At 46.3% G+C, this 70,063-nt stretch overlaps 4 protein-coding genes across 9 annotated transcripts in view; 2 read left to right on the top strand and 2 right to left on the bottom strand.

The window, feature by feature from the left end:
• Positions 1–11,083: 11,083 nt before the first annotated feature.
• wrap53 (WD repeat containing, antisense to TP53) lies at positions 11,084–29,299 on the bottom strand. 2 transcript variants are annotated; one of them, XM_056575403.1, is made up of 12 exons: positions 25,724–29,299; positions 22,562–24,813; positions 21,826–22,240; positions 21,431–21,614; positions 21,109–21,204; positions 19,050–19,158; positions 18,617–18,705; positions 15,345–15,568; positions 14,216–14,427; positions 13,211–13,314; positions 12,785–12,928; positions 11,084–12,362 (listed from the first exon to the last, which is right to left on the bottom strand). In XM_056575403.1, exons 3-12 carry the CDS (start codon positions 22,070–22,072, stop codon positions 12,098–12,100), a joined length of 1,674 nt encoding a protein of 557 aa, XP_056431378.1. In that variant the 5' UTR covers positions 22,073–22,240; positions 22,562–24,813; positions 25,724–29,299; the 3' UTR covers positions 11,084–12,097. The 2 variants fall into 2 exon arrangements, with proteins under 2 accessions (XP_056431378.1, XP_056431377.1); XM_056575402.1 differs by having other exon boundaries at positions 11,089–12,362; positions 22,641–24,813.
• Positions 29,300–29,347: 48 nt separating this feature from the next.
• Positions 29,348–52,349, bottom strand: gigyf1a (GRB10 interacting GYF protein 1a). 5 transcript variants are annotated; one of them, XM_056575321.1, is made up of 26 exons: positions 52,077–52,349; positions 49,303–49,938; positions 49,120–49,183; positions 45,316–45,445; positions 44,836–44,931; positions 43,325–43,442; positions 42,209–42,317; positions 41,429–41,584; positions 41,301–41,335; positions 40,694–40,956; positions 40,385–40,508; positions 39,470–39,643; positions 39,082–39,257; positions 37,769–37,994; positions 36,259–36,485; positions 35,915–36,006; positions 35,108–35,208; positions 34,937–35,010; positions 34,464–34,589; positions 34,075–34,281; positions 33,424–33,638; positions 32,954–33,111; positions 32,311–32,474; positions 30,691–30,735; positions 30,123–30,267; positions 29,348–29,512 (listed from the first exon to the last, which is right to left on the bottom strand). In XM_056575321.1, exons 3-26 carry the CDS (start codon positions 49,152–49,154, stop codon positions 29,448–29,450), a joined length of 3,261 nt encoding a protein of 1,086 aa, XP_056431296.1. In that variant the 5' UTR covers positions 49,155–49,183; positions 49,303–49,938; positions 52,077–52,349; the 3' UTR covers positions 29,348–29,447. The 5 variants fall into 5 exon arrangements, with proteins under 5 accessions (XP_056431296.1, XP_056431294.1, XP_056431295.1 ...); XM_056575319.1 differs by lacking the exons at positions 41,301–41,335; positions 41,429–41,584; positions 42,209–42,317; ... (4 more) ...; positions 49,303–49,938; positions 52,077–52,349 and having other exon boundaries at positions 34,464–34,586; positions 40,694–41,282; XM_056575320.1 differs by lacking the exons at positions 41,301–41,335; positions 41,429–41,584; positions 42,209–42,317; ... (4 more) ...; positions 49,303–49,938; positions 52,077–52,349 and having other exon boundaries at positions 35,108–35,202; positions 40,694–41,282.
• Positions 52,350–67,120: 14,771 nt separating this feature from the next.
• On the top strand, positions 67,121–69,954 carry LOC130370459 (uncharacterized). The gene is made up of 4 exons (XM_056576211.1): positions 67,121–67,252; positions 67,953–69,192; positions 69,245–69,361; positions 69,937–69,954. The coding sequence occupies exons 2-4, from the start codon at positions 67,975–67,977 to the stop codon at positions 69,952–69,954; spliced, it is 1,353 nt and encodes a 450-aa protein (XP_056432186.1). The 5' UTR covers positions 67,121–67,252; positions 67,953–67,974.
• An 85-nt stretch (positions 69,955–70,039) lies between these two features.
• Positions 70,040–70,063, top strand: part of LOC130370025 (transcriptional-regulating factor 1-like) — a 6,247-nt gene continuing 6,223 nt past the window's right edge. The window contains exon 1 of the mRNA XM_056575651.1: positions 70,040–70,063. This exon is cut by the window's right edge and continues 61 nt beyond it. The gene's annotated coding sequence lies outside the window, so the exon portion shown is untranslated.

The raw sequence follows: 70,063 nt of genomic DNA, 5'->3' as shown, positions 1-70,063 counted from the left end.
CGAAGACAAAAAATGAACGATGGATCGCACAACCAAAAAGAACAAACCCAGAACGCGCGATGGAGGGAAAGGGGACTAGAACGGAGAAGATGAGAGCTTCATTCTCCTCCAGACGTGTGGATGCTGCTCGGCATGTCCGGTCCGTGTGAGAGGGTCGACCATCCGTCCGAATGAGTCTTCTTGTCCTTCTGTTGAAAAGCAAACCATGAAAGAAATCCCCCCGAAAGAAAGAATCCTCACGCAACTGGTTCCTCCGACGGCTCTGGGTTGAAATATGACGTCTCCAGACCACAGCAACAAACCAACAAGGATCCAATGTTGGTTCAACTCCCAATGCACAGCCAAGCGGAGGAAGAAACAAACTAGAAAGAATGGGGTGGGAGAAAAAAAAAACCACCGTGCCACTCGACCTCAAGCCTTTCTTTATTCTAGTAGTGCGACGCGCAACAACCACAAACCCCAATAAACGCGGGGACACCTGTCTGTCTCTCCGTCCTCTGCTCTGGACCTGGAGGATGTGATCTGGCTCCTTAGAATAAACCGAGAGTTGGATCGCTGGGTGGACCCCCCCGGAGGAAAAACAAGGAAAGGTTTGCCTCTGTGCTGTGTCTCTGCGCTCCTCCGTGCTGCTGGCTCCGGGTCCCACTGGTTTGACTGGCTGCCTAATGCTCGCAGCACACTGACAGATCGACTGCTTGTTGGAGGGAAGGGGGAGGAGGGGGAGGGAGAAGGGGACGAGGAGGCTCCAATGAAAAAATCTCCATCTTCCGACTGGCAGGAGCGGAATTCTTTAAGGTTTTTTTTTTCTTTCTTTCTCTCTTTCTGGGGGGGGGGGGGGGGGGGTCCGTCTCTCTCTCTCTCTCTCTCTCTCTCTCTCTCTCTCTCTCTCTCTCTCTCTCTCTCTCTCTCTCTCTCTCTCTCTCTCTCTCTCTCTCTCTCTCTCTCTCTCTCTCCCTCTCTCTCTCTCTCTCTCTCTCTCTCTCCCCCCCCCTCCGTGGCAGCCTGTAGAGTTTTGCTGCTTTTTCTCCCCCCTCCTCCGATGCGAGACACGCAGGGAAACTCAACTCGGACCCGCGGACTCCCTGTCGCTCTATTCTGTCTCTTTCAGACGAAGAAGTTGCAGCCCCCCCCTACACACACACACACACACACACACACACACACACACACACACACACACACACACACACACACACACTCACCCCAGGCTCACCCGTCCCACCCCCACCCCCCAGTCTTTTAAGTCCCCATTCATAGGAAGAGCACGAGCGCCCCCAATGCTTTCGGCGGGGATCGAACAGGTTTTTTTTGCAGGACTCCAACGTCCTCCTGGCTACTGTTCCCGATAATGGGAAAAAACATATTTTTTTGTTTTGAGCCCCTTAGAGTGTGTGTGTGTGCGTGCGTGTGTGCGTGTGTGCGTGTGTGGAGTTGTTGGGGGGGAAGACATGGTGCTGTTTGCTTGATTGTACATCATTAAGACTTACGGAATACTTGCGGTACTTAGGAAGTGTAAATTCAGAGGCCGCTTAAGTCTCAACAAAGGAATGTATATCCACTATAATTCATTGTGGCCCATGCTCTCTCAAGTTTCTCCTGTTCCTGACACACTCAGGGTGCCGTGTGTGTGTGTGTGTGTGTGTGTGTGTGTGTGTGTGTGTGTGTGTGTGTGTGTGTGTGTGTGTGTGTGTGTGTGTGTGTGTGTGTGTGTGTTTAGGGAGGGTGTGGTTATTGGCTTCCAACACAAATACTTCAAAGTAGAGTTCTCAAATTGATGCAATCCAGGACTGCCTATTAGGCGACATTCTCACACACACACACACACACACACACACACGCACGCACGCACGCACCGTGCACGCACCACCATCACCAGGTTTGACAAATACCATCGCCACAGGGGGACAACGTCAAAACTTTGCCTGTACTGCCACCTGGCGGTGTACATGAAACATGAAACCGTGTGGATGTTTATGAGCCGTTTCCCATTGCAGTTTTTGTCAGCCGCTTTTGGTACATTTGTCGAATCATCCTCAACATTTGCAAAACAGTAAGTGCATTTCTCAAAACAATTCGTACTAATAGCAAAACACCATGGATTACCTGCAAAAGACTGTGACAAGTCCTTGTGTCATTGTCTACGGATAAGACAATCACATTTCTTAGTCATGTTGTCAATGTAACCATGTGCTTTGGAGGGATGTTCTGATGTAATCTATGGTTAAAGTTTTGAAGACAATTATTGTAAATTGTAAGTTACTCCTTGTTGTATGTGGGAGATTGATTGCAAGAGACTGGACAAGATTCACATTTACGCTTTTGCTGTTTGTACTGTAATTTGTTGACAGACCATGCCATTGCGATACAGAAAGGTAAAGACAGCACTGCATAGTACAAAGAAAAAAACTAGAAACGTGAACATAGGAAAATTTCCATAGGCTAAACTGTACATGCAGTGCTGTAGGAATTACAGTGCAGTCTTCCTACACCTCCTGACGTTCCTGTCGGTTGGGCGACAAATTCTCATCCACATTACACAAATATCTTCATGAGATGCACCTTTGAGCTAATTCAGTAAACTGGTTGATCATTGGTTGATCTAACGCTATATAGAAAGTCAAGATTCACCTGGGAGCAATTTACCAATTCGTGACAGATTTAGAAAAAATAGTCTAATGGAAATGTATAGAAATATGCTTGACATATTATGACAACTTCTTCAACCATTTTGCATGTAAAGATGTATGCAATGAACTAATGCCTAAATGTTGTGGGGGTGAGGCTATTCAATAGAGACCAATTACAATACATTTTGATCAACATGACATCAGCAATTGATAATGTAGGAAAGAGCAGAGAATTGTACATAATTATTTGCCTGGATGGACCAAAGCATTTGCAACTTGCTCAAAGAAATGAGAAACTGCGTTTTTGATGTGAACAAGTGACACAATGATGTGAAGATTGAACAGGTAGTTTAGAGAATTTCAATTCTTATCTGAGAAATGTACCAAAGCGACTGAGAATAAATGTAGCAGGAGTTTAACACAGGAGAGACAAACGGTTTTGTCTCTCCAGCCAGCCAGCCAGCCAGCCAGCCAGCCAGCCAGCCAGCCAGACAGACAGACAGAAAGCCAGCCAGCCAGAGAACGAGAGCCAAGCATACAGAGACCTTGCAGAAGCTGTGTCCTACCCAGGAACTTTAATTGCACGTTAGGAGAGGCCGAACGAGGACCAGACAGACTCCACTGACATGGCTTCCTGGTGGGAAGGAGACCAGAGGACGAGAAAACAAACGAGGGATGAGAACCAAAGAAAGATAGAAATAACGAGGGTGAAAAGCGGATGAGTAAAAGAGCTAACAAACTAAAACAAAGTCAACACCACCGAAGGAGGGAGGCATGGAGGAACATGGGTTCCTGTAAGGCGGTGCTCCCTTACGTCCTCTGGAAGAGGCTGAACAGGGAGGCCTTGGCAGGAGGAAGCTTGGAGCTTAAATGTACTGCAATAAACAAAGTGCTGAGGAGCGCTTGTGTGCGTATGCCTGGGTGTGAGTGTGTGTGTGTGTATACTATAATGTTTGAAGGATAACTTGCCTGTTTGTGTACAGTATAACCGCAGATACATTGAGGTTGTGTGTGTGTTTGTGTGTGTGTGTGTGTGTGTGTGCATGCGCATGTATGTGTGCTAATACATACTTAGTCTTCACTTAAGAGCATAGGATAGGGAGTCAGTCAGAGGGAGAGCGAGAGAGAGAGAGAGAGCGAGAGCGAGAGCGAGAGACTTGACAGGTCACAGATACAAGAAGAGAAAGAGATTCAGGGAGAGAGAGAGAGAGAGAGAGACAGAGAGTTAAATAGCATAAAAGAGATGGAGATAGTTTGGGGTCCCTCTCTCTCTGGTGTTTAGAGATATTCATTTATTCATGGTGACCTCATTAAGATAACTGACCTACACACACACACACACACACACACACACACACACACACACACACACACACACACACACACACACACACACACACACACACACACACACACACACACACACACACAAATGTTTCCCTCAAATATGTCCAGACACTTCCTCACAACACCTCATACTATTCTGTTCACATAAAAAACCAACGCAAGGGGAACTAACTTACAAACAGAAAAACAGTAAAAAAAAAAACATAAACTCTTAAATATCACCTCAACGCAAAACATTTGGAAGCAAGCTCGCAGGTAGGAGCTGCCACAGCACCTGAAGCTGGCGCTAGCAGCCAGCCTCGTCAAGCCACACTCGACTGAGATGCATTGAATCTTGAGTGGGATGGAAATGTTATATTTGATCTCAAAATGCACCATGTGATAATGAAAGACATGTTTTAAATAAAAGAGACATTGAACTTTAAAGTCTATTATGTCTATTATTAATTGAATCACTCATCTGCAATAATTTACTTGAATTATATTATTTTGAAATACTTTCTCGGGAAAATGTAAGTATGCGATTAATTTAGATTAATTAATCACAGAGCCTGTAATTAATTCGATTATTCTTTTAATCGCTTGACAGTCCTATTTGAAACATTCACCTTCATCATCTGCTGTCTCATCACTTTCTACACAACAAGAGTTACAGCTGCCTTTTCAAACCACTTCATCCAGCAGTGGTTTGAATCCTTGTCCCTGAGAGGTGATCTGTCCTCTCCATACCTGAGAGTGTCTAGCCTCCAGGGTCGATCCTCCAGTCCAGCAGATAGCAGCGCAGCTCCAGATTATCCTGGGTGATTGTAGCTCAGGTCCAGCTCTCTCAGATGGGAGGGGTTGGAGCTCAGAGCTGAGGCCAGAGAAGCACAGCCTTCCTGTGTGACCAGGCAGCCAGACAACCTGCACACACACACACACACACACACACACACACACACACACACACACACACACACACACACACACACACACACACACACACACACACACACACACACACACACACACACACACACACACACACACACCAATGGAGACACAGCTGGGTCCAAGGGAGTCTGCTCTCTCCTGCTGGACTCTAGAAAAACAAGAACCAGGATTTATGGACGTTTGATGGATGTTGTATCGTTATTATATCTGATAAATCCTCACATCTTCTCAATAGACTGATTTCCATCTTTAAAGTGATCAGGATGATCCATAGAGCGGTCACTCTTCACGGAGACACAGCTGGGTCCAGGGGAGTCTGCTCTCTGCTGCTGCTCTGGGCTTCAACACAACACATACACAGCCTTTACTCAGAATAATGATGGAGTCATAATATATAACAGATGAGCTTTGAGATGGACAACAGTCACAGACAATGAGAGATCCTCTTCCTACCTCTTTGCCTTGCTCTGGCGGCCATGTTCCCTAGACAGAGTGGTCTTAGAGGTAGGACCCCCCTCCTCTCTCTCCTCATCCACAGCAGACTGGAGACCTGGACACAAAAAAAACGACACATTGTTTTGTCTCTTTTATGTGTGCGGGTGATGTCAGGATGACAATGTAATAAAACTGGAACCCTGTACAGGGATGGACCGGAGAGATGAGTCACCGAGATGTCCGTGGGTGGCAGGGCAAAGAGCGTCGGTCTGCATGTAGGGTTAACCCAGGGCTGGCTGCTTCGCGTCTGTCCATTGCCAGGTCAACCGCAAGCTAGAGCTTCTTCTCACTGAGTTGACGGCTTCTCCGACGGTTTCACAGAGGCATTTACTTTAAATAGATACCCACAACTAATCAAGCATATCGTCTGACCTAGTTAGTATAACTCTTAACACAGCTTCGGTCGGGTGGAGTTTGTTCAGGTTTTTGCTCTGCAACACACTGTTGAACTTGAAATTGAATCTGTCAACTTATTAGATGACGGAGGAACGATAAACGACAAATGACTGCGGATCATTCAAACGACAACACGTCTACTACCCGATATGCCAACTTGGTGAAACATATTTTCTAAGGCCTTCGTAACGTTATCTTTGTTTCCTATCTGTGTCGTAGACTTTTTCTTCTTTCCTCCTACTCTTCCGTTGACTATTTTTGTTTACTCTCCCCGTTCTCACCCGCACCAACATTACCCCTGGTTACCATATGTTCTGTCCAAGATACCAGGAAGCGTGCCCCCGTTAAATATGGACATCCACATGTCGTATGACATCACAACCGGATCTGTGATGCGGGCCCACAGAGAAGACCCAGTACAAGATGACGTTTAAACACCTACACTAACCAAGATGGCCGTCTTCAAGACAAATTATAATTATAATCATAACATCACAAATATAACAACCTTTCATTATATCCCAAATAACCTTAAAGTTACCAAAGGACATTTGATTTCGGACAAATCCTAAACCAGAAAAAGGGTTAGAGTATTTTAACACACTTGAAACCAAGCTGAAAGGTTCTTGGTTGGATCCCCAATGTCCACAGTCTTACCTGTACTACCTGCTCTTTAATGGACTGTCTCTGTACTGTCTAACCCCTACCTGCTCTTTAATGGACCGTCTCTGTACTGTCTAACCTCTACCTGCTCCTTAATGACCAGTCTCTGTACCGTCTAACCCCTACCTGCTCCTTAATGACCAGTCTCTGTACTGTCTAACCCCTACCTGCTCCTTAATGACCAGTCTCTGTACTGTCTAACCCCTACCTGCTCCTTAATGACCAGTCTCTGTACTGTCTAACCCCTACCTGCTCCTTAATGACCTTTCTCTGTACTGTCTAACACCTACCTGCTCCTTAATGACCAGTCTCTGTACTGTCTAACCTCTACCTGCTCCTTAATGACCTGTCTCTGTACTGTCTAACCCCTACCTGCTCCTTAATGACCAGTCTCTGTACTGTCTAACACCTACCTGCTTCCTCATGACCTGTATCTGAATTCCGTGTCAGTCACTTTGAATAAAGATATACGTTTGGACAAATAGCAGTGGAACCCAAGATTTACTAATGTTTTAAACCTTAGGTTTGCCAGAAAACAAACCATAAACCTATTGATTGATGAATAAGTTAGACATATTTATGATGAATCACGATCAGAGTGGAATACAGTACCTTATTCTTCTCCCTGCTGTAATGAAGTGAGCCACACAAAACCGTCTGACTCGGTAACAAGGGAATGATGTTGTGAACCAACCACTTGGACCAGTTCCCCTCCAAGTTCAAACAACTCTCAGAATAATCTCCAATTGCTTACTAATGATTACTGACTGACTGCACAGAAATAGCAGCTTTTCATACATATGCTCAATTTGTGTGAGTTTTCTCACACACACAAACCTACACACATACATAAGCAATGTCAGAGAGCTTTAAAGCCTACAAATGTAAAACGACTCATGCAAAGGAGTATAAAACTAATCATTTTGTTTTTACCTCTTTATTGTAATTTGTGCAGAAAATGAATGAGCAGTCGTAGTAAACAGGACTACTGAGATGGGGTTTGAAAATACTACGCATGTAGGCCTACATCAGTGTTTTGTTTGTGATTTTTACTATTGTTTTCTGTATTCTTGGCAGTTTCTCAGCATGGTTTAATATGTTCTGATGGTTTCATAGCCTTAAAAGTTATAAAGACCAGCACTGTTTTTTCCTTCCTCATCTTGCTGCACCCTTTACAGGTATTCAGAAAGGCAATGTGGCACACACACACACATACACAGACACACACATACAGACACACACACACACATAGACCCACGCGCATAAACACACACACACACACACACACACACACACACACACACACACTCCGGTGTTTATACTAGAGCTGTCATCCAAAGGTCAGACATGAGGGAGACAAGACAGAGATATCGGCAGAAGCAGGGAAAGGAATCTGTGTGTATGTTTGTTTGTGTGTGTGTTTGTATGTGGTTTGGTGGATGTGTGTGTCCATCTACTGTCCCATACCCCTCTTCCTTGCTCTCAAATTAACCTGTGTGTGTGTGTGTGTGTGTGTGTGTGTGTGTGTTGGGGGTACTAGTGCTCCGTCAGTCTCCTGGGAGTGCAATTACACACCGCATTAACCCCCTCCACCCACCCACCTACCACAACCACTGTCGGACCACCCCCACCACCTCGGCCACCCACCCCATTGCTGAAGCACGCCCCAGGCAGGGCTGAAACCACCACCACCACCACCATCACAAGCACCAGCAGGCAGTGAGGGTCTAATGTACTTTGATGTACAACCCCCCCTCTCTCTCTCTCTCTCTCTCTCTCTCTCTCTGGACACACACACACACACACACACACACACACACAGTGTCTACTGTATGTAGACATTCTACATAGACAGTAAAGCACAACAACAACAACGATGGAACGGTTTGGTTTGTTTACATCAGAGCCTTCAGGTTGAGCTTGACAAATGTGGGGCGTGTGTGTGTTTGGCTGTGATGGGGGTTATAGAAACGAGGTGGAGCTGGAGGGCTGTGTCTAGGGAGGCAGGAGGCGGTGTTGTGTGTTTCTGGAGTGGAGTGGAGGTGTAGGAGTGTGTGTGTGTGTGTGTATACACACACACCCGTCCTTTATAACTGTAGATAGGTGAGTATGATGTATATTACTATGGATGCATGTGTGTTTGTTTTGATGCGTGTGTGTGTGTGTGTGCGTGTGTGTGTTCATGCCCATGTGTCCCCTGTATATGTGGAATGAAAGGCATTAAAACGCAACCGCAGAGAGAACTGAAACCACTTCTTCAAGCCCCTCTCCATCTCCACCTCTCCTCTCCTCTCCTCTCTCCATTATTTCCCCCTCCTCTCCTCATCTCCTCTATTATCCAATTCCCTCCCCTCCTCCACTAACCTGTAGTGGTTTACAAGTAAATTCACACATCAAATATGGCTGCTCCTAATAGGGTCTGTGTGTGTGTGTGTGTGTGTGTGTGTGTGTGTGTGTGTGTGTGTGTGTGTTTACATGTGTGTGAGTGTGTGTGCGCGTGCGTTTGTGCGTGTACTTGTGCGCGTGTGCATGTGTTTGTGGTTGATCCATGTTGGATCAAACACCCAGCATGTCAATTCACACGTGGAGAGAGGATGGCCTTACCCTCCCCATGCCTCTATGTGTGAGTAACTCTCTCATATGTATCCTATTCTCTCAGACTTCACATATCTATCTATCTATATATATATGGGGCGAGGGAGGATCATCCAAATATTGCTCTGAGCAACAGAGTTGCATTTCGTGGCTCTGAGCAACAGAGTTGCATTTCGTGACATATAAATAGCATGCTATAAGGCGTTTGGCTCATTAAAGTATGATGCATGCTCCCGAGGCCTCGTAAAGCAGTGTGACGTTCACGTTTCACTTTCGAGACGCTGCATGATGGCTGACGGCGTTTATTTTCCCCCAAAATAAACGCAAAGTCGTTGAGTTTTTCCATGCCACATTTCTGAACCTGAGTATGTGTCTTTTGCGGTTGCCACACACACACACGCCATGACAGCTTTCAGGCCTATAAACCGTTGGTTCCCTTCAGTAGCCTACATTTTCAGGATCTAAAACTAAAACTACTCTCTAGAGTGGAGAGCTGTTAAAAGTGTGGTTACATTCAGAAGGAAAAAACACCCGGTCTCATCCCCGTCTCCTGAAGACTAACCCCGGGTCAGGACGCAGAAGTGTGTACTTTAGTGCTTCCTCGCGGACGACAATTTCAATAATTGTTGTCTCAAATGTCTTCCGTTAACAATCGCGAAATTGACCGTTACTTGCTATTCAGCACGTTTCTCCTTCGAGTGCGGGAGCTGTGTTTGTGTGTGCGTGCGTGTGTGTAAAAATGTATGTGCGCGCGCGTGCGTGTCTGCCAATGTGAGGAGTGCGCGTGTTCGTGCTCGTGCGCGTGCCCGTGTACAAGGCCCCGGGAGCATCACACTCGAGTTGCAACCACACTCAGATTGAAGTCACGGAGACAAAACACACTTCAAGTGTGGACGGCGCGCTCATTAAACAACAACAAGTGGAACACCAATTGCCGCCGCAGCGGCACCGCGGGAAGCACATAACGACCTTTGCGGTTGTTTGGTTCAGTGTGCCCGAGGGAGGGGGGAGGGGAGTAAAGGGCCTCCCCTCCCGCCGCGGTTCGTCCGCGTCGCGAGCGAGGCCGAAGCAAAGTCCACCGACATGGAACCATGAAGACATGTTGAAGGGTGAGGAGGCGGAACATGGGTCTAATGAGGGTGGCCGGTATAACCCCACCCGCTGTGCGTGTGGACAAAAGGTAGGGAGGCCTCCTTGGTGGTGACGGACGCTCCCCCTGGGACACAGGGCCTGACAGAAGGGATGTCTTAATGAAGACACTAGTCCGGGCCTGCTACAGACCCTACTTTGTACCTGGCACATGGAGGCTGAAAGGGCCGCCGGAGCGACCGCACGAAACACTTAGTTGAGGGGTGGAGTCCTGAGAGTCGCCGACCGCGACATCCATCGCAGTACTGGATAAGCAATTATTATCACACACACACACACACACACACACGGTATTTTACCTTCTTTGCCATCTCTCGCATCCTGCTAATGACGCTCTGAGGCGGTTGCCAAGCAACACACATGCACAGACACACACTCGACTTTATGCTGGAGAGTGCTCCTTTGCTTTCACTCTCTCTTGCGTGTTTTCCTACGAAAATCAGAGAAAAAAAGAATACTATGAATAATTTCATTTCATAAGTGCGAGATAACCGCCTTCTAAGCTGCGCTGATTTGAGGGCGCGCGCAAAACGGACTCTGAATGATCAAATATATTATCTCGGGTCATCTGAAGGAAATGTGCAATAAAAATGCATAAAAGAGCGAAAGTGTGAAGAATATCTTTTTTTTCATATGAATGATCTATCCATCTAGAATAATAGTCATTAACGGCCCGTAGCGAGACCATCGTATCTAAATCGAGTCTTAATGGGAACCAGAATAACCGCCTATGATTCGCTTACTTTCTTTGCGTACACGTCTGTAATGTTTCTGTTTCAGGCGACTAATGTCAGTTTAAACACTCTCGCAGCTGAAATTTGGCCGGGGTATTCGTCTTCATAATGCAATCCTTCAAAAAAAAAGAGGACATGTAAACTAGAATTGTGATTTACTTGACAATAGACCACATTAAAAAACAATCAAAGATTTATTAAACAGACACACGCACAGCATCTGTTGAAAGATTGCTATTAGGTCAAAGAAAACAAGCTGTGAACAGCAAATTGATACAAACCGTCCATGATTTCTGCCTTGTCTTTTATAAAAATATATTTTTATAGCCCGCCAACTGCAGGCACCCTGACAACAACAGCTCCCCCAATACTAATAAACAAAAACAACATCAACACATTAAAGCCAGGAAAACCATAAGCTTGGTATCAGTTGGCATTTCCTGTTTGTCAGGACTCTGTGGAGAGTGTCGAAGTCACTGATGTAGGCAAGAGGAGTAATTATCGGTCATTAAATCCAGATTCCATTGAAATGAGGGAGATTATGCCCTGTGTTTCCCCTCGGTTGTCATGACAACCGGTCTGTGGGAGTTAATAAAAAATTACATACTTTTTCGGTGTCCGAGTACATTCTCAGCGTTACGGCTTTGACGGCACGACTCGAGAGAAACAATGAGTGGAACCGCTGGCCGCGGGAGCGAATGAGGTCGTTGAAGTGAGGCTTAGAGAGGGCTTGTCCAAGCTGTCACAAGGGACATGTGGCGGGCAATGTTCACCCCGCCGCAGAAACGGCCTGCATGGACGACCGACTGTGGCTCTGGTCGTCAGCCGTCCAACGCAGGCAGTCAGGTGAGGGCTGTTGAAAGGGTAGATGTTGGGGTGGAAAAACATTCTCTCTATTCTCAAGGCCTTTAAAAGGGAAAAGCTCCCCGATTCAAAAACAGCCCAGGCATAAGGGAAGGGGAGAGCGAGAGAGAGCGAGAGAGACTCCCAAAACAAAGAAAAATAAATAGAAAGCAGGGATCTGAAATTCCGTTAATTCTCTCCATGTATTCCAACAGCAACTACTTCAGCCTACCAACCACAGACCCCCTAGTGATCGTGGGACGAGCTGGGAAGGGGACGCATGGAGATGGGGGTGCGACGGGGGTCCCGGGGTCCCTAGGCCTCCATGGGGGACGGGTCGGGCTGGGGCTCTCGGCCCGCAGCCCCCCCCTCCCCCTCCTCCACCTCGGGGGCGGGGCCTAGGGGTCCGGCCCACCACAGGCTCAGGGTGTTGTCCGGTCGGTCGTCGGCTGACGCCGCTCCCTTGTCCCGCCCCTCGCCGTCGGAGGCGGAGTCTCCCTCGCTGCCGCTGCTGTCCCCCGGTCCGGAGAACTGCCGCTGACCACTGGCGGTGGCCAGCAAGGGCATGAAGGGGTGGACACTGGGGGAGGGGGGAGAGAGGGGGAGAGGGAGAGACACACACAGACAGACGGACGCACGGACAGACAGGGGGACAGACGGGGGGACAGACGGACGGGGAGAAGTAGAGGGGTCAGTGGGATGAGAGCGGAGAGGAAGGAGAAGAGAGGGAAGGGGGGGGGGGAGCAAGAGAGATAGAGGGAGGAGAGAGGGCGGGGGGAAGGGGTAGAGAGAGAGAAGAGAGAGAGGGAGGCAGGTGGGGGAGAGAAAGAGTCACAGTGAGGGATGGAGAGGGAGAGAGAGAGTGGGAGGAGAGGGGAGAGAGAGAAAGGAGAAGGGGGGGGGAGATTGGTTAGAATTTGGGTGCTTCGCTTGACTATGACAAAATGTGAAGGTGCCCTCACACAGCGCCCTGGACGCTAGCACTAAGGCCGCTCCTTCTACCTGATGCCATTGGTGCAGTCGCGGTGGGCGTGGAACTGCAGCAGGGGGTGGAGTGGCTCCTCGCTGCCACTAGGGGGAGCCGCCTGGGTGTCCCACACAGACACCAGCCCCTCTGTGTCACCACTCAGCAGGTACCCGCCAGAGCTACACACAGTACACAGAGGTCAGGTCAGGTCAGGTCAGGTCAGGTCAGGTCAGGTCAGGACACACACACACACACACACACACACACACACACACACACACACACACACACACACACACACACACACACACACACACACACACACACACACACACACACACACACACACACACACACACACACACACACCTGATTGTTATGTGTGTGTGTTGACGAGTCAAAGCTCATCCACATACCAACCTCCCCAGCTCGCTGTACATTCAGTGGGTGTGTAAGCGTACCGGTCCATGTCGAAGTAGATGCGCTGGTTGGTGTCCACGTTCCTCTGCAGGGAGAACAGCACCCGGTCCGCCTGCCTCAGGTCCCAGCACAGGACCTCAGGGTCCTGCAGCAGAAGCACCGGGGTCAGTCCTACCACCAGGGGGATCATGGTGCCTCTGCCCACTCAGTCATGTAAACAGAGGGCTCTCACAGGGCCGTTGCTGATGCGTTTCCCTGGCCACTAATACAGAGTGTCGTTTAAATCGGGGCGGCTCCGCCTACTGAGACGGTGACCACACAGGCGATACGCCTCGCAATGATCCAGGTTTGATCCCGACCTGCGGCGCGATGCTTTATGTAGACCCCGCTCTCTTCCCACCCACTCCACCGTCTCCTCACTCCCCGACCATAAAGGCATACAAAGCCTTTCAAAAGTATAGAGGAGTGCTTTCACACATGGGAGGTTTGGCCCGTTTTGATTGAACCCTACCATTTTCCCTCTATTCTTCGGTTAGTTTGGGGTGGTATGAACACTAATTTGAACTCTGGTCCACTTAGAAACGGGGTATGAAAGTTACATTTGCTGCAAACCGGACTATTAGACATATTCAGCCAGGTACACGTGAACTATCCCTAGCTTCAAATGAGTCGCGGCCAGGCTTGGTGCAATCAGGAGGTCAAAGCACTCAATTAAATATGGTAGAAAGGCTTTATCAAGCGATGGCTTGCGTTCAATCCCAAAAACACTGATCTTTTTTAATTATTCAGTGACCGGGGCTCCTTTTTAATGTGTAGGAACACAGAGTTATCTGTGCTCCATTATTATTGTTCCCCAACAGGGAAGAGTGAGGAAGTTCCTTTCCCAACCTCCCCCCTGAATCAGACAAGTCTACCCAGCTACAGAGGGCTCTTATCGAGTCAAAGCCCTGGGTCGACAGGGCACCAAGACACCAGTCAGGTCAATGCCCGGCTCTCACCCCCTCTACACCCCCTAATCCCTCAGCAGGACTCCCTCTCTTCCTCACCTTGCGTCCGCCCGTGTACAGGTGGTTCCCGTCGGGGGAGAAGAGCAGGTGGGTGACCCCCCCGCGGTGGCGCTCGGGCAGCATGGCGAGGGGCGTGCCGTCCTGGCACGAGTAGAGGCCCACGGTGCGGGAGTAGGAGCCGCAGGCGTACACCTCCATGCACGGGCTGACCGCCAGGCAGGAGATGATGCCCCCCTGACCCTGCTTCTTCACTGGAGGGGGAGGACGGAGACGGTAGTGGGAGGGAGGGAGTGATGGAGGGAGGGAGGGGTGGAAGGAGAGAGGGAGGAGGTGGGGAGAGGGGATTGAGAGAGGGAGGAGGGGGGAGAGGGGATTGAGAGAGGGAGGAGGGGGGAGAGGGGATTGAGAGAGGGAGGAGGGGGGAGAGGGGATTGAGAGAGGGAGGAGGGGGGAGAGGGGATTGAGAGAGGGAGGGGGGGAGATGGTAGGAGAGAGGGAGTGTAATTAGTTGTTTTTAATACTGTTCATCATTTCTTGACTTGGTTATTTAGAGGAATTCACACTCTGAGTTAAAGGGAGTGTGTGGGTGTTTTCAAGTAGAGGTGATGGTGTGATTGAGGTTATTTAGGAGTTTTAAGGAACTACTTTTTTCTGCTTTCTTCAAGTCACTGAGGTCAAACATACTTTTTATATTTAAATGTTCGTATTTTAATGAGGTAGTTTGTTTGTTTATTTTGCTGTTGCATTCAAAAGAAAATAAAATGCCTGGTTGATTGCATTTTTTGCAATAATGTGAAGTGAAGCACTATAAATACATTCCCCTGATTATAATATGTCTGCGATTTAATGATATATGAGGCGTTTGCTTTAGTTTCATTTTGTACTGTTTGGCTGATTGCATTAACTTTGTGGTAATGTAAAGTGCTCTATTAATTCATCTCTATTCTCGGTGCAACCGAGGCTCCAACCTGTACGCGTCCTTGAGCACAGAGCCCCCCCCCTGCTCCAGAACCACATGCCTCTCACGACTCATCTCAAACCCCCGCCATCGCCCAAACAACCCAGTGGCGGCAGCTGCACCACTCTGACCAGAGAGAGGGAGAGATGGGAGGCTAGAGGATGGGAGGTTTCCATGACGACGACAACGAGGACCACCTCTTCCACTGACCTAAGGTGGGCCTCTCCTCGCAGTCGCGGCCGGGCCGGTCCGTGTGGAAGACGCGCACCATCTTGTCGAAGCCGGTGTAGAGGCGCGTGCCGTCGGGCGTGAAGCAGAGCGAGTGGGCGGCCGACAGCTCGTCCAGGTGGTTGTAGGGTCGGTAGTTGGCCCGCACCTCGCCGTAGAACGCGTCCCACACGTGCACCGGGTTGTCGCGGCTACTGCTGGCCAGACTGGGAGGGGGGGGGGGGGGGGAGAGGTGGTGTTAATGATGAGGACATCGAGACGGACAGGCACACGGATAGAGACCGCTTTTTTCCTTAATTTTCCATGTCAATAAAGCTCTTTTTTAATTGGATTGAGAACTTGCCGTGATACTGAAAAGACAGAGAGGGAGAGAGAAGGTGAGGGAGAGAGAGAGAGAGAGAAAGAGAGAGAGGGAGAGGGAGAGGGAGAGCCGTGATTCTTTGTTTATTATTACTAGCATTGTGTTTCTCATGTTGATGGTAACCTTTCCATTTTGCTTTGGCAACATTCACCAATGCCTTTGTCATGCCAATAAGGCCCTTAAATTGAAATTGAACTGAGAGGGGGAGGGGGTGTGGGGGGTTGGGGAGTGGGAGAGACGCTGCCTTATTAGTGCGATGTTGAGAGAGAGCGAGAGCGAGAGAGAGAGAGAGAGGTGAGACAAAGAGAAAGAGAGACGCAGAGTCGGAAGGAGGCACTGGGAGTTCATGTTGAAAATAACACGACACAAATAGGGCCAGTGAGTAGCAATTACAGCTCTTGATTGTGGTTTTGAAGAGTAACCAAAACAACAGACACGGCCCTCTGGGACAAGACCGAACACGGTGCCAAACACAATCCCTACCAGATGTCCCTGGTTATGGAGCGAGCGCCGCTCAAGTGCTGCCAGATGACCTCATCTGGCACCGTCTCAGCCAATCAGGAGCCGTGAACTCAACCACCGATGTATGGCTCCCTGCGAGGGGCTGGCGGGCTGGGATTTGAGCGCCGCGTGCGCATGGACGCCAGGAGTTGGGATATCTCTCAGATTCACCCAAGGTTTTATCAAAGAAAAACAATAACCACTGAGGAAACCAGAGCAGTTTAACCGGATTATTGTTACAAGTCTACACATGTTCCCCCGCCATGCATCGTGTTGCATTGCGTCGAGGCCCCCGCCAGATGCCCATCAGGCACTCCCCCTTTCCCTGAGACCGTCCCCATCTTAGAGCCTCCTTTTGGAGGCCAGAAAAAAACAACAACAACTACGACGACGACGGGAGCCGCTTTTCAACTCCGAAATGATTGGCCGTCGAACAAAACACACAGCGTGCCGCGTCTGCAGGAAATTAGCCCTGACCACTGGCGTCGTGTTGCGACCAGACCCCTCCCCCACGCGGCCTCCTCTCTCCCCTCCCCCCTCTCTCCCCCCCCTCAGCCAGTCCCGGGCTCAGCTCCAGAGCGGATAGAAACGTCCAATTATAAGAAAGATAGCCCCTGTTGCTAGGTTGGATCCATGCCCAGAGCCACAGACCCCCCCTGCTTCTACCTCTCTGCAGCAGGAGGAGGAGGAAGAAGAGGAGGAGGACTCCACAGGACTCCTGGCAGGAGGACAGATCAAGGAGAAGGAGGAGGGGGCAGTGAGCGAAGAATCAAAGGCGGAGAAAATAGGAGATGAAGGAGGAATCGATTATCTCTGGGATAACTAATGTGTGGTTAAAATGTCCTGTCGTCTCGGAGACGGGATCAAATGGCTTGCCGAGTGCGTGTTTCCTTCGGCCGCATGGCGCATTTCCAAATTTAAAAAATGGATGAAGACAAAAAGGAAGAACGTGTATGGGGAATTCGTTCTCATGGGGGGGGTTTGATTTGCGATGAAAACAGGCCAGCTTTGTGTTAGCCTAATGCAGGAGGGAGTGGACACAAGTTATGAGGTCATTGAAACATGCTGGGGGCTCTAGTGGTTGAAATGATAATCCCGCCGGCATGGATTAGTTGAAACATCATCACACGTTAGCGTGAGGGTTATTCCGGTGTGTCTGTAAGACAATCGCTGCACTCAATTGTGTCCAACTGTTTTAAAATCCAGTGGACCAACGAGCGGTGCCTCCTCCCAGCCCTGGCCCCGGGGGTGCGGCTCCCGAGGAGGCTCAGGGCGGCCTAGAGGCCAGACTCCTCCTGCCGCGCGCCTCCTTATTAAAAACCCAGAGCCTGCGCAGGTCCCGTCCCACGCAGAGGGAAGCCCGACAGCTTCCTTGAGCCCCCATCGATCGCCTCCCGCGCGCCCTTTGAAACCCCCCCCCTCGAGGACAAGACTCCCCCTCACCTGTTGCCATGGACACCGGCCGGTGTCTCACATAAAGGAAGGTGTAGTGTGTGCGGCTAGGGTGTTCGACTCCCGAAACCCTGCAAGGTAATGGGCTCAATCTCCCCCCCCCCCCCCCCCCCATCCCCTCTAACGTGATGGCGCCCCCTGGCCCCCCACCCGCCGTTTACAGACGTCCACACTCGCTCTCCAGTCGGGCGGGATAAAAGGCTCTTGGAAACCCCTGTCGAACCGATGGGTAACGTTATGCGCACACACGCTGCTGAGCCCCCCCCCTAGCTGTGTGTGTGCGTGTGTGGAGTGTTGTCATCGGGACGAGTGGGCGAACGAGCGTGGGGCGCGGCGGGGTTACAGCCGCCCACGGACACGCCACGGGGGCAGAGGGCCCGCGGCCAGCCCTGGGCTCCTAATGAGGGAGAACCGGCTCCACGGTCTCTGGGAACCGGGGCGCCGGCCAAAAGGGAAACACAGCGGGGGGGAACGGATCAGACACACACACCTGCTGTTACCTGGCCGCGGCGGCCGCTTAAAGCTTGGCTTTGTTCATTTGCACAGACGCACACACACGCTGGGCTACTCCACAGCGATGTTAAGAATTTCACATGCACGCGCACACACACGTTTGTAAAGATTAAGCTTCATGTATGTCTGCGCACACACATAAAAGCACAGCTATGTAAAAATTGACACACAAACACACACACACACACACAATAGCCCAGTGGGTGAGCCCAAACCGCCAACATTCTTCCCTGGCTCCTGTGCTCCATGGTGCGACAGTGAACTTGCACCCAATGGGCTGACCATCAGATTTATAGTCCAGTCTAGACCAGACCACTCCAGGACACTCTTGACCAGAGTAGAGCAGTCTAGGCAAGACTAGACCATTCTAGACTGGTCTAGACTGAGAGGACCAGGGAGAAGATGAGGAACCAGAGGATTAACTCACAGGCAGGACTCGGGGTCCAGGGAGTTCATCTTGGGGTACCAGCAATAGTCGTAGATGGTGTCGCCCTCCGGCATCCTCAGCACTGGACTCTGACAGGAGAGGAGGGAGAGGGAAATATTTAAGGAAGGGCCATTAAGTTTATAACCAGGCATTCAACATTCACAGGCCTTATAATTCTTGGAAGAGCAATACCGAAAACAGGTAAAAAAAAACAAAAAACATTTTGTCATTCCTAGTACGATATCAGACAACTGGCAGTTTAATCCTTCCTGAAAACATAATCACGAGGAAATACATATTCAAGAGCAATTTTGTTTTTCCCAATATCAAAGACATGGCGACTTTGAGACGCGGTGAGTGGGACATGGGCAGCCCTGACGGAAACACTGGGCCCACCAGCAGGGGGCGCTGCTGTGCCGGATCAGCGCCTCACCATCTCAGTGAGCAGGTCCCAGTCGTAGCTGTAGACCTCAGCCGGGAGGTTGTAGAGCCGCAGCACGTTGTCCGCACTGTTGGTCAGGACGCAGGAGCCGTCCGGGGCCCTGGGGGGGGGAGAGAGAGAGAGAGACAGAGAGAATTTGTATGCATTAATTTCTGTAATATCTTTCTTACATAGCTGCACTCGATTAAAATATAAAACCATCTGGATGGATGGAGGAAATGATGAACACATAAATGGAAAGATGAAGATGGATAGAAAGGTCGGGTTAGTAGATTGAGGGAGAAAGGCGTTGACACACACACACACTTCATAATTGACCTCGAAACTTGGACGTTACGAACCTTCGCAATTCGAACCTTCGACAGGAACACATTAGGTGTCGTAGTCTTTCCCAGTCAGATCCCCTTGGGCTGTGTCACAGCGGGGCACTCCATGGGGAGCACAGGGGTACTCAACGATACCACAGCACTGCCTCACTTCCCCCACCCCCCCTTCTTGAGGAGGTGGGGGCTATGCCGCAATGTGTTTTGCCTTCAATAAAAGTTGTTTGTTTTGATAACCACTTTGTGTAATGGCATCGGCACTTTACGATCATCTTCGGAGCCTTCCGAAACCATTAAAGATGATCCGGAAAAAAAACAAATCAAAGGCAAACTGTGTCAACAGCAGCTGTCCTATCGTACCACGGGCCCTTGTGAAATGATCCTCTCTGCCGCTACTCTGTGGTGCAATTTCACTGTTCTACTCAATTAAACGGGGCCGCTTGTGTCCTATATGCGTTTTAAATCAGCCATAACGCGGCTGAAGTCTCTTTATCGGTGGAGGTTCAAGGCAGGAGCAGCGGCCCCTGGGGGCCCTCGTGAAATCATTTCCCCCCCCACCCCCGTTCGAACCAATATTGCAATTGAAAATCGTTTTGTTGTAAATGTTTCAGACATCTTACAAATGCGTTTTATACGATGTCTAGGTTTTTTGGCATTGTTTTGGAGCAGGATGCGTTATGCTATGCGTTTAACAGTCCAAAGTTTTTGCCATTGCAGGGGTCCTGTACTGTTGTTGAGAGGCTGCATGAAACCAAAGTTTAGGAGCTGGCCTGGGTAGGTGGCGTTTCCCAAACGGTCAACACTAATGGCCACCCGTCATGGACACCCTGACCTACACACTGAAAGTCAAACTTAGAGCAGCTGTGGTGGTACATTATAGCATCACACATCTCATCTTTGTCTTTTTACCAAAGTAAACCGATAATTATCCCACTGATAAATATTAAGAGAATGGGTCAAGCTTGGTGTCTTATTGCTGCAAAGCAGTTCTTTTGTCTCCCATCGCTGAGGGCCCTTTGATGCTTGAGGCCCCCGGGGTAAGGGCGCAGTCTGCCTACATGGTAGATCTGGCCTGTGGGTTTTGTCACGATAGGATGTGAATACAGCGCATACTCAGAGAGAACTAAGCTCCCTCGCCTCCACAGAGACTGTTGGATTACATAGATGTATTCAATCAATAACAGTGGATTGATTCCATTAGTCTATCTCATAATATATATGGTTAATCGAAGGCTATATTTTCATATCATCTGCAAATTGAATGCAGATGACGTGAACCTACAGGGATATTGTCATCATATTGTGAATCGTTCATTTGTTTGTAGGCTGTCGTAATTAAGCGGCGGCGTCGAGACCTCCCCTATAGACAGCTGTGGGAAAGCCCATTGATTTGAAGCCATACAAAATGAGGCATTATTGAGCTGCCTGCAGAGACAATATATATGTCACTTATCAAGTAGGTTTTGGGTCTCGCATGATGAACCAGATTCGACTGTGCAAAATGTAATTCAAGGACGCCCTTTGTAAATGTATTCTTTGTGTGTTTTACGCAGTAAGAGGGGCTGTTGTAGACCACAATGTTTGTGTGTATTAGTGTGGACTAGCACAGGGTGATTCTACAGCGTTACGAAGGAGACTGAGGAGAAATAAACAACGAGCCACAAATCACCAATTCCAGTCGTTAGGCAAACTATTTATGGGGTCGTCACAATGCGGGTGTAGGTTACCATTTGACGCCCTTGAGGTAGTTTTCAGGGTAGTGTGAGTACTCGGCGCAGGAGCCCGTCAGATACTGGGGGCTTCGGCTGAAGTCCAGTGCCAGCCTGCACATCAGGAGCAGGGGAAGGTGATCACCACACAGATATTTTAAAAGATATAAAGATATATATATATATATATATCTAAGTGCGTATATGAGCAAGGACGTACAACAAACAATAAGTAGGAGAGGATGACTAAATGCCCTAAAGGTAAATGTGGAAAATGTAACATTTTCCTTTAGAACTGCTGTTGACGACCAACTCGATGACCCGTTTCTTATGTACTCACTGCTGTACTACTTCAGTTGGACTGTCGTCTGGCTTCCCCTCTGGAGCCTCCTCCCTCTGCTCCTCCTTCTGTTGGGGCGTCTCATCAGGGACGCCGACTCCATTGTGGGGACACTCCTTCTCCTCCGGTCCACCAACCCCCACTTCCTTCTCCTCCTGGTCTCCCTGCCCTCTGAGGGGGTCGGCTGTTGGGGAGGGGGTCAGACTGTAAAGCTATTTCCTATTTGTGCGGGTTAAGTGAAACTATAAAGAACGGGTGCCTGACAGTGCAGTAGTGGTAACTTGGGGGGGGGGGGGGGGGTTTGACTCCCAGCAGGAAGGTTCTGGGTCCCTATCCCCAGAACCTGCATGCAGTCAACCCGTAGGCAGCCCAGAGATGGACAACTCGGATCTTACCTGGCGCTGGTTGGACTGGGTCCTCCTCGACAGCCAGTGGTGCTTGCCCGTCAGCGGGATCCACAAACACCAGCTCTTCGTCAGTCAGCCTTGCACGCTTGGCGTACGCAAAGCCCCCTTCCTCCAGGGACTCACCGTGTTCCACACCCACGCATTCGGGGGGTGCCACCGGAGCACTGTGAGGGGGTTCGCTGTCCGCCTCTGTGTCCTGCCCGCTCTCAATCCCAACTCCTCCTTCGACTGACATCTTCTTCTTCAAAGCTCTTCCAACAGTCTGTATGACCCAACCCAAGCAGTCTGTCAGTTCTTCGCGTATCAGACGACGGTGAGGTAGTAGGTGCTGTAGCCTCGCTTCTTACGACAGTGAGGGTGTCTGAGGCGGACGGAGGACGGGGACATCCCAGCACAAGCGCTCCTAGGGGCCATAGGAGGAAGGGACGGAGGAAGGGACAGAGGGCGGCGATGAGGTTCGCAGAGATAGAGAATGAGATACACAATGATAGAGATCGATTTACACAATGGGAGCAGAGAAGTGGAGAGCAGTCCTCTTTAAAAGGACAAACACAATTAACACATCGACACACACAGACGTTATTGATATACGTGTAAATCAAATTGTTCGGCACATTTGAGCTTTAAAGCTCCCAGAGCTTACGTTTAAATACAAAATGTAGCTCATGTGGTTAAACAGGAAGCTTGGTTATAAATGCATTAGTGACACTACGTTAGCTCTTACCAGTGTCGCTAGATTATTTGTGTTGCCAATCTGGCAACACTGGCTTCTACTAGCTTTAGCGGTTGCTAACTGCTGCTACCTCGAGTGTGTTGTGATCAGCCTGGCCTCTTCTTTGACTTTAATGAACAGAGTTTCTCCTCTCATGGGTCAGTCGATTCTTACACTACTTGCATCCGGCTTGAGAAAAGCTTCGACCGTATTTATTCACCAACTCGTAATGAAGTTGTAAACACTCCACCAGGCAGCCATGTGTTCCGCTCTAAACTATCGCGAGATTTGGCGCGATGACGCGATAACAGCCAGAACTCTATGTAGGTTTCTTTGAAAGAATATTCTCAAGATGTTTTCCATATAATAGCTGTATTATTAATAAAGTATTTTTATCGCATTCATGTGTTATAGTGAGTCCCTGTATTCCATATACTTTATAGGGATAATTCGGTATGATTGAAGTAAAAAAGAAAATACAATTGTTCTATATTTGTGCTTTGTGTGGCAGTTTTATCAACCACAGGCGTGGAGACAGAACTGAAACAAACTATTTAAATCAAGGTTAAATGCCATTTTATTTAGTATTCATTATTCAAACAAAACCCAAACTATGTACATGTATTTTCTGTCCATTTTCCAAGTTCTAACCTCTGATGTTTCTCTCTGTCTGTCATCGCCCAATCAGCGCAGCTCGTGTTTGTACACACTGTGTACAAACAGTTTGTACACACTGTTTGTACACACTCCAATCACAGGCATGCACCTTCACGACTGTGTTCCCAACATTGGAAAATGGAACAAAAAAAAAATCGTATTTAATAAAGGAAAACAAGAAAGAAAACTAAAAACATAGAAACAATGGAAATAATGCCACCCATAACCCTCTCCCGAATCAGAAATTAAAAAGGGACAGTTTGCCATGATAGCCCAAACGATGCTGGCCAAATGTACAAAGTCCCTTGTTAACATGGCACAGACAACATGTTGTGTTGTGTCATGTTATGTTGTCCAACCAACAAACAGTCACTAGTTTTGACATGTTTTCTTCCATCTCCTAACAAAAATCTAAAATAATTGTCAAGGTGATTTCAAACTTAAATTTGTCAATCGTTCCGAGGAACATTTTCAATTTGCCATCCAGGAATTTCTTACTTTTTAAGGCATGTTGAACAAATACTTAACAGAACAGAAACTTACTAGGAGAGAAGGAAACAAAATGAAAAAAAGAAAGAAAAATAACACGATAACATTTACATTATTTACAAAGCACAATGCTTCGGTTTATATCTAGCAAGCGCCTCTGCTTTTACGGGTTTTGTTGCAATTACTGTTGTATGAGTTTTAATGTCTGTGTTTGAGATGTGTGAATGATATGTGATTGAGATGTGTAAATGGTATGCGAGATGTGTAAATGCTATGTGTGTGTGTGGGCTGTGTAAATGTATGTGTGTGAGATTTATATTTTGTGTGCGATGTTTTAGGGGTACAAATGTGTTTGAGAGATGTGTGGGTGTTTGTTTGAGATGTGTTAATTGTGTGAGCTGATTAAATTATGTGTGTGAGTGTATTTGTTTGAGATGTGTAAGTGGTATGTGGGGGATGTGTAAATGTTTTATGTGTAAATGTATGTGTGTGAGATTAAGTGTAAATGGTGTGTGTTTGAGTGTTTGTGTCAACAGAACCTAGATGTAAATCAGTGTAAAAACCAAGGAACTAAAGGGACCCGAAGTCCCGTTGAGAAGTCTCTTGCTTTTTTTTGTTAACATCTTTTTGTACACATTATTATTGTTTTATACAACAGTTCAGCTCGGCCGGTATTTAAGCCAGCCAGGATGTTATGACACAAAGTCCACCGAACACAAGACCCCGACCCGCCCGTCCCCAAGTCGCTTCCCTAGGGTGGGGAAGACCTCCACACCTACCGCCATCCGTCCCCCACACCCGTCTTCTCCGGGTCACGGAAGAAGAATTCCACCCCAGCCTCAATTTGAAAAAGAAATGTAAAAGACGTCCATTCTTGGCGTCTCCTGCGTTCCGGACTCGGCCTGAGGTTCAAGTCCCGAGACCTCGACTAGCACCATCACAGATGAGACCCGGTGGCCGGTCTTTACAAAGCCAATGATTAGTCCGGTTCACGGTCAACATGTCGGGGCGGGGTGGTCTTCGGTTTAGGAGGACAGGGGCTGGGGCTTTAATACCAGGGCGGCCAGTGGATCTTCTTAAAGGGTGGCTCGCATCTTAACAGCCACTGGACCGCAACCCTGTCAACAACAGACAGAGAACAACGCTTAGAAGACGTATGCGGCACACTGTGAAAGAACCTAAACCGAAACGCTTACTAAAAAAGCACTTCTCGAGATCTACAAGTCACTATCCAATCGGTGGAGGAGGAAACACAAATGGTAATAGAGCCTATGGCCCACTAATTATAGCCCTGGAATTTGCAGTGGTAAGATTGTTACAAACTGGGGGTTGGTGGCGACAAAGTTGGGATCCATTGAAACAATTACCACTTATCCCCATAATAAATGAAACCGAATCCTCGAGATTGACCCTTTAAGTTAAAGGGTCCTTTGTTTGCGCTCAGGTGTGAGTGAGAATAGCCATCACAAGCTGTATCAAAAGTGACATCCCAAATGGCACTGTCCACCCAGAAGTGTGCTAGATAGATCAGTCTGCCAGCCTACCCTTTGGAGTGTAGCCCCTGGTATGCTTATCATACATCTGGGTGGCACTCCGACTTGGGATGTCACTAAGTCAGAAGGCACAGCACATTTAGAAACGGCTTGTAATGGCTGATCACACTCAAAGCTGCTGGTGGACCTTTAATGGCCTTTTATGTAGCCTGGGACCAGACGAATTTGGGAGCTCATGTTTTATTTGCTCTGGCATAACGACGTCTGACCTGTCACAACAGTATCTAATATGGGGCGGGGTTGACACCGACTCCTCAGAGGAGCGCCCTATGGGAGCTGCCACATGTCTCACACATTTTGATGCTCTGATTGGTCGTAGATCTAGAGGCATTTTGGTCTATGTTTGTGAATTTTTCTGGCAATGTCAGCCTAACGTTAAGAGGTGCTGCGGGCGAGATTCAAGAGTTATTAAGAGAGCAGAAAAGAGCACAATTATGCAACCAACATTTTCAGTAAAAAAGAAAACACATCTCACCAACATCACGGTTTCTTTCCAGCTGATCCAATCCCGTTACTCCGGGCAGGTGAGGCGGTAGGAGGAGGGCCCCTAACCCACCCCACGCCTTTCAATCACGCCCCCCCTCTCGTCCCGTAGCTCTTCCTCTGGTCTGTAGGAGCAGGACGAGAGCCCTCGGCCTGGGGGCGGCCTGTGTTGAACAGCACCTCCTCTGTGGGGCGACCCTTCCAGACGACCAGACGGGTCACCTTCCCGGTGCGGGGCGGGGCACTACAGTATGTCCCCAGAACCCTTCAGTCTAAGTGGTGCCGTCTCTCTCCCTTTCATTCGTTGATTCTCTTGCTCTATAGAAGCAGGGAAAGCAGACGTATAAAGAGATCCCCTTCACAAAAATCGCGTTTATCGTAGACTAGAAATCAAAAAGGAAAAAGGGGGTTGGTTAAGTCGAAGAACATTCATTACTCTCAATGTCTCATGAATTTTCCTTCATCCGTTCTTTCGTATTTTTTTCTCACCCGCTCTCTCGAAAGGTTATTAAAAAAATAAGTATGTACAGGAGGTGTAAGAAGATGCTCTTCTTTGTCAAGTCTCTTGTTTTTCATAAAGTTGGGAATCTCTCGTTTTTTTTTTCGGCCGAGGAAAGCCCCGGGCTGTTCAACCTCCTGTTAGTTGTCTTTTTTTGAAATTGTGCTCCCCGTCCCCAAATCGGTACCTCACAGCTTGTCTGAACAAAAAGTGCATAGGTGAGTTGTGGAGGGCAGGGCGAGTGCCTTCGTGAGGGCGGAGGGGGAGGCGGAGCCGGCGGGACCGCCATCCTAGGACCGCCTCTCTTAACCGCCGCACTGCCGACCCCCCACTCCGTGACTGGCTTCAGGTCTGCACTCTTCACAAAAAATGAAGACAATCTTTGATTTGTTTCTGCCGTTGTCCCCTCCCAACACAGCTCCATGTTGATCGTTAAGTCTCTTCATCCTCCTCCTCCTCTTCAGAACGACCAAGGCGAACAGGAGTCCAATATATCTATATATATATATTTATATACATATATAATTCTTAATGTCTTATTGGGATTCTGTGTTTTTTTCAAAGCGTCACCAGTCAATGTCTCGATGGCAGAAGCACACTTGCAAAGCCCAACCCATGACAGGGAAAAGAAAACAAGAAAGTAAAGTCAAACTGAACAAAAATAAAGTAAAACTCCACCCACGGAAATCCATGCGGGTTGTAAACGACCACAGCTCTAGTATGGAATAGAAAGTCCTTTCTTTGAATTAAATCGTCTCCGTTAGTACGACCAGGATTGTAGAGGCAGTATGTTCAACTGTATCAGTTGCCAGTTTTTTTTTTCTCTCTTCCTTCTTTTTCCTTTGTTTAAAAAAAAGAGAAAGACCTTGCATGTCTTTGAAGCTTTTTTTTGTAGGTTTACATTTTTGAAATCTTTTGACAAAAGAACAAAAAAAATATATCTGGTATCAGCACGGTTATCTTGCCATATTTTTTGGAATACATTCAATATTTTCTTAAGAAAGAAATAATACAAACGCACTTCACCTGGCGGTAATAAAAAAAAAAAAAGGAAATAGTTAAATCATAATAAACAACAAAAATAGCAGCCCCAAGTGCTCATTATCGTAGTCCAAATACTTTTTTTAAACTTTGTATATAATGTATATATTCATATATATTTTTCATTAAAAAAAGAAAAACTCGTCATTATCAAATTGCAACAACGAAGTAACACAGTATGCGAACACCACGGGCACCCTGGGGTGCACACGCGCACGCCAAGATGCTGTATTCTGCTTTTCTTCTCTTTTATCGGAAACGTCAGAACGCTCGACTTCTTTCATTCACAAGTTCGAGCTGAGCTGACGAAAGGCAACGCGATCGCACACCAGAAAACAAAAACAAAAAAAAAAACACATCATAATCAGACGAGACTAACCTTCTCAGAACGCCCCTCCCCTCCCAGAATGGACTAGAAAATGTTTACGATATAAAGTCACGTACATTTGTTGTTTTGTTTTTTTGACATACGCTGTGCTCAGCACCAACAGACATACACACGCACACACATACACACAATCGATCTCTCAAAAAGGTTAATGTCTGAATGGCCACTCAACCTATCCAAGTTCTTAGGCACAAATGTGCATTCATACGCATACAAAAAAAGGGCATGCACACCCTCTCTCTTCATCACACTCATACAACCTTGTGTACCTGTAGTCGTAACTAAATTGTACTAACAGTAAATGAACACAGGCGCACGCACACGCTCATGTCTCATTCACACATCAAATAATGTCCCTCATGATTTGCCCAGTCCCGTCACACCCCTCAGGTTCCTGAAGACAGTTGCCCGAGTGGGGTGTGAGGGGTGGGGGGATACATACAAACTAAAGTGGTGGTTCGACAATCAGATGAGCGTGAAGAAAAAGCTAACGTTAGCAAATGACTGGTTACATCTGGAGAGGGCTGGAGAGCTGGTGAAAAAAACAATGTGTTGTGCAATTGCCCCCTCCCCTCTGCTGCATGCAGTCACCCATCCATCCGTTAACGCATTCACTCACTCATTGAATCGCCATGCATTCAAAGCAATGTCCCCCCCCCTCCCCAGATTGGTAAAAAAAAATGAAAGGGGAACACACATTCTACACATGAGAATACAAAAAGAATTATCTGAATGAAAGACAAAAAAATAAAAATGGCCTCTTATAGTTCATACATCTTGGTAAGCAATGAAATAAAACAAACAAAAAACAATATTGTGCAGACTGGTATAGTACTTGATCACACACCAACCATATCACACAACCGCTTGCGCTCGGTCACACACACACACACGCACACACACACACACTTCCACATTCACGAAAAAATATCTCTATAACTAACCCCATTTGTTTAACATTTTTTTGTATTTTTTTTTCTCATATTTTTTTTAGGCAAGTGCAAATCTTCAAGTTTTTTATTATCCATTTTTCAATAGCTTTAGCTTTTATATATAAATGTAAAAAAAATGCTGAACAAGAGAAATATCAACAGTGTTTGTTTTTTTTTTGTTTGAGAAAGGATTTGCTTTCTGATAAGGTTCAACCAAACAAGGTCCCCCTGAAAAAAGTCGCCCATCGTCTGGACCGTCCGCACGCACGTGAAGCTCACCCACCGCCCCTTCCAGTTCCCGCCCCCGCCTTGCACGTGGGTGGCCCCCAGCTGTGTACAGCCAACACACGCACGCCCACATGCGCGCGCACTCACACACACGCGCACACACCCGACACATGTGCATTGATTCCGAACAAATAAAACGAGAAAAAATAAAAAATAAAAATAAAAAACAACAACGAACGAACCCTATTCAAATCCCGTCTCAATAAAGTGCATTAGTTCAGTATAAGGTGCTTATTCTTTTTTTGAGTGCCAGAGGATACCATCTTTCTGTAATTCACTCCCCCGTCTCCTATCCCCGTCTCCCCCTCGCTCAAGTGACTCACCCAGTGCATCACAGAGCCCTTTTTTACATTACAACAATCTACGAGAAGAGGAGAATGAGGAGGAAAGTGAGGCGGAGGAGTTTGCACCGCCTCACCCTTTGACCTCCCCCACTTACCCCCCCCCCCCCCCACCCCCACCCCCGGTGTCCCCCAGCAGTGCACATTCGTCATCTGGTTTGTCTGATTAAAAGACAGGAAGGCCTCAGGTAGCTATTGCTGCTGCTGCCGCCGCGCGCCTCACGGCCTCAGTAATCCTCCATCTCCATTTCATTCAGGCTCAGACACTCGCCCGTGTTGTGGAATGAGTAGCCTGAGGGGAGAGAGGGGGAGACATAAAGAGGGGAGGAGCGTGGAAAGGGAGATGGCGGGAGGAAGGGAGAAAGATAAAAGACGGAAGAGTGGCAGAGAGGTGGGATTAGAAAGGTCAGTTTGTACATGCTGATTGGGCTCTAGGCCCAATGAGGAGTCCAGGAGTTTCACCGCGGATATGAGGTGATTACAATTCATCATCATTACGAAATACTGGTCAGCATGTGCGGCAAGTGCCATTGAGGATGTTACCAAGAAGAAATAACTAGCAAGTAGGGATGTGAATAACTCAGATTGTTTTCCTGGTCTAATAATCAGTGGGTGGTATGAACAAACTATCCATTATTCACAAAGATAATGTGTGCCGAAATTCACAAAGACCGCCATGAATATCGGCAAGGACTCACTTAATATCTTAAACACAGTAAAACTAACCTTATTAGTGAAAATCACAAATTCTAGCATTAATCCTTATTCACTTCTTGTGAATACTAATACAAAAATTCTGGTCATGTACCATTTCGTTCTAAAGGTCAGTGCGCCTTTAACAGACTGATACATATCCTAAAACATGTGTTCATTAAAGGACATAATCCGGTGGCGTCAAGTACCTAAAATGCTGGGGTCAGAATGCAGCATCATGGGCTGTTTCTTCTTCATCTTCCCTCCTTGGTTGTCATAGAGACCAGCCTTGCCCATGTGGGTGTTCTGGAACATGGACTGCAGGGCGCCGGGGTTCATACCGCGCATGGAGTCCTGGAGGGAGGACGGAGAGGTGAGCGGGAGGAGGGGCAGAGGCGAGAGACCATACACAAGACTGTGTTAAAGGATTAAAAACCAGCATGCTAAAGTCATTAAATAAGCCTTTGATAGAGTGAGATAAAGTGTAATCTCTTTGTAGCTTCAAAAGCGATACATTTAGACCTGAACACACGACTTTGACACATACTGTTCCCTGGTATACAGGCCGTTTCTATAACGTTTCATGTAATAGACTTTAGTTAAGATATTCTGGTAGAAACATCACTAGACCAAATAAATACAACATTGTGTTGTTGTTCACTATGATTATAACCGCTCATTACTGCCCTAACTGTAGTGAAAATCAATTTGTAGTTATCCATTCGCCCACGGGGCCTGACAGTAGCTGTAATGTATCTTAACACAGGCGGTATTTACCTGCAGTGGGAAGTTCATGTTCAATCCAGCAACTTCCTTTGATAACTGATGAAACAAAAATAAGAAAGAAAAATAAGTTATTTCCATATCACTAAAACATTACCAGCAAATTAGGCCTGGTTCAGTCTTGGTTTGGACCCAAGTGTTAAAACAGAAAATCACAGATTTGATAGAAACAGAATCCGTGTATGGTTCGTTCTTTGAATATTCCGATTTAAAACAAAATCAGAAAAAAAAAATAACAAAAGGAAAAAACAAATAAACGGCATTTTTCTGTTTGTTTTTTTAAAATCAAATAGGGAATACTGAATAATCCAGTTGCTTGTTTTGTTTATGTGATAATTAGATAAAACCACAATGCCGGGAAAAGGGCACGTGGTTTTAAAAAAATACATTTTTTTCAAACTTTCCATCGAGTCTCGCATTCTACAATGGCCAGCTTTATTGTTTTCCGTGCATGGGAGCCGGCGACTTAGTCTGCGAGTGGACGATATGACCGTGGAGAAGATCGCCATGATATTCCAGGTGGCTGTTTACTAAGAAACCTAGCTGGTCATAAAACATTAAAATACATCTAAATGACAAGTAGCCTACATATTGTACAATAGGCTACATAGAAGAAGAAAGAAACTAGATTTCTTCTTCGAAGGTTGTGCTCCACACAGAACCTCCCACCGTCATAACGGAGCACTTCGGTGCACCAGATTGCTTTAGAGCGCTACTGATCTTGTCGTGTGTCTTTCCATTGTCAAATAGTTCACGAAAAAAATCCCCATATGGTTCAAGTGCGGCCATAACTAAGGCTAAATATAATTGGACAGTCTATTGCTGGTTTAGGTGATAGGCTCTTTTTTTTTCTGCTCGCTGCGTTCTGCCTTCTGGTGTAGCCTACAAATGTATCTAGGCTATTTTTGTTTTTCTGTTTCGGGTTAAAAAAACCAACAAACAAAACACAAACACAAATGAAATGCTGTATATTTGTTGATTCCTTTTGCCCTTTTTCCGTTTCAAAACCAAATCAGAAAAACCAAAGAACGACTCTGTTATTTGGTTTTTCTGATTTGGTTTTAAATCTGAATATTCAAAGAACGAACCATACACGGATTAAACAGTTGCCCATCAGAAGTGAATAAGTGCACATGGCATCGGTTTGAAGCTGCTGCCATCAGTTACACACTAGGTACTCTAGTTGATGAGGTTTTTTTAGCTAGTAGCACAACCCTTGGGAAAAAAAACCAAATCTGTACTATTCTAATAGTAAAACAATACTGCATTTTGTAGAGAAACTACCAAAAATCTGTATCCAACAAGTAAACAAAAGCACATAATTTCTAGTTCGTAAGTCAATACACTTTTAATAACTTAGTAATTTATAGTATTTTATATTTATGACCACGGGCCACTTCCTTCCTGTACATATGTGTTAAAATGGGAAACCCATAGTCTATTGGGTTAGGGTTTGACAGCTGATATATTGTTCGAGCCTCAATGTCCTTAGTCTACTGCAAGTCTCTCTGGACTAGAGCGGCTGCTTGGTAACTAAACAGTAAAGCAGTGACTGATTGGCCTACGGGGGGACATTTGATCTAAAGAAGAAGCCAGGGAGAGCTTTGCACCCACCTGTTGCTGCTGTCTCTGTTGGTTAGCTTTCTGTTTGGCACGGCGCTCCAGGAACTGTTTGGCAAACTCTTTGGCTTCCACGGTGTCGCCCAGGTAGGACCTGATGAAGTCCAGCACAGCGTAGGGCGACTCCACCTCCTTCAGGTACGCAACGATGGTGGCCACTGGGGGAGGGGGAGGGGGGGGTAACACACACACACACATTAGTCAGGGGCTTAAAGGACATCAGAGGATATGGTATTCAAATATAACCCTGAAAAACACAAAGAATCATGTGGACAGGTGTAAAGGGCTACAGCAGTGGGTTTTTTCTTTGCAGTAGTCGAAGTGTCCTGCGACCTTTCGTTGTACAGCAGAAGAAACCAGCAAATTAGTAACCCCAAAACAACGACTCTTTAAAATAACGTTGCAGACACAAAACAAGCAGTTTCAGCTTTCAAGGTGAAGAGCCGTACCCCTTAAATCTAATATAGATGTTCCAACACATTAAAACCACAAAAAACATCACATTTCCTCTGAGTCATACCAGACATTAAGAAAAAAGGTGCAAAGATCCCTCCCCTTGAGTCAGGGGAGGGGTCGCTAACCCATTGTGTGGTTTCCACGGTTAACCACGCGGCAGGCGGGGAGGGTGGGGGCTTACCATCCAGCGAGGAGGAGGAGTTGTTGGTGGAGGTGTTGAGGGCGTGCAGCATCTGCTCGCACCAGGTGGTGAAGCCGTCCTGGGGCTTCATGCCCTGGAGGAGCTTCAGCAGCTTGTCCTCGTCCTCCGTCCGCTTGCGCCGCATCAGGTACTGGTCACTGGGGAGGGGACAGACGGAAGGACGACCAGTTAGGGTTTAGTAAAGAACCAACCGCTTCCCACGGTTATGTAGTGGCATTAAGGTTTTGAGTGGTGAAATCCCTTCCAAAGGCTGCACAACAATGGACAGCACACCTGTCGAAACGCAAGATTAACCGATTGATTCAATCCATTTCATCCAGGTTTTGCCAGACAACCCATTTGTTTAAATATTGTGTCAAGTTGACAACAATGATCATAAATCCTTTCCATGCCGGATTACAACTACAGTTCAATCAAATGGGAAACCGTTTTGTCCCCCCCCCCTATACCTGAGCGACGGGCTGCTGCGGCTGTTCTTCATGCCCATGTTGTTGTTGCCACGGAGACTGCCCTGGTTCTTCACCGCCTCGTCCCACATGCCCATCCCGCCGGAAGAGCCTCCCCCGGGGGCCTTGGAGTCCATGCCCCCCGGGCCGCCCCACATGCCCACGCCGTCCGCCCACTGGCCCCCCATGGAGGAGGAGCCCATGGGCATGCCGGAGTGCTGGGAGAGGCGATACACACAGGGGGGGCGTCAACCTACAGACCTCCAGCCAACAGCTGCATGGAGAGCCACATTAACGTATAGAATCTAAAAGTCAAAGCTTTGTTTTATTAAAGCTTTAGCTTATGCCATCGCAGTTCACTAGTCTTCCTGGGGTCCACATCAAATCCACAATACAACAAGTAATACTCAATACAGTCCATACACAACAACAGTAAAAACACATTACAACAGTGCAGCAGTTACTGGTGCAATCGCTACGATAGAAAATTAGGATATTGTTAAGAGGGTGCAACACTAAACTTTGTTTTAACACTGTTTTATTCTGAACATGCTCATGCTGGTTTAGATTGGGTCTCGATAGTTCCTTCCTTCATTCGTACGTCTTGAATAAGGTTCAGTCAGTCTTTATATGTACATCCTCTCCAGTCCTCACCCTGTCTCTCTGCTGCTGGACCCGCTGCTGCTTCAGTATGCGTTCGGCCTCCTGGTGCATCTCCAGCAAGGTGAGAGCCGGGGGCTTTCCTGACTTGGCCATCCCAGAGGAGGAGGGCCCTCCCCAGCCCGAGCCCCCGGCGCCGGAGCCCTGCTGCAGGGGGGCCTGCTGGAGTAACTTCATGATGAGCTCCTGCTGCTGTCGGCACTGGAGGGAGAAACAGGATTCACATTTGAATCTCTTCAAAGTAGCATTCAAAACACCAACGTAGCATCCAGACCGATATTTAAAATCAGCAGTTCTCATCTCCTCGGCTTCGTCTGAACTCCCGATTTCTCACGAAAGATGGGCAGTTCCGGTATCTTTCCCACCTGAGGTCTGGGTCTCACCTGCTTGCGCCGGAAGAGGTCCTCCTCTTCCCTCCTCTTTAGCTCCTCCTGTCTCCTCTTCTCCTCCCGTCGCTTGCGCTCCTCCTCCTCCCGCTTCGCCCTGAGTTCAGCCTCTCTTCTCTCCTGCTGGAGTGGGAACACAAAGGGAGAAGGGGGGGGCGGGGGTTTACAAAGGATGTCCTGAACACTGGTACAGGGGTCTTTTGGTGCTCGCAGCTGATTCGACTCCACCAGTTCAAGTACAACTATGACATGCCAACTGTAAAAGTCCAACAGTAACATACAAACTGCTATTTCACTGGATAAAATGTTATTATAGCATGGTGATTTCAGTGAAGATGTGTAGGGAATCAGAACAATTCCTTACCCCAAAATAAGGGTTGGTCTGTTAAAAATCTTATTATTATTAACATTATGTTGACCATCACAAGTCACTAGCCAACACGAACCACTAGGGGGCAGCTCAAGCTCACCTTTTGAAGCTGTTCGAGAGTTGGACCCTGAGTAGAAGAATTCATTGTTAAGTCCCAAAGACTGGCCTCTCCGCCTGAACAGGGGAAGAGAACAGTGAGTTAGCTGGGCTGCGTGATACCCGAGTGTTGCTCCCTCACAGTGAGGTAATGCGTGTGGGTCACCAAACGTACCCGACGGTTGAGAAGCTGAGGTATGCATGTCCCACATGGACCCTGTATCTGGCACTGACATCGACCTGTTCATCGAAGGCATCATACCCTGATCACTGCACCTTGACAAAGAGAGACGCACAGACGCATGCACACCACGCAGAAACACACACACACACACACACACACACACACACACACACACACACACACACACACACACACACACACACACACACACACACACACACACACACACACACACACACACACACACACACACACACACACACACACACACACACACACACACACAAAATACACACAAAATACATTAAAGAATGTCAGCCACCAATAAGGATTGACCCCAAATGGTAATTGGAGCTTCAGGAGCGGGTTAGTTTCGAGGATCACAAATGACAACATTGGCCCATTAAATAACTAAACATGAACTGATTGTTTGTTATTGTTTGAAACAACAATGAAAAACCATGTATAGCTGAGACCCGTCAGGAGGAGCAGGTCGTAAGGGAACGGGCCGCAAGGTAAAGCCATACACCACACGTTCATGCTCAGTGTAGCTCCCGGGCCAGGTGAACACACCTCACACGCACGCTCCCGGGCCACGTGAACACACCTCACACGTACACTCCCGGGCCACGTGAACACACCTCACACGCACACTCCCGGGCCACGTGAACACACCTCACACGCACGCTCCCGGGCCACGTGAACACACCTCACACGCACACTCCCGGGCCACGTGAACACACCTCACACGCACACTCCCGGGCCACGTGAAAACACCTCACATTCACGCTCCTTTACCTGTTGATGAGCTGGAAGAGCTGCTGCTGTTGCTGGATCTGCTGGTAGATCAGCTCCTGCTGCTTCTTCAGACGCTCCTGCTCCAGGTTACCCTGGAGGAGGAGGAGGAGGACAGGGAGGTGAAGAGGGAGGGAGACGAGGCGGAGGAGCAAGATGAGGTTGTGAGGAGAAGGAGGAAGAGACAGAGGTGAGGAAAGAGAGCAGGAGGAGGAGCAGGTGGTGGGGCGAGGGAGGTGGAGCGAGAGGAGAACATTAGTTTTGTGTTGCTGAAGGCTCATTCAGCAGCTAGCAGTGTATCAAGTCAAACTCAAGAGTTTAAAAAAGCTCCAGGTGTCTTAACTCACCGTCACAGAGGAGCTCCTCTGTGTGGCCTGTGGGCGCTGGGGGGGAGGGGGCTGCCTCACCAGCAGCGGGGGCGGCGAGGGTCCCGGGACGAAGGGCACCCGGCCCCACATCTTGATGACGTCGCCGAGGGGCTGGAAGCCCTCGTCGCAGCCACGCTTCACCAGCAGCGTCATGGTAAAGTAGCCCGCCTGGAACCACTCGCACATCTCCATGGTGGTGAAGGGGCCTGGAGGACAGGGAGGGGGTGTTTACACTGCCTCAGCGGACTCATTGACACTGGATACTAGGGGTGTGAACGGTTACACAACCCTTTTTTTTTTTTCGTGTACACGGTTAACCGTTTTTACATTAATTACGATTTTTTAATTTATTTTTAAAGTAGACCGCAGTCGCGCTATAGGGGGATTATTTGTTTTTCAACATGGCGGATGCACGAGCAGAATGACCGCAAAAATAACATTTGTTTGACCGGTTGCCGTGGTTATCTCTGTGTGGTTAATTTGCAGTTGCGGTGTTAATTAGGATGTTGTCAGCTTACTGTTACATTAAACTGTAATCAGACTACGCGGTTACATGCTATAGAGCCTAGAGTATCTGTGGTATAAAGGCTGGGACGAATTTCGAATTATAAATATGTAAACTTTATGTTGAAAGTATGGACCGTAGCGATTCCCATTGATACAATGGTGCGGTGTTTTTTTTTTTTACGGTTTTCGTTTACTGATTATCCTAAACGTTTATGATTTACTAACCGGTTACACGTGTACCCGTGCACACCCCTACTGGATACACGCTTTGGATTGGGTTGGGATTGTATTTTTGACTACCAAGTTATTTGCCCCCCCCCCTCATCTATTTCATTTTTTTTCTCACAAGCTTTGGTGATGCACGTTTTCCCTAGTCGAAGAAGCCCTCAGAAGTGAGACGAAAAGAGAGGAGAGACGAACACCAGGGACACCGTCGGCGGTGAGAGCTACTGTGAGAGCTACTACTCTGGGTGCTACGTTCACACGAGTTGGAAGCTCCAGAACAAGGAATGAGGCCACGTTCTGGGACGGCTAAAAAAAGGCCGTCTCCAATTTCGACAAGATTGATTGACACGTTTGATGCACGCCAAACCCTTGCAGCTGCCATCTGGAGACATCAGGGTTAATTAGACGTTATCCAATAAACCTATATAAACAACGACCGCTGGTACAGGGATAAGTATTGGTTGGGAAGTCACCATTGGTTGGAAACCACCATTGTGTTAAGACCAGCATTGGTAATTGCATTGGGACAACCAAGGATTGAAAACCACCAGTGGTTAGACATCACGATTGCTTCTGGACTACCATTTGTCACACTGTTGGGAACCATTGACGCTTAAGGCCAACTATTGGGCCATTGGTCCTTTGTTAAGGCCCACAATTGGCTAATGGTCCTTGGTTAAGGACCGCCCCTCTTCAACTTCTTGGTTGGGGACTAAATTGGAAGAATGGTGGTGGAGCAGCAGGCGGGGGTGCGTACCTTGGATCTCCCCCTGGGGGTCCTTGTAGAACCACTTCTTGGCAGCCTCGTGGCCCAGTGGGAGTGCGTCGGCCGTGTTGCGGCCGTCTTGCTGCTGCTGCTGTTCCTGCCTCTGCTGCTGCTGCTGGTGCTGGTGGTGGTGGTGCTGGTGGTGCTGCAGGGCCTGGGTGAAGCACTCTTCCTCCAGGGACGTGTCCTGCAGCGACGCCACCATCTTCTCCGCCTCCTGTACCGCACGGAGAGAGGGACGCGCCCGTTAGGTCACCGGTACAGCACTGCGGAGCGGTCGGTTTCACAAAGGACGACGCTCCCCATAACCCAGAGGGGACAACCTTGAGAAGGAACACAGGAGGAGGGACCCCCCCCTTCCAGGGACTGCAATAGGAGCCTGAAGGAGCAGCCGTGTAATGTTGGCACCCGCGGGTTCTTACGCTTACACAAACATGGTCGAACACATACACACAAAGTAGTAATGGGACTTAAAGGTCTTGGTCTAAGTATGTGTTGTTAGGCTTAGAGACAGATGTGGGCCACTGGAGTCACTTCCAGAGACCACTGCCTTTTTTAAATACAATAGTACTGCCACCCTCACTCTGCTGGCGGCCATTTTGGCTCCCACCAGTCACCAGATGACGTACGACAGCAGTTTAGTCGTTCAGTTATCAATTGTATTATACATTGCAGTGGGACGCACACACACCCACGCACACGCACACACGCACACAGTGGGTTTTGCGTTGGAACATGTGATCACATGTAAGTGCTTTGTTCACGATGCCACGGTAACATGGTCATGCGTGTCCCAGAACACGTCTGAATGGGGGCCGTGTATGAAGTGACCTTCATGCGTCTTGAAAAAGTCGTGCTTGTGACTAACACGCTAACATTTTAGCACTGGGCGTGAGTGCTGCCACCGCAGGCGTGAAATTAAAAATCAAGAGCCGGAACAGAGCTAGGTACGGCAGAGGTTTCACCCGACCCACTTACTGAAATAGTCTTTCAGACAGAGAGGCGACACTTTCTCCTTTATTAACTGGCCCCTGCCGTCCTGTCTGTCATGAACCAATTTCAGTTGAATACAAGGTCTATGTTGAATATTAATCAATTTTTTTAACGTTTTTTTTAGTAATAGAGCTTCTGCTGGCATTTTGGTAGTAAGTAACTTTACAGGGAGGTCATTTTGGAAGGTCTGTAGTATCAATAAAAAAATAAACAGCAATCGGTTCTTTATATTGCAGTCACCCTGACATTAGTGTCATGTATATTCAAAAGGTTAAGACTGCAGTTCAGGATGATGGTAAAAGGCGTCCTACCTGCTGTAGGTGCTTCATGCCCTCGTCGTCCTCGATGTCTCCCCCTGCAGGAGGGAGGAGCGGAGCAGCAGAGGAGGGCGGGGGGGAGGGAAGGACCGAGGCGTGGGCATGGCCGACGTTGTTGGACACGTTGTTACTGAGGCTCACGTGGACCTTGGACAACCCCGCGGGACCTGCTGAAGACGGGTGTGTGGAAAGAGGCCAGCGTCAACATAGCAAGTGCTTAAAGGATGTTATGAAACGCTATTTCCTTTTAAAGGGGGAAAGTTCCACTGAAACTCTCTACATTTTGACATAGTTTAGCACTAGCCAAGCGAGAAGCAGAAGGGCTCCACTCTCAATGCAACTCTCTGTATTCAAGGGTTTTCGGTTGTTGTGCGAAGCGTACCATCGTTCAACATGTTACTGCCTTTGTGGGGCAGGTTGTTTGTTTGCTGGGGGTTGTCTTGGACAACCATCCTTGCGCCGCCAGCCTTGGAGTCGGGGTTCATGTGGTTCGGGGGGGAGGAGCAAGGTGGGGAGCGTTTACCCTGGTGGTCGCCGAACCCGGTCTCCTTGCTCTCTGGAAGGGGAGCAGAGAACAACAGGTCAACACAATGTCCCACAGGAGAGGTCCAGGGTAGTAGTCAGACAGCCGGACAACCAGACCATCCTGGCAATGAGCTGCACGTGAACCGGACGCTTCAGGAGAATTAACAAGCGTCAGAAGTGTTTGGCGCTTATCCTGGGGCATGTTCCATGTTTTTGCTCTAGTCACAATCAAGGTCCTGTTGTATCAGACCGTTGTGTAAATACACTCCTTCAATACAAAACAAAGTCCAACTATGGCCACACTACAGTGCGTGCATTCTCCATTGTGCTCCGTTATAGCCAGGCAAAGCCATGGGAATGCTGTGCTCCAATGACAAACAAGAGTTTACAGAGCCACGCCACGTTAGAGTCTCTCACGAGGACGCAGATTGAGGAACAAACCGGCCTCCACGTCGTCCGTGGAAGGTTTGGGATCAGAAAAGAGGTGGCGCACATGTATACCTGGCATTGTGCAGCTGTGGCTAAAGCCTAGTGAGCTAATGTCAACACGATTTACGTTCACACAAGGCGTCTGCTTTGCATAGAGCCTTGAGACTAGCCTAGCCATGGCCCAAGACACAAATTGACCTGACGACGAGTCGTATGCTGAAATCTTGCAACACGTCAACAGAAGAGAAAAGGACTGAACAGGTGAGAAGAAGCCTGGAGGACAAGAGGACGCGTGATTCGTGAATGCAGACCGCCCGGTTGGTTAAGGAGGCGCAGGCCTTACCCTTATCTTTATCACCGCCGGAGTTGTTGGGCCTCTCAGACTCAGCTGGGAACTCCTCCTCATCTTCCTCCTCGATGCCCTGGAAGTCCAGCTCCTCCTCCAGGATCATGTCCTTGCCTCCCTTCTGGCGGAGAAGGAGAAGGATTCATCAAACGACTAGATAACGCACAACACCAATACAGAGACGTCACTTTAGATGCATGCCAATAAGCAGAAGCCACGGGTGCATGACCCAACGAGGTTTGGGATTGAACCCATTATCTTCTTGGCTGGGAGTGGCCAGACCCCCCCCTCTCCCACCTCCCCCACCTTAAGGGGCATGAACGCTCCAGAGGAGTCGAAGGTGCCCAGGTCTCCCTCCTCCTCGTCTGTGCACCACTCTGGGAGCCCGTCCCGGTCGTCCTCCATGCCCTCGCTGCCCGCTCGCCGCCGCCCGCCGCCACCGCCGCCGCGCCCGTCAGAGTCCCGGAAGTCAAAGTCAAACTTCCTGCGCCGACTCTCGCCCGGGGCGCTGTGGTCCCGCCAGCCTGCTGAGCGAGGACCTCCGTCTGATGGGGTTAGATCAAAAGTTCCTATTGTAACCAGTCGCCCGGGAGAGACCAGAACATTAAAGTCAGATACACACTTTATTACCGCACTCAAGAGCAGTGGTAGGGTCAGGTTAATCCAGGCTTTATTCATGTGTGCATTGCGTTTTTAACCAATTGTATATTGTGTAAATTTACACTGCAACGTTTATGACATGTCGATGTTTATGCATGATGAGTGTCCCTGACCAACATAAATATGGATCAGTTCAAGAAGAAATATGAACCGATAATAATAACATAATTATCGTCTCATGTGTGCGAGCCTGTGTGTGTGTCCTTGAGCGCTTGTAGGTGTGTGTGCGTGCGTGTGTTGGTGCGTCTCGTACCGTCCCTGCGGCAGACGCCCATCCTCCAGTTGCTGCCCGGCTCCACGCCGCCGCCGCCTCCTCCTCCTCCCCCTCCTCCTCCTCCGCCCACGGCGACGCCGCCGACCCCGCCGCCGCCGCCGCCCTCCTCCTCCGCCTGCTCCTCCCGCAGGGTGCGCCAGTTGTCGCTGTCGGCCCGTGTGTGCTCCTTCCTGCCGGGCCCCGGGGCCACGGCGGCCACCTCCTCAAAGCCGGGCCGGCCCGTCACCTCGCGCCGCAGGGGCTTCTCGAAGCGGCGCTCGCCCCTGGGGGTCCACACGTCAGACACAGAGCTAACGCACCCGGAGGAGAGCAGGGATTAAGAGTGGGTTTGCCGTTTGCTGTTTGTTTTTCTCATTGACTCCCTATAAACTTCCTAGAGGCAATTTCTTTTTTTACATGTTAGACATAACTACAAATGTTCTACATGTCGATGAGTAAGAGGTGGGGAGATTCGATAGCCTGCGAAAGAAAAACAAGCTTGTGTTTAACTTGCTCTGGCATAATGCGTCTGTGGCACCCCCCCCCCCCCTCCTGTTCAGACAGATTCCCAGCAGACTACCATGGGGAGGGTTTGATATGATGAGTGCACAGAGAGGTGCCCTGTGGGAGTGCCGTTGAGGTGTTTTCATAAACAACCAATATGGCTGCCGCTAGTGTATCATACGTTTTGTAGCTCTGATAATGAGTCTGGCAAGCCAGTTCACTAACATGCCCCCTCAACCTCATTAAACAAAGATAAGGACCGCCATCGTTCAGATCAGTTCAATAACAAACTTGAATCAAAACAAATATAACATGGACACGGATGTCAACCGATTGGGATCCGCTCTGCTGATCCCAGTAGATGACATGACATTGCCAACATAAAGCGGGGATGCTTTGCTCACCTGTCGTCCCAGCTCTGGCTGCGGTGAATCTCCCGGACGCTGCGACCGAAGCCCAACTCCGGCTCCTCAATACTTCTTTGGTAGAACCCGCCTTCTCCGCGCCCACGACCTGTACATAGACACAGATCGTCAGTTACCTTAAGTGAAGCATTTTAGATTAGCTTTTTCCTGCACTTAATATCAGGTGGGGGCTGGGACAAAATAGGGGCTTCTTGGGTAGATCATGCAAAAAAACTTTTGGGAACCAGCATCCTTAACGATGTTGCAATAAGGGAGTGATATGTGACTTAAATTGGTCAGAATGTGGCAAGGCTTTCCTTTTACGCAAACTTTAGCCGGCAGACATTTATTACGAAATACGTTCTAAAAACGACTTCCTCTTAAAATAATAGCCACAGCAACTGAATACAAGAAGTCTGTGTGCAATAGCCTGTTAAGCTTTTCAACATATAGCACGGCTGCGGTACATGTGTACACGTCATCCTCTCCTCAACTTTAATTCTTCCAGGCGTCTCGGACCAGCTGCTGGCGTGTTAACGTTGGCCATTTAAGATGATCACTGCTGCACTAGTGCGCTTGCGGGTGTTTGCAAAAGGTCTATTTGACATGGCCACAGTACAGAATATACAGAGGGCCAGGGCCAGAGCGGCAGCGGCTAGACACCGCAACACAAAAGCGTATGGCTTTAATACAATGTGTACTCAGCCCTCCTGGACGGCGGCCATTGTACTTAGGAGAGAGTGTCTTGAGGTCGGCTTGTTCACACTGTGGTTCCACTGGTGGCGGTGGTCGGGGATTCACTGAGTGGTTCCATGTGGGTCACTCCTTGTAAAGACACCAGCCACTCTGGTCATAGTCTGGTGGGAGCGGCTGCCTTTCTGGCGGCTGTAACCTACTATATTTTAGACCTTATTCACTGCTGTAGCATTTCTTTGATCAATTCTCCCTACTGTGTGTCCGTAGCGCGTAGATCAACCATGCCTACCGTCTGTACAGAACAGCAATTTCATACAGAGCATCTCATCATAAAGAAATGCACTGCAATTAACAGCACATGGTTGAGAGTCGTGTGCTACGCTTGAGAATGAGAATCATTTGTGTTTGTTTGTCGTTTACCTCGACCGCCTCTCGCGGCCCCTCGGCCCCGGACCACACCGGCCGGGGCGGGGCCTCCCACTCCTTTACCCATGAGCCTCAGCACCGCCACGCTGTTCACAGACATGGAGAAGTTCCTCTGTGGAGCGAGAGAGATCGGGGAGAGGAAGAGATGGCACCAGACGAAAAGAGAGGAAAAAAAAAAAGAGTAAAGGATAGTGACGAAGAGTAACGAGACAACCAGACGGAGTAGGAGCCAAAGAGGGAAAGCGATAGAGGGAGAGAGAATGGAAAAAGCAAAATGAAGGAATGTTAAGAATGTCCACTCTGTGCCACACTGGCCAGGCAGCAAAATGGACCCTTTGAAGCCCCGGTGCTTATCCGAGTGGAATACGATTAAGATGAAACGAGTGGAAACCACCGCACTCCGAAAGATTGTAATATCCCACTGATCAGCATGCACGGATCCAATCAGAACACGATCAAGCTTTCACCGCAAGTGTTTTAACTACGTTGGCTTAACCTACGGTGAAACAGTGGACCCCCTACCCCAAGGTGGGAACCCCACTGGACTGAACTGTATATGTGGAGTTACCATTTTAGCCGATGATTTAATTAAAGGCAATTTGGAGGGAATTCAGAAAGGTTAGGAGGAGCGGTGAGGGCCAAGACGTCTCGCTCATGGATGTAGGTCACGGGCAGGTTACAATGCAGGCATTGGGGTCGAACCCACAACCTTTCAGCTGGAGGTGGATATTAGGGCTGGGATAAACGATTATTTTTTAAACGATTAATCTAGCGATTATTTTTTCGATGCATCGATTAATCTAATGATTCATTTTTTTCAGTCCGATTCGATTTCGATTCGATTATCGATTATCTCCCCTTTAATTGACTAATAGCAATTTATACATGTTGATTTACATATCTGAATGAAAAAAACATGAATGCCTTAACATTGCAATAGATGTTTATTGCCTTAAAATTCCAAAATAAAAGTGCAAAGTAAAGCATTCTTAGAAGTCAGAGGTAGCATTCAATATAACCTTGAAGCCTTGAAAACACAAAGGCCTTCCGTACTTCCTGAACCAACAGAATTGAACATATTGACATATCACGGAATCGTTTCCTTTTACATTAAAGAATTCCCATACTTTAGAGGAACGAGTGCGTGGCGCCTTGCACTTATGAAAGTCTGAGGAGCCACTCGCGTTGCTACTAACCCAAAACTCGCGTTTTTCGAATCGACGCGCATTTTTCGCGTCAACGTAATTTATGCGTTGACGTCATCGATTACGTAGACGGGTTGTCCCAGCCTTAGTGGACATCATTTAGCGCTAGAGCATTAAGACCCTGGTTTTAATACGATACAACGACAAGCACTCATCTGTTCAGCAAGGATTAGACAGAAAGGTTTTAACCAACAGTGTTTATGTCAGCGTGAACGCCTCAGCGACTGTGTGCGTACGCGTGTCTGCTCGCGTGTTGTGGAGTGTGTAGGCCAGGCGCCCGTGTGCAGGAACCCGTCGTACCTGCTCCTCCTCGGTGAGGGGCACCAGTGCCAGCGGCTGCATGGGTTCTTCTTGCAGAATAGCAGCAAACTCCTTATCCTGCATGTCCTCGGGGACCTGCGTGCACAGCAACCAGACGGTGAACAACACACTCAATATATTACTCAAACAATATATTAAAAGGTGGGCGGCGACTCGGGTAAAGACAATCAGGAAGTAGTCCAACCAGTCGACTGGTTGTCCCTGCAGCCATCATTTTAGTTCAAACGTTATTTGAAATTAAGCATATGATAGTTTTTAAAATTAAAAGTGACTTCAGCTTAAGGTTTTTAATATACCCAATCTTTATAAATATTACTTCAATCACCAAAATTGAAGTGAGGTCTGCAAACGATAACCAATATAAAAAAAACATCCATCAAGTCTGTTTTGACCATTACCCTAGGGTGAAGCCTGAGAACCATAGTGAACGACACAACATACAAAGCATACAGGCCTCACCTTGTTGTCTTTGATATAAAGTGCTAGCATCTCCTCGCGGCCGTAGCGGTACTCGGCCAGCTTGTACTTTGGCATGGCGGGGGAAGGAGGGGGAGATGTCACACTCCCCCCACTGGACAGTGCACGAAGCCTGCGGGTGAGGAAAAAGGGGGAGTCAAGATTGGCTTCGCTAACTGCTTGTTGGCATTCCAGCGTTGGAAGCCATCATTTTAAGAGAATGACAGTTGACCATTAACATTGAAAAAATGTTATAAATGGATACAAGAGAAAAAGCAACCGACTTAAAGCTATTTCAGCCTCCAACAGTGCACTTAATGGGCACAAACTGCAATCACGGCAAGAATTCATAAATTTCCAAAACTTTTCTTGAGAAACCAAGAGAAACAAGCATATTCACAGACGTTGGGAACACACAGATTACATTAACTCTCCATGACCACACAACTAGTGCCACCGCAAAATGGCCCGACTCAAGGAGGCGCCATGCAGGGTTTCCAGATGGGGACAGCTCCATTTCAAATGGACCGTCTGAATGAGACTCCACCTATGGGCAACACAGACCCTACTGCGACGACAGAACAGGCCCCATCAGGGGCAGAGGGATAAGAAGGCTCGTTGTTACTGAATGGTCTGCACTGGCACAACTGACCTCACTGGCTCTTTAGGTCCCAGCAGTACATACTTTGGGTGGGTGGGTGGGGGGGGGCAGAGAGACAAGCTAACATATTGCCAATTGCAATCTTAAGATTTCCTTTTAAAACGCTATGACGGCCGGGCAGGCGTCCAAGGCCTAACAATGGCCCCATTCACATGCCTCTGTGCACGGCGCGTCACGTCCACAAACGGGCCCCATGGGAACCACATGTAACCATAGCGCAGAGAGCGAGGCAGGGTAAGGGTAAGGTAAGTTGTACACCCAAGAAAATAAAAATAACAGGCAATAGTTTTCCCTGCCGGTCTACCTCCGACTGCAGCGTGAGGTCTCATAGAGAAAGTTAATCTGGCTGAACAGCAGTAGACACAATATTTGAACTTGAAAATGGGCGGGGGGAGTTAGGCCTAGGAAGAACAAAAAGCATACTGAGAGAGGAATAGGCCCATTAGAGAGAATCAGGCTGAGAATTAAGGTTGATAGAGGAAGGCAAAGGGTGCATGTGGTCAGCGTGGACGGGCATGTCTGTCCCTTTCAAGAAATTCCATCCTACACGCATTCCGTCAATGCTTACTCATAGGTCAACAGGAGAAATCCAAGCATTTATTTCACAAGTTTTCTGTTAGGTGCTTTTATGATTATTGTAGGTCTTTCAAACACGAGCAGTAGATCTTGAAAGTAGGAGTAGGAGTAGTAGGAGATCTTCCTCACCAACGGCATGCACAATTGAATGTATGCGTGACTGGTTATCACAAGCCAGACCTAATTAGCTTAGCTTTGCTACTAGCCTCTCTCTCCCTCTCTCTATCTCAAGATAGATATAGATAGATGGTAGCACAGCTAAGCTAAGTATGGGAGCATGGCTCGTTTTGAAAAGAGAATATTGAAGAGCTAGGCAGCAGTAGTTGGCCTTGCTAGACAGTAAGACCGTAAGATGTGCATGTGTGTGTGTGTGTGTGTGTGTGTGTGTGTGTGTGTGTGTGTGTGTGTGTGTGTGTGTGTGTGTGTGTGTGTGCGTGTGCATGTGTGCAAGTGTGCGTGTGGGGGGGGGGGCGGGGGGACTGCAGATAGCCTAAAAATGAAGAATAAGGAAGAATATTATACTGGACTGGCAGTGGACCAAGAATGCAAGGAGTGGTCATGGCCCATTTGAGATGGAGCGCTACCAAAAAGCCCAGAGACAACGCCTGCTGGTAATCCTTAGACAAACATTTAGCCATCAGGTCGACAACAGACCAGCAACATAGATGGCAAACTTTCACATCCTTCTCAAGATTGAGTTGCAAAAAGTGAAATTAGATTTACTTATTAGTTTATTAGCATAACAATTCATTTGTTTTGCTATGATTTTGCGAATTTCACAATATACTGTAATGGTAAAGAGTAAAACACATGGACATATTTACTGACGGCCAGTGCAATTCAATCGAATATTCAATATCTAATGTTGAAATAGTTGATGTATTTCAAAGCAAAAGAAATGCATGCATTTCTTTCATTAAACCAGCTCTGGTTCAGATACATTTATCCTAAGCTTAGAATGGTAGTTAGTAGTTACACAACCTAACCCTCTTCGGGTTGATTGAATTTAAAATAATGGTATTTTGTAAAGATCTCCTTGTACTTCCCATCAGTTACTGGTCAGTACTCAGTCGATTTAAAAGAAGAAGTACCAATTTGCAGCTGGTAGAATACAACACAACAGAAGGTAATAACTTTATAAACAAAACCAATCAACCTAAAAAAACAATATAAAACCCTGCATCTTTAATAAAAAGGTCTATGGTTTCCGCGACTAAGACTATCCATAGTCTAAGACCAATCGCTGACTGACCAATCTCCTACGATATGTTTATAAATATGACATTTGCGTTGCTTAAAAGCTTGAAAAATGACAGACCGCCTAACTAATTAACTCTGCAAAGTTCTACGACAATGGATGATGACAGTAACGGATGTGAACATTAAATTTGACAACAAATATAGGCTTCAATTAGCATTTTATAAACTACCATTCATAGACTACAATAATAAACCGAAATTAATATCATACATTATACAGACAATGGATGTTGAGAAGGAGGGATCTGCTCTGTCTGAATACGCACGGTACTGCATCTGTTCAGGACAAACCCTGCATCGATAAAGGGCCCGCAGAGGCGTTTGACAGATTAACAATGGGTTTCAGCGTACAAGACCAGTACAGACGGAGAGAAGCATTTTCTCCAGCATGAATGATAATACAGCTGCTGTTTAACTTTCTTTGATCCCCTGTAATCGTCTCGAAATGCTGCCCAACGTTCCTGATATTGTGAGTCCTTCTAGACTAACGGTGTAGAATGTATTCGAAGGAGGCTTGTTGGATGGGGCTACTGCCATTATACAAAGTGGTTAACAATCAATCAATAAGGACATTTATTGAAAGCTAAGCATAAACATAGCCAAGTGAACACAGAAGACTGAGTCCACTCTGACGAAAGAAAACACTGAATAACTTCGAGGCTTTTCCTTCTAGAAACCAAGCGATTCTGTGGTAGCGCTCATTTAGAGCGCCCATGCTCCCAGTGCCCTGCTGAACCATACGCACAACTTTCCTGAGATTCTTATTCTACTTGTAAAGACGGAGTCGACTAGGTGTATTACCATGGAACATTTGAATCCACAAAGATTGGAAGAGACAAAAAAAAAAGTTGATTACTGCAATCTGAGACACTTGAGTGTAATTTGTTACTTATTCAATCAATCATGTCTAAGTGTTTGCTATTTGTCTGTTGTCTCATGCGTGTCCACTGGCAACCAAGACAATTCTAGTCATAGCACGGTTGTTCCTTCTCACAAGGTTCCTCCTTGTCCATACGGCGTCTACCTTTATGTGTTTTACTTTTGTTTAGACAAAGTTGTTCCAACAACTTCAGAGACTGGTTGAAAGCTGGGCTGGTTTCTCATATTAACATTCTTTTAGGATTAAGTGAAAGTCAATGTGGTTCAAACATCTTCAAGGTGAATCCATTTCTCCAGGAACTGCAGACGTCAAATGATGCCAAAAAAGGTTTTGCAAAAATGTTTGTCAGAAGGCTTATCGCCAACGAGTGGGTACTAAGTGAAGGCCGTAAAAAAATGGTTGTAATCGTATTATACTAAGAGGTATTTACCATTCTGGGCCGAAGTTAAGAGTCTCAGCAGTCATATTCCTCACGTCCGCACAGAATTGAGTATCTGCAGGGGAGAAATTTAGCAGAAAATGTTGAGCATTAGTACGATTTTATATTTTTATTATTAGCACACATTGAAATAAATTACACACAGACACACACACGAGTGGGATCCCACCTTACCCTGTCCAGGTGGTCCGAGCAGGCTGGACCAGGCTAGGGATCGCTGGCTTGAGTTAGGCTTAGGTGACTAGAAGGCTGAGTGGTGCTTTAGCTGTGGTGAACTCGCTCCCCAAACACACAGACACAAAACGAATAGCTGCCAGGTTGCAGGTGTTTGAGGAATACCAGGTTGTCCGGTCTTACAGTCAGGTAAGGAAGAGGAGTTGACGTTGAGTTTTGGAGTTCGGAAGCTCCTGCTACTTACAACTACTACAGCCCAAAAAGATTGTTAAAACGAATACGAAGAAAAAAAAAAAAAAACTCAAAAAAAATCCTTGGAATTGAATGTTGGAAAAATAAAACACTCTCGATAGCATTAATTGTATTTTTTTTCTTTTTTTTGTTTGACAACAGCAGTTTTATCACTTTGAAGTTAAAAATACAAACTGATTCATCAAAAAAAAATAACGTAACACAAGAAACGAATATGACAGCCACAAGAAATCAGGCTGCTGAAACAGCTGCCAATAGCAGGCGCGACTTTCTCGCCTTCCTTTCTCTCTCTCTCTTCCTTTGAATGTCCTTCTCTCCCTCCAACTGAATTGTGGATAGAGAGAACCTTCCGGTAACCCTCTTCCTCGTCCTCAGACTTTAGTGCTGCGGGACAGAAAATATTCAGTTTGAGTAACGTGTTTTGAGGAGAGCAAAAGAGGTACATATCTTCCAAACTTTTCTTAAATGTTAGTAACAGTCACTCATGGCCCAAATCAAGAACAGATGCAAAGCTTCATTTATATTCTGCTTTGGATTCAAACCGGCAGGCAGTTTTCACCCGAAGACGATTAGTGATGGACCAAAAGAAAATGTGAGACCCACGAAATACAATGCCAGATGTTGTTGTTCACACGCTACAATTGAGCAGAGATTACCGTGTTTGCAAATTATCAAAAAACTATTTTACACCAGCACCATTACCAATCAATAATGAAATGAGTATAACTTGTAAGATAAAACTTGATTAAAATCAACTTTCTCTCAGTACTCTTCTGATAGGGAGGAATGATTACAATTTATATATAACATTTAGGTACATTTTTCACGTGATCATTTTTTGTGGTCGTTTTTCTATATCACTAATAAATGATGCATTACTCTCTGGGATAATCAATATCAACATAAACAGCAAGAGATTCTCATATCTGACAATAACTTGAGTGTGATAAAGGTTTTGGGCGCATGTCCAAATGATGGTAAAGCCCAGATATCACTCTGGCCTGGTTGGAATACAGGAATCCCCTGGTTGACTGCCGGGGAAAACTTTTTACTCACTACTTGGCACCAAGCCTGCATCCATTTACCCAAGGCTGTGTAATTTGATTTTCACTTCTGTTATGTTTGAGCGATTATTTTACAAGGCCTCACTCCGAGATAAAACCGGGCATGATTTGATCAGATTGTTTGTGCACACTACAGTTAAAAGAAAAAATGTGTAGCATGTTTGTGGGATTTAGTTTAGGCCCTATTGAAATATGCGTTTGGTGCAGAGCGGCCGATTTCACTTGTAAGTACCTGCACATGACAGGTAAACACATAAAGAGTGGAGATGTATACATGAACATATACTGGGAGGAAGGCCTTATAAATTCAAACATACATACACAAATATTGCAAATTAAAAGGTTCAAATGAAATGCTCCCGATTGCCGAATAATAAAAATAACAGGTTTGTTGTTTGGGAATATAAACTAAATGTAATGTGAATACCAATAATAACACATAAATATATATCAATATTATTTAAATTGTTGGTATTGATAATGATTTGGGTATTGATAACGTAAGAAATTGTGGTCCAACGTACTGGTAGTTATACGGTAATGTACCTCCCACCATGTAAACAAACACAAACAAACGTACATTTGATGACGCTCATTTCAAAAAGAACAATGAACGGATCCAGCATCAAAAACCCCAATTCCAACACATAGAAAGTAATTTCTAATCGAAATCAAGTTGTTCTTATGGATAAAATCCGACTACTAGAGACCCCAAAATGGAACACTAGAAAAGGCGTAAGAAAACACACCAAGTTATTCGAAATTACCCAAACGTTGACCGCCAACACCAAGCAGCACGGTGTCCACCGTCCACATAACACACATTTCATTTAAACCCCGCTATACTGAACACAAAGCACTATAACACAGCAGTTGATTGGGACTGTGCTACTTGTGGCTACCTTCCTAGCGACATGTTAGCCCCACGACCGCCTCTGTCGTTGAAGGCATTAGCTTCAGCGTTAACGAACCCAACGAACACGAATTCGCGGGCATACTTCGCAGACTTCTCCCCGCAACTAAAACCACAGCTCGTAGCATGACACGCTTCTGTATACCTTCACAGATCTATATCTTGCAAATGATGGATTTCGGGTCATAATAATGGGTTTTATCCTTCAAAAGAGGCCCTTCCCTGTGCATCGTTAGCGGGTTCGGATGACACGCGATGTGATATGGCGGAGGGGGCGGAGTGTCGGCGTGTGTGGGTCCGTCGCCCCTGGCCTGCTCCCCCGCTGTGAGGACGGCCGACCCCTCGCTACACCCCCTCTGCATGTCGCCTCTGATTCATATTCCCAAGCGCTTGAAACACAACTTTAATCCAAGGGCTCTCCGGATACGTGTTCTGTAATGCACCGATACGGTTTAACAACCGCGGAGAACGCTTCGCGTTTTGTACTCACTGACGTTAGCTTCTGGGTTAGCATTAGCGTGCAAAGAGGAACCACCGCGGCTTACCTTTTTTCCCTCACTGTTTTCAGCTGTGAAACTCGATGTGCACGATGTGTTTACAGCCACTCAAGTGTATGCATGGGTCGCTTGTATCTCTGTAAAACGTGTTCATTCGACAAAAAATGGTACTTTGGACAAAGTCGTGCTCTGTGTTGTGTATGTATTTGGGTCGCTGCTGCGTATCGGTGTCTGGTCGTCCGCTGGCTCGCTAGTCTCTCTACTCTTGTTGTTTGTGTTTCGGAAACATGGCCGTCCGTGCGCGTACCACGTGACCTCACATACTGACAAGTCGGAAGCTGGTAATTACGGGAACTGCCCATAGGTCTTGAACGCAGCATTGAATGTTGTGTAGTGTTGCTAACGTGCTAGCCTTCTTTCTATATTTATATTTTTACGAGTTTATATGCTTCGCATATTTATTTTTATAAATGCTGTGTTAAAGAATTAACATCTTCCGACCTGTTAATACAGTTCAAATAAAGACTGTAAATTCATTATGGGGCGGCAAGAGGTAAAGCGGGTTGGCTGGTAACCGGGAGGTTGCTGGCTCGATCCCCGGCTACTTCAGCTGAGTGTCGAGTTGCCCCTGAGCAGGTCATCACACTACTCCTGACGAGCTGGCTGTCGCCCATGGTTGACGCCGCCGTCGGTGTGTGCATGTGCCAATGAATGGGTTAAGCCATATTTTAAAGCGATTTTAGTGGCCACTGGTTAGAAAAGCGCTAAATAAATGCAGTCTATTATAACTCGGAATTTATTATTTTTCTGAAATTTCCCAATATATAATCGGTATAGTCGAAGGACAATATTTAAGTGACTAAGACAATACAACTCAAAAGACGTACAAAATTGGACACATCACGTCTGCGGAAGCTCACTGTTTAATGTAAATGCATTGCAATTGTATGCCTAAGCAGTTTTAATGATTCAGACAGTTTCACACTATTTGTTGATATAAATAGAAAAATTATCTTTCATTTTGGTCTTTATCTTGCTATCAACCGAAACTGACCTGAACTGTTTTACATAATACACGTATCTATCCTCCCTGACTTGAAATGCTCGTAAGTTTGAAACGGTGTCTTCCATCCCACATGACTTGAACGCACCGTGCGTTCATGGGGCAAAAATCAAACACGCCCCTACTGGCGTTGAAGGTTATCTAAAATGCTTTAAATAATGGTCTGTTTTTTAGGTTCAGGAAACTTATTGGTCAATAAAACAACGTGGGGTCGAGCCACATTAACGAATAAAAGACCATAAACTTACTCGGCCCCCTCGAGTCATTTTTGATGAACTTTTTTATTTATTTCCCCTCCCATAGACAGACATTCCCAGATAGATAGATAGATGGATAGCTTTGACTTAAATCACTGGTTTAGGGACATGCAAATTGTTTATCACAGCACGTCGGTATGAATATTAAAACCACATTCTCCTAATATAAGTATTTGCACAATGGCCTCGACTTCTAAACATTTTTTAAATTATTTGGCAACACAAAATAAGCTGTAGGCCTTGCAGTTGTAAGATACACAATTCTCCGGTGCCATATACATTACATTTCTTTCGAAAAGACTAGTTCAACAAGTCAAACTAGGTCATAGGTGACTGTGTCTAGGTCAAAACTACTCTTCACAACCGTTGGCCAAGTCTGCATATTTTTTCAAACATTTGAACTAACCTTACAGTTCATTACTAACACATTCTCATTTGACTAACGCTTAAGGGAAATATATTATACATAGGGTTAGGGTTAGAGGGTTAGATGTGACGGCCAAATGAATCAGACTGATGAACTCTGTGAGGAAAAATGATAAAATGATGGCCCTCTGATTGGTTTTTAAAATATGTTTTGGTCAACGTTGTAAGTCCTTGTCACAAACAGTAACGAGCCTACTGTAACTGTCTATCTGACCTTCACAGACAACCGCCAAGTCAAGTAAATTATTTGTAGGGCCCGACACCCCTTAAAGCCTGAGCAACAGATCATTACATCAGAGCACATACTTTTTGAACATCTCTTTTACCTCTCCATCTATGTATATACTATTATATACTATATACTACTTCTACTACATATACTATGTATTTAAACTTTTAACGAGTTTAATGATTTTTTTTCATTCATTCATCTACAGTATGGAACTGTCTCCAGCAACCACAACCTGCTTTAAATAAAGCTTTTTTTTTTTTAGCTTTGAAAGAAAGTAACAATGTGCATGTGATTTGGCATCCTAATAGACAATAATTAAACTTTCAACTGAAAATACGTGTTTATTTTGAGTTGTTGAAACATGAAATAAAAGGACTACAGACTAAGGATAAGAATATCAGGTGTGATTAAGCATGATGTCCACTGGAGGGAACAGGGAGCCCCTTTTTGTGTGAAGCCTGCCTGATGAACTTGGCCTGCAGACACTTTACTGTAAGTAGCATATTCTATTTACGCCTCGTCTTTTTCTATGGGGAAATGGCGCGAATTTCTTGAATTGCATACAAAACGAAAGCAGGGACGTCGGTCTAATTATTTTGGAGGGTAGGTAGGTCTACAAGTTCTGATATAAGTACAGAGACTGGTTATTTCCTCGTGGTAAATCTACATCCCGCTTTTAAAGCGGCCGTTCCCTAGGCGTTCTTTACGTTGGCCTCTATAAATAGCAGCAAGGACTCCATCAGGGAGAGGCCTGTGGCTGATCACTGGAGGTCCGGGTCTCAAATAGGTCATTTTGAACTTGTTGTTGCAAAATGACCGTTCATTTCGATATCTAAATGGAAATGTTTTTTTAAATGTTGTTGCTCGTCAACCCTAACTAGTGTATTCAATCGGCGATGAGGTATATTTGGAGTCGGTTTTTTGTGATTCTACATTCTACATTCTTTATAATTCCCAAGAGAAGCAGGGTGCATTACAGGAAATATGCCTACGATATGTTTTAACTAAAGTCTAAATAGCACCCAATATTACTCTTTATATAATATTTCAAATAGGAATTTGAAGCATTGCAAAACTAAAGTAATTAAAAACGTCCCTCGTCTCAATTCAATAAGAACATCAGGGTGTAGCATTGCACTGGGAAGCATAGCATTGCATTGTCAATTCACATCAAAAGTAAAGTCAGATGCAAAAATAAATTAAAATATATATATTATTTTAGCTTGCATACATTCCACAGCAACCAAGTAGGTAAGTATGGCGGAAATCCATGGGGGCCTTTCCTTCCACTCTCCGTTGACAGTGTTCAGTAGCTGTCTGCCTATGATTGTACCATTTAGTCAGGTTCAGCACTTTTGGTGGAATCCTTTTAGTTTCTGGTGACATTTGGATTCATGATCACAACCTGCCTGGTAATCAAAAGACAGCAGAGAGAGAGACAGCGAATACAAGGGTGCTTCATGTTAAACTATGTTGTCCAAAGTTTAACATGACAGAAAGCAGTCTTTGACAAGGCTCATGTTAAAACCCCAAAACAAACAACAGCAAACAATTTACAAAATTAAGTAAGCCTAAATAGCTAAAAATTGCAAGATATGTTAATAAGGAATTAAATTTGGCCAACGATGATAAACTAGTTTTTTAAATTGGTGACCAGAGTCAAGGTTGCAACAACAACCATTAATTCTAAAATAGTTAGGATAATAGCAATAAATAAAAAACTTCTTTTGAGATGCCCCAACCAAATCTGTAGCAGATAATAAAAGCATGAATTAAGATTCTATGTTGATAGTTTAAAGAGAACCATCTAAGCAGTTCCTCTTTCCTTGCAGCCTTCTACCGTTGACATGTTTTATAAAGGAAGTGGGGGTGTCTGATAGACAATGTCAGGAAAACACAGAGGAATGAGCGACAGGAAATTGATTCACCAAATGTAATTTTAAAGTTGTTACCGTGCACTTCAGTTTTTAAGCGCAACTCAATTCTCCAGGAGAGAAAGTAAAAGAAAAATTCATTTATAGGAAAGTATAATTTAATCAATACCAAAAATGTATTTTTGTGTTATGTATTTGTTTTATGTCATATATTTACGGATACAGCAAATGTTGTATTTTTACACAGAAAGAAAAACAAGGTAGTTGTGAATAAAAAACAAATGTTCAACTCTTATGTTGCTGTAGCCTTTCTATATAGACAACAACTTTGTTACCCAAACATCGATGTATCGTTGCTAATATACTTTATGTACACGGTTACCTGGTCTATCCACAGATCCTGTCTTTATGAAGATGTGCAGATCTGCAGCACCATGGTCTCAGACATGTCCCGCTTACTGCATGCCCTGCTGGTTAGGTGAGTACGGCCGAACCATCACTTGCCACCTGCCTCTTCTGATGTGTGTACTCCTCTTATTCACAATGGTCACCGATCACCCATACAATATTGTTCATTTATTTTATAGATATAGATTGACAACATGGTTCTTGCATATATTGATACAAGAACCAGAACAGTGTTCACATCACATAAAAATATAACAAATTATTTAAATATAGGATGGTATAAAGTTACAGTAAATGTGTCATTGGCCCCTGAATTATCTGTGATCATGACTGAAGACTTCACAGAAAGCACGTTTCAGTTGTTCATAATCTCAAATATAGCTGATTCTTTATCTGCCGCAGCAGGAGTAGTATGCAATAACATCTTATTACACGCGTCACATCATCATTGTAAGACCTGTATGTTATATGTCAGCATATTTCACCTGGAGCGTAATGTAATCCCACTTCAAGAGAGACGCGTGACACGGAGAGCGGGAATTCTGTATGTGTATGGCTTCTTTCAAATGTTTGGATTTGAATGAAATGTCATGAAGGCAAACATAACCTATTGGATAATTCTGTCTGATAATAATAATAATCAAGGTAATAATTTATATACAAATACTTTTACTTTAGTGCCTAGGTTTTTATCTTCAACATAATAAATCAGGGAAATATAAAATGATACAATTGTGGTCAGGTTGTTTCTAAGGGGCAGTAAACGACTATGTAATGTCAAGTAAACTGTGAGCGTGCATTTGATACGTCCATTTCTTTTCTTAGGCTGAGAAAAATTCTTATGTTAGGAGATTGTGTGTGTGTCTTTGGGAGAGTGTCTGTGTGTGTGCTACCAATGTGTCTACCAATTGTATGTTCAGATTCATCATAGAAAAACTGTCTTCGGCTATACACCTATTTAAATAAAAATAGTAGATAGGATTTGCTCATATTAATAATTATTTATAGGTACATATTTTCCCCCTAAAGCTAAAGAACTTGCAGGGACAACAACAATAATCTGAAACCAAAAATGAATTCACGTTAAAACGTTAAACATCCTGACTGTAAAGTTCATAGATGCTTTCCCCTTTTTCACAGCGTAAACTTTTTTTGTACGAGTGTAGACTTTACGATATACGATAATATATTTAAACTATGAACCTGCTAAAAACATGTCCAGAAATATATATACACAAATATATGTACATGTAGATGTGAACATTTAGGAGAGCTCTGCCTGGAGGTCTCTTGTAAAAGAGTTTAATTTCAGGAAACCAACCCTGAGAGAAATAAAGGTGCATTAAAATAAATTTAAATAAAAGAAGCGGCAGACCAACAGTTTCAGGAGTGCGGCGCAATACAGTGCCGTGAGGCTGCGGCGGGAACACCTGCCGGGTGCAAATTTCACTGTACCGGGAAGTAGTCTCTCTCTCTCTCTCTCTCTCTCTCTCTCTCTCTCTCTCTCTCTCTCTCTCTCTCTCTCTCTCTCTCGGTCGCCTCGTTGCGCGCCTCCACACCTCGTAATGAAACCAACCACCACCTCCGTCGGCTCTTCCCGGCTACCACCGTGCACAGTCATGACAAGCTCTCTGTCTGAGTGTCACTCACACACACAAACACACATGCTCCCTCCGCCACTTACGTGACATTTAGGGCCGTACCCTTGATTCAATGATGGGTATGCGTGTGTGTGGGTGAGTAAGTGTGTCTGTGTTTGTGTGTGTGTGTGTGTGTGTGTGTGTGTGTGTGTGTGTGTGTGTGTGTGTGTGTGTGTGTGTGTGCGTGCGTGCGTGCGTGTGTGCGTGTGTGTGTGTCTGTGTGTGTGTGTGTGTGTGTGTGTGTGTGTGTGTGTGTGTGTGGTTGTGTGCATGTGTGTGTGTTTGTCTGTGTGTGTTGTGGTAACCCGGTACTCGTTGGTTGCGGGTTCCAGGTACAAATGAGTCGAATAGTCAGGGTTCCAGCCGGGCTTGGCATTTATTCACAGGGAAACCGGGGTATACAGGGTCCCTTAACAAGATCGACTTAGGGTCTCCGTGAGCCTCTAATGGGTCGTCGTTGTCTCTTGGGCTTCCTCGCTCTCCATGGTTCCCGGTCCGTTCTGTCTGTCCTCGTGGCCCTTTTAACGTGGCTCCTGCTCCCTCCAGCAGGTGTCCCCCAATCACGCTGATAGGGGAGGGAGAAGTGGTGCTCTCTGTCGCCAGTCGGTGGGTGGCGGCGGTATATGCCGTCCACCACCTCACCTCGGACCTCGCCCGGGCCGAGGTTTATGGGGCGGGATGCCACAGTGTGTGTATGTATGTGATTTGTGTGGGTGAGTAAGTGTGTCTGTGTTTGTGTGTGTGTGTGTGTGTGTGTGTGTGTGTGTGTGTGTGTGTGTGTGTGTGTGTGTGTGTGTGTGTGTGTGTGTGTGTGTGTGTGTGTGTGTGTGTGTGTGTGTGTGTGTGTGTGTGTGTGTGTGTGTGTGGTGTGTGTGGTTGTGTGCATGTGTGTGTGTTTGTCTGTGTGTGTGTGTTATTGAGGCTGGTGTTTCCGTATGTTCCCCATTAGCCAAGCACTTGTTTACAACTGACTGGCTGGGCGTAGAGGTTGAGGGTGTGAAGCCTCTTAGGTGTGAGTGCTAATATAATACCAATGTGTTACAGTACACTTCCTCTGAAGATGAGTACCTACAATCTTTCGCTGTCTCAAGAAAATGTGATTAAGAGATCAAATCACATTTTCACATCTCCTTCAAATGATTAGACCAGATATTTGATTTGGTTCTTAATCCTTTCTGGTCTGGGACGCCATTTTTCGATCGAAAATCCTTGTCAACTCAACGTGTTTTTGCTTACCTGCATACCGTTCCAACCCTGTCTGCATCTGCTCATAATATCGATTTGATTGGCACCATACATGTTAGATAGCAGCCATTTTCTTGAAGGTTTGCCTTGAAGACACATTTTTTGTTACAAAAATATACACCAAGAAATAAATAAGGACATAACATGATATCGTATACATTGGGAATCTCCCTTTACCCTATAGAAGGGGTTCCTGCATAGGGTCTCAAACCCAAGGATGGGAAAATGGGCTTTGTAGAGCAGGCAACCATAGCAGAATGAGGACAAACACATGGCGTATGAGGGACAGCCAAGCTCCTCCAGTAAGAGAAAGCTGAATGGTTGCAGGTTCAAACCCAAATTTCCACTACTTTTTGGTGGATTAGTGGATTCTCCAATTTTCCACTATTGTGTAATGTTTAAGAGGATCCCCATTAGCTGTCACCAAAGTTGGACAAGCTAGTCTTCCTGGGGTCCACATAGAAAGACACAAAACATAACAATACACAAGATACAAATCATAATTCAGTTAACAATGATAATCTAAAAGCACTATCAATAGCACAAATCATTATTAACATCATCAGAAATTATTCAGAAAAAGTTAGTACAGTCACCGATATTACAATCATTATTGCAATCATACAGTAGGTATGTCCATTCCCTACTCACGCATTTAAATAGTGCATTCTCAAATGGTACTTGGAAGATACATTGCTAATCAATTTACATATATTCAGTGGGCAATTATTCCAATGATTGATGGCACGACAAATAACTATACGACTATATACCTGTAGGCAGGGCTTCCTTTAGCCAGAGACCCAAACTACCTCAAGGTTTTATTTAAATCTCGATTCTGGTTTGGAGAAATAGAAACGACTACCTAGTAAGTTGTCAGTGAATCTCTTCTGTGGTCTGGCGGTGCTTATCAGTGACGCAGGTACTGTCCAAAACCACTGTCTCTAGGTGAAGGTGTTAATAGTTCCATGGAGTGTGGTGAGGTTAATGTTTAACGCCCTCTTAGGGAGTTGAAGAAGTGTCTTTAAACTTGGCCCACCTAGCGTTGAAAATGGTCTTATACATTAGGAAGGAGCATTGATCATATCCACATATATCTGTATCATGATTTTCTTTTCAATGTCATCTCTGTTTGAATGAGGGAATTCCCACACCCATGGCCGTGGTCATATCAATATGTGTGTGTGTGTCTATGTGTGTGGGCAAGTTTGAGTGTATTGATCTTCAGATCCAGATTAAAAATGAACAGAGAGGGGGCTCTGTACTCAAAACGAAAGTGTGTGTGTGTGTGCGTGTTTGCGTGTGTGTGTGTGTATGTGTGTGTGTGTTTGTCTTCGTATTACATCTTACATTACATTACATTCGCACATACATACATTTTTGTCCCTCTTGTCACTCGTGTCTGTGAGCCGCAATCATTCACATGTCAGGGCATGTGAATTATGTGTCTCTGAGAACACCTACATGAACACTCACATACAAAGCTACAAGTAAGCACACACACAGACACATGCCCGCACGGACACAGACACAGACACACATGCATGCACACAAACAAACACACACACACACACACACACACACACACACACACACACACACACACACACACACACACACACACACACACACACACACACACACACACACACACACACACACATACACACACACACACACACACACACACACACACGTACACACTTACTCACTCCCTGAGGAAGAATAACTTCTCTTTAGGACAGGATTTTAGAGCATGATCATGGGTAGATACAGGCAGCAATTTACCAAGCAAATATTGAATGAGACAATGGGTGTACACGATTCTTATAGGGAAACGTTCACATCGTGGGCAGTAAGAACAAAAGGCAGGAGGAGTGACCATCATGGAGGTTTTAGGATTGACGATGGCTAAAGTCAGTCATGGCGGGAGAGACCAAGGTAAATTGCAATACACTATTTGAGAAGTGGACATGTCTGCAAGGCTACAAGACAGTTAAAGCAATTGACATAGCAAATAGGTCAGTAGATTGGCATTGCCTGAATATTGACTTGAAACTGAGGCCATGCAAATGCAATCCAAATGCAGGCTATCGTAACACTTAATTAGATAGGAGAAGGGAGACATCTCCCTTCCAAGGAGAATGTATACAAATCCATTCAAATTCACAAATACACATACAAATCCATATCATTTGCATATCAATATATATTATAATTACGATTAATATTTCCACGACACTCACAGAGACACACAGGCACACACTCACACGGCGGTCTGGTCTATGCCGTTCATTCACCTGCTCGGTCTCGCTCCTCCTCTCATCTCTTTCCTCCCTCAAACATGTGGTTCACAAACACAGCAGATGCTTCACGCTAAGAACACACATACGCGCACGCACACACACACACACCGGTTTTCAAAGGACCATGGGAAAGGTAAGATTCATCTTTTGTAACGCACATTTTTTGGACTTTTGTAAGACGAATACTGAAAGCACTTTGCCTACTGTTCATTATTCAACAGTCATCCAAGGCTCTTGTCGTCTGCCTCACGTTGACACAAACAGGCTGTTTGTGTCTATCATCGGGTATGGCTCCTAAACTATGATAGGATATTTGAAAGTAGAAGATGTCCCTAAGCTATACATTTAGTTTTATCCCGGCTTTCGCAACTCCACCTTCTAAGACCACCTCAGCGAGTGTCTTCAAGTGTCAAATATGTTGTTGTTCAGTACTCCGCCGCACTCTTCTTCAGATCACGGTTGACATGCCGAGCCTGTTAAACTCCTTAACGCATTACTTTTCAGCTATAGTTAACTCCCGTTCTTGGACTGAGTTCACATAGGGTTGTTTTGTGCCCGACCTTACCTCGGGGTTATGCAGTATCGAAGCAAAAAAAGTATATGTGGGCTCCCAAGGGTTGGGTTAGATTTCGATAATGAAGGTGATACACTTGCTTTGCAACATCTTGTTTTGGTTTGTTTCCTATGCGACACACCTGTGTCGATAAGGGCCTGTAACCCAACACTGGTGTGTAGCATTCTCATGTTGTTACGCGTGTCAGTGTTTACCCAAACGCATCCTTATGAACGGGTGCCATAACACACCTGATGCTATCTAGTGTCTACTGCACTTGAGTCCTTCCAGGACATGGGGGCTCTTGAGTTAGTGTGTGTGATCATGTCAAATAAACCGTCATGTAGTGTCAGCTGAGGACGTTTTGCACATACATACTTGGGAAAGTAGCAACTTGATCGCTCTTGAGAAAAGCCACATTTTAAGATTGGAAAAATGTTGTAAACGCCATTTTGGAAAACATAGTTTTGCTTTACCAAACTATGAAACGCAATACAATAATGGGTTATAGGAACACAGAGGATGTTGTCTATTTTTGGTCTCGGTTGATTGACCTCCTTTGACATCTGGAAGAGGCTGAATGAGAACAACTGAACTTTGTGCTGAACCACCCCCCCCCCCATCCACATACACCTATAAACTAACATTACCAAAAAAATGTATTATATCAATATCAGATCACATTAAGAGCAATAGAAGTTGCGCAATTTATGATTGAATGAAGTCCATGAATCCAATCATCTGTGGTTATCAATGAATCATGAATCACTGTATAAATCATCGCAAATCTTACAATGAAAAATAAAAACGATATTACCTGTTCTTCATGCCGTGATAAAGTGAATGGTGCTGATACTTTTTGTTCTACAATTCCTTGATTTACAGATTTATTTTTCAGATTCAATTCATGATTTATTTCTTTATGGATTGTAAAACTTGATTTAGTGACATTTTTGCTGGCGGTATAAAACCAATCCCCAAAGAAATATTCAGTACATTACTGAAATAAGCAAGAGCAACATATTTCATATCATACATATTATGATACAGTTCCTTGTCAGTTTCATTACTATGTATCTTATGTCTACTTGCGTCTGAATACATTTTGTTTTCTATTAAATGCATAAACTGCATTCATTCATTCATGCTTAAACAACATGTCTACCTTTTTCCTCTTTAGATTTCCTTTTGATTTATATTTTTCAACAGACGCAAATCTTTCGCGAACATTTACGGCAGACAGAGTGTACGAATCCACAATCCTATCAACCTACAAGTCGAGATGCGAGAATAATACAAAGTTGCTATTTTTTGTCGAGTTTTTCAAATGAGCAACAAACGTGTTTATACATTTAGTAATATTCATGCAGAGCAGCCTTTATTTGTGTGTGTGCATTTGTGTATGTGTGTATGTGTTTGTGGCCCACCTAAATCGCCTAAACGTAAATTTAAATGAATACAGCGTGCACACCTGGGTATAGCAACAGATATATATGTTGCTATCTCTCACAATACTCTGTCATGCATGCTAATTATCACCATGCGGTTGGGATTTAAATGTTTTTCGGTGGTTTTATTTCTCCGTAGAAACGCCCTAAATCTTGAGAAATCCACCTCACCACCAGCCGCTAGTATCAGTGACGGCTCGCCAACGCAAGCGGCGAGGAGCAACGGAAGGAGACGAAGGAGGGAAGAGAAAGAAAGAAAGATAAAGGTACGATTTAAATAGAGAAAACTCCCGGCAGGTTGGGTGAGATCCCCCTCCTCTGCTCCGAGAATGGTTTTCCGCTCATTTCAGTGACAACTAAAGAAAATGACTCTCCTCCACAAAAACCCACACTTAGACACAAGTATGAGGTCCCACATACACCATAACATGTACAAATATTAATTCAAACACAGACGTACACACACATGAGTGCCTGAATGCATGCACGCACACACATGCAAGCACGCATGCATAAACAAAGACACACACACACACACACACACATACACTCTCACGCAAACATATGCACACACAAGTATGCATACAACACACAGGCATTCACTCACACACAAACACACATGCATATACAAGTATGCTTGTGTGTGCTTTTGTGTGTGTGTGTGTGTGTGTGTGTGTGTGTGTGTGTGTGTGTGTGTGTGTGTGTGTGTGCATGAGCGTTTTTGTATGAACACGCACACACACACATACACACACAAACAAGCACTTATGCATTGACACACACGCACAGATATGCCTACACACACATGCAGACTCATATCATACTGCATATATGCTCACACATGCATGCAGGGCCACACATGCACATAAACCTATACACCCTGATACACACAAAGTCTGAGCACGGATTCTTGTAACGAACAATTTTGAATATTTGTACATTTAGACCCGAAGAGGGTTTGTTGGAAAAAATGCAATTTCCCTGCAGTTGGATTAATATAGTATAATCAAAGCAACGAGCGTAATAGTGCTCATTTAATTTAGACCATGCTTGAACATAAGATCTTTAGGTAAATAACCTTTTAGAGACTTCACAAACTCAATCAAACGCAACAGGGTTGTGCTGAAATTCGAGATGAGGGAAATGGGATATTTTCCTCAATAAAACCCCATTCTGTGTCACTTACTTTTTTTTGATAAACACGGACGATCATGTTATCCATGTTATTCATTATCGGCAGCAGCAGCTTCTAAGCTTCTGGATGTGTTTGAACGCATCAGTGAGGGGCGTATGCTAATGCTGGAGAAGGTAGATTCACCTCATCTAAACATGACCATGTTAATGAGGACACACACAGACACACCATGGGGTCGACTGTAACTTCTTACATGACCTTTGTTTTACGCAAAAGTTTCCAAATGTTCTGGGAAGTTTTTGCTGCTCACTCAATAATACCGTAATATGGTACATCATTAGTCCTTCCATATTTTTGGCATGGGTGTGTTTCACTTCCATACCACACACAGAGTGGCCGGTCTACACGATAAACCTTTACAGACACCTTTTAACAGGTCACTATTGCCGGCCGACTTTATGTTGGATGTTAATAGCCATACGTGCTTACAGCCCCTCCAGCAACAAAGGATGGTCCAAACTAAATTCCAGATGATTTAATATCAGAGTTGAGATTCTTAGATATGATTATTAAAGTCTTTGTGTAGACTACATCCGTTTAAATTGTAATATATAAATAAAAAGTTATGAAAATACTGCAGGGAGGGAGTTACTTGACAAGTTCATGGAGTATATATTATTGCCATCCCCAAATACATTAACCTTCTGCAGTGAGCCAGCCAGTGGCTGAACTTTATAAAAGGGAGCTCTCTGACATTTATGTGTGTGTGTGTGTGTGTGTTTGTGTGTGTGTGTGTGTGTGTGTGTGTGTGTGTGTGTGTGTGTGTGTGTGTGTGTGTGTGTGTGTGTGTGTGTGTGTGTGTGTGTGTGTGTGTGTGTGTGCTAGCATTTGTGTGTCCAATTTATGATACTGGTAGCGGTTGACTGTGTGGTCGTGGCTGAAGATTTCATGTTTCTTGTTTCTTGTTTCTTGTTTCTTGTATCTTGTTTCTATTATTGTAGTCTACCTTTAAGTGTTTGTGTGTGTGTGTGTGTGTGTGTGTGTGTGTGTGTGTGTGTGTGTGTGTGTGTGTGTGTGTGTGTGTGTGTGTGTGTGTGTGTGTGTGTGTGTGTGTGTGTGTGTGTGTGTGTGTGTGTGTGTGTGTGTTGCCAGCACTGTCTGTAGAGGGCTCAGATTCTTCATGGTCTTCCTACAGGTTTTCGGCCCTTCTCACTGCACTAGTCAGCTGACTAAGCCGAGGGTTAAGCATTGCTAACAGCCAACCCCCACACACTCACAAACATAGAACACACACACACATGCACAAACACACACACACACAACCGCAAACAAAGATACACACACTCACAAACATAGAACACACACAGACACACACCTGTGTGCACACATGCATACATACACACACACACACACACACACATACACACAAACATAGAGACACGCACAAAACAATGTGAAAAACATATTCACTGACAAGAACACACTCACACACATCACACACACATACACACACACACACACGCACACACACACAAAGATGTATTTTTTGCTTCCTGTTGTTATGTGGTGTGAGTGAGAATGAGAATGAAAAGAGTTTAACGCTCACAGGCCGAGCGAGAGACGGCGACAAATAGCGAGGGAGCGAGCGAGAGAGAGAGACAAAGAGATAAAGAGAGAGATAAAGGTGAAGAATGGGCACAAAGATGGCAAGAGAAGAGAAGATTAGGTGGAAGGTGAGACAGAGAGGAGGGGGGGGGGGGGAGGAGCCAGGAGATAAAGATAGTCAGAAGAGGGAGATCCGACAGCGCTCGTTTCCTCAGGATGTGGTTACCACGACAACGAGAAACAGCGAGACAACATCAGAACCCCTCTCATCCACCTTTGACACCTGGGTAAAAAGTGTGCGACTACGTTTATGTGTGTGTGTGTGTGTTTGTGCACGCGTGTGCGTGCGTATGTTTGTGAGTCAAACTGGGTATTTATGGTTTTGGGTCTGGTGTGTGTCTTAAGACAAGCGTGTGTGCGCACGAGCGCAGTGTGTGCACTTTGAGTGTCTTTCCTTGCGTTTTTGGACTGTATAGGAGCATGTGAAATATATAGTGACTTTGCATTTCAGTCTTATGATCATGAGTGTGATTAACGTCATTATTCTTATCTGCTTCATCAAAATGTGGCCTGTGAATATGCTGTGGCGTTTGAAGAACAGAAGTACAGAACTGTTACATGGTTACATGTGACGAGAAGGAGGAGGTGGGCGGGACTTTGATAGAAAGCCAATCGCAGGTTTAGACACAGAAGAGAAAGAGCGAGAGAGAGAGAGAGAGAGAGAGAGAGAGAGAGAGAGGGAGAGGGAGAGAGAGAGAGAGAGAGAGAGAGAGGGAGAGGGAGATTGAGAGCAAGAGTCATAGAGAGAGAGAGAGAGAGAGAGAGAGAGAGAGAGAGAGAGAGAGAGAGAGAGAGAGAGAGAGAGAGAGAGAGAGAGAGAGAGAGAGAGAGAGTCAGACAGATAAGAGAGACAGAGAGAAGAGACTGGATGAGAAGAGCACTGGAGAGAGGAATTAAGAGAATCTGAACAGAAGAACGAGAGTGGATCGAAGAGAAATGCAGACGTTAAATGCTGTTGAAGAACCTCCGCATGTATGTTATCATCTTCTATCTTGCTTCCTCATCTCTCTCTCTCTCTCTCTCTCTCTCTCTCTCTCTCTTTCTCTCTCTCTCTCTCTCACTCTCTTTATCTCTCTCACTCCCTCTGTAGTATCTGGCTCACTCTATGCTCTATTTCTAGAATCAACACGAACAAGAAAGAAGAGATAGCTTGCTCGGCTAAACACATTGGCTTGTTAGCATTTGCATTTGCACTTGCTTACAAGAATAAGTTAGCTGGTAGCTGGTTGGTTACGTGAGTTAAGTTAGTAAATTACCTAACTCACTATTTTGTTTCCCTCGTAGCGCATTCTTCAAAAACAATAACTGCCATGTTTATTTGTCATTGGGAAGACAGGATAAGATATAATCATGTAGGGCCACCTTATGTCATGTTTCACTTTAAATGTCCAACAGAATTATTCAATTTAGAGAGGTTGAGGAAATTAGTTTGGTGTTTGGTTCGAGACTTATGTCATTTTATTTGACGTAAAGTTTTAAGATTAATCATCAGAGGATCCAACCTTTGCTAAATAGGCCCCTATGTGAACTGGGACACTTAACATAGGGTTACGGTGGATGCATGGTGTGAAAGAGTGTAAGTGTAAGAAAGGGTGTCAATGTTCATTTCATTTCCCTCTGTCAAATGCACTGATCACCTTTTCATCCGCCTGTCTCTCCGTCCTTCTTCTAGCTAAAAACCCTGTATCATCGTCATGGAAGACCCTTCAACCACCAAACAGGCCAACACCCATCCACCCCACCACCACTTCAGCCTAACCCGTCTCCAGAGCCCCCGGCCCGGGTACGCCTCCACCACCTGCCGCTCCCCCTCGGACCCCCTCCTGGAGCCAGGAAGCAGCGCAGAACACCCACCGCAGTCCTCCACCACCTTCCCCACCTCCAGCCCTTCCTGGAGGGGCGTGGAGCACGCCGCAGCCGGGAGGGGGCTCCACCACGGGAGCAGGAACGGTCTGAGTGACGACGGTGACTTAGGGGACCCCCTGGTCCACGAGTGGTCCGACGGCATTCGGGCGAAGGAGGCCTGGGACGGCCGGGGGAGCTGCGGGAGTTCGACGAGCGAGTTTTACGGGAAAGACTATTACTGCCGCTACGCGGACCGGGCTTTCCACGAGAGGAACGTCGGCGTCGGCGTCGACGTGGAGGGCGAACGAGACGCCCGGGACAGTTTCGACATGGTGTTCCACGACGACGGCGGCGACAAACCGGCCTACGGTCGCTCCGATAGCTTCGAGGTCAGCTACGAGACGGTGTACGATAAGGACGCCCACAGCGCCCTCCCGGTGAGCCACCCCCCGTTCTACGGCATGGACGCGTTCAGACAGAGCAGCGCGGAGGAGGGCAGCGCCGACGGCCAGCCCGGCCTCCACCACGGCTACCCGGGAAGGGTGGAGGACCCGGGTTCGAGCCAGAGCTCCGGGGAAGGTCGATCCTCCCAGGTCCCGGAATGCGGGGACGGCGGTTGGCGGGGCGGCGAGGGCTGGGACCCGCAGGGCGCGGCGGCGGCGCTCAAAGCGCCGCCCGTGACCAACGGGAGGTATCCTCAGAGGCTGGACTCCTTCTCCGAGGCCTTCCAGCCGTACCGCCGGAGGGGGCTGCTCGCGGTCGCCGAGGGGGATCCCGCCGGCCGCCACGCGAGGTTCGAGGCGGGACGGGGCGAGTTCGCGGGCTGGGTGGCGGACAGCGGCCAGGGCTGTCGGCACGGCCCCCCTTTGGACCCCTACGGCCCCGCTCACTCCTTCTTCCCCTCCCACCCGTCCCTCCCCACCCTCCCCTCCCCTCCGTCCCAGCCCATGCCCTCGGTCCTCAGCCCCCCCCCCACCCCCTTGCCCCCCTCCTCGCTGTCGCCCTCCCAAGGGGAGTGTCCGCATCCGTTCTCCACGGCCGCGGGCCAGAGGGAGGGGGAGTACAACGTCAGCACCATACAGTTTTTCCCCTCACACGCCCACCCCTCCCCCGGTGGAGTTTTATGGAAGCTTCAGGGACTGCCCCATTGCTACCCACAGCAGTCATGTGACCACAGGGCCGTCACCGATGGCAATCACAGACCTCACCACGGCGAAGAGGGCCAAGGCCTCTCAGGTAGATGGAGCCGGGGCCAATTGGTTCTTTCGCCCTCAGAATTCTTTTTTGCAAATATTCCTTTGCCTCTGATGGATTATCACTTCCACCTCCAACTGCATAATCATCATCAATATTAGAATTAGATTTTTTTTTTTTATTATAATTGTTATGATTAAATGTTTCAAATAAATTGTCTCAATGAGCAAACTCAAGTGTAGAACGATAGGAATATTCTTCAAAAAAAAATTGGCTAGATATTCTTTGTTAACCAATATATTTGACAAAATTTCCCCCCCAAAAAAATCGGGCTATACTTTATCTAAACCGAAACCATCTTAGTGGAGAGGTTGGCTGAAATGGACTCTTTTTATAGATATGCACCACACTTAGCGATATGTGAGACACCGTTTTTTTTCCTACAATGAAACCCCTGTGCTTACCTCACATCCATCAAATACTCAATATATTGACATTTTTATGTTGATATTGCTGCTTTTTAATTTAATGAATTTATTGGTAGCAAAGGTGCTAAATTTGATCTCTAATTTCTAGTGTCTAATTTTCTAAACCTCCTTTGCTTCTCTTCCTTCCAGAACATCAAAGTGTCCTAATGGCGCCTGAATCATCCTTCATGAGCTGCTCCCCACTCACTCCCTCCTCCCTCACCCCCTCATTCCCAACGGCCTCCCCCCTCCATCCATCATTCCATCCGGCTCACCT

This window comes from Gadus chalcogrammus, chromosome 17 (assembly GCF_026213295.1).
Source record: "Gadus chalcogrammus isolate NIFS_2021 chromosome 17, NIFS_Gcha_1.0, whole genome shotgun sequence".
In the NCBI taxonomy this organism is placed as follows: Eukaryota; Metazoa; Chordata; class Actinopteri; order Gadiformes; family Gadidae; genus Gadus; species Gadus chalcogrammus.
The sequence above is the reverse complement of the archived record's forward strand: the minus strand, read 5'-3'. Positions and strand labels throughout refer to the sequence as shown.

Excerpts from the sequence above, each read along its gene's own strand:
- wrap53 (XM_056575403.1), bottom strand. The coding sequence starts at position 22,072 with ATGTCAGTCGAAGGAGGAGTTGGGATTGAGAGCGGGCAGGACACAGAG. Across the intron at positions 14,428-15,344 it reads CGAGGAGAGGCCCACCTTAG|TGAAGAAGCAGGGTCAGGGG; the intron begins GTCAGTGGAAGA and ends CTCCCCCTCCAG. Across the intron at positions 13,315-14,215 it reads TGTACACGGGCGGACGCAAG|GACCCTGAGGTCCTGTGCTG; the intron begins GTGAGGAAGAGA and ends CTTCTGCTGCAG.
- gigyf1a (XM_056575321.1), bottom strand. The coding sequence starts at position 49,154 with ATGACTGCTGAGACTCTTAACTTCGGCCCAGAATG. Across the intron at positions 41,336-41,428 it reads CGGGAGGAGCAGGCGGAGGA|CAGCAACTGGAGGATGGGCG; the intron begins GGAGGGCGGCGG and ends CGTGGAGCCGGG. Across the intron at positions 37,995-39,081 it reads GCATGAAGCACCTACAGCAG|GAGGCGGAGAAGATGGTGGC; the intron begins GTAGGACGCCTT and ends CGTGCGGTACAG.
- LOC130370459 (XM_056576211.1), top strand. The coding sequence starts at position 67,975 with ATGGAAGACCCTTCAACCACCAAACAGGCCAACACCCATCCACCCCAC. Across the intron at positions 69,193-69,244 it reads AGAGGGAGGGGGAGTACAAC|TTTTATGGAAGCTTCAGGGA; the intron begins GTCAGCACCATA and ends CCCCCGGTGGAG.